Source organism: Schistocerca americana, unplaced genomic scaffold (genome assembly GCF_021461395.2).
Source record: "Schistocerca americana isolate TAMUIC-IGC-003095 unplaced genomic scaffold, iqSchAmer2.1 HiC_scaffold_41, whole genome shotgun sequence".
In the NCBI taxonomy this organism is placed as follows: domain Eukaryota; kingdom Metazoa; phylum Arthropoda; class Insecta; order Orthoptera; family Acrididae; genus Schistocerca; species Schistocerca americana.
Window position 1 is genome coordinate 273,710 of NW_025726137.1, and position 72,089 is coordinate 345,798.

The window sequence follows — 72,089 nt, forward strand, 5'->3', positions numbered from 1 at the left end:
TTCAGTCACCTCTTCATTCGCGGAAACAAGGAAAAAATTTGAAGGCGAGAGATCGGACGAATATGGTGGATGTGGGATGTCAATAATAGAATGACAGAACAGATACTCGATAACAGATGAAGCAGTGAGGTGTCTTGCGTTGTCATGCAGTAAGAAGTAATCTTGTGAATGCCGCAAATTACGGCAGCGATGTCGAATTGCTTGTCGCAAACCTTTCAAGACTTCGATGTAACCAGTTTTGTTCACTGTTTGACCTGGAGGAACATACTAGAGGCGAACTAATCCTTTAGTATCAAAGAATGTGTTCAACATTGTCTTTGTTCTCGAAGATTGTCGTTTGCTACCGGTATCACCAAACTTAATCACTAACAATAATTTTTGACAGAAATGTGGAATGACTCCATCCAAAACTTCAGCAGAATCTCTTCGTCTTCCCTCTTTCTGTTCGTCTCTTAGTGTTTGAGTTACGAGTTTGCAGTAATTTTCCTTTTGCCTAAATCTTCGCATAAAATCTCAAGACACATCAAGATTCAAATTGAGTTCTCCTGATGTCCCACGCACAGCTGCAAGTCGCTTGGAATAAAAGCCTTACACGCTCCTCGTTTGCATCGCTATGTGCTGTAGACGGGCGACCAGATCGTGTTCGTCTTGATTTGAATCTCTGTCTTCACGAAACCCTTTATGTTCTTGAAAGTGCCTCGCCTGCATTTATTGCCCAGTTTCACTAGAGGTTTTCCAGAGCTTGATGCAGAACTTTACACTCACTCTTTGCTCATGATCAGTATCCATTGTGTTAGCGTAAATAATGTGCCAAAAACCCAAACAGTGTGTTGCTAAGCACACCACTGTCACATCGTTAGTTTGTACGGTAACATGGCAGAGATCATTTCAGGAATGAACACATGCCAGGTAACATAAAAACAACATTTGTCCTTTTTAGTATTGCAAACTCAGAAACAAAAAACCTTGTCCTAGAATTTTTCTCACAAAGGGAGAGATTTAAAATATTTACTGCTGGTTAACTTTTCCCTTTACTGAAGGAGATTGAATGTTTCTAGAATCTAGCTTTCCTCTGATTAGTAAGATATGAGTAGTAGTTGTGCGTTAATAGATAATATGATTAACTAACTGTGGCGAGCTTGTAATACCACAAAACGTGTAATCAGATTGATGCAGCTGCCCTCTCAATAAAGTAGCTTAATAAAACAGAAAGTATTGTATTTCTGAATATTCATTATGGGCAACTAGTTCTGAATGAAATACAAATTGAATTGACCACGAGAGTATTTAACTTGTTACTTCCACTCAAGGCTTCGAAGAAAGCTTGTTTAGCAACACATGTTGACTCACAAAAACTGTGCTTTATTTAACATTGGTATGGATTTGAAATAAAACGTATAAGATTTATTACTTTGAATATTATCGTGCATCATATACACAAAATTCCCCATAGTGACGTCACCTAAAGTAACATGTATCACATGTTGTCCTTAGCACACCCCTACAAAAATCAGTTTATCAACGGATATTAGAAGTCATGTCAGGTACAGCTTATTTGGTGAATGAAATACCGACTTGCTGAAGCCAACCGCAAGATAAACCCATTTCATAAACAGAACGCAAGCTATTTCAAAGAATCGTATTCATTGAGAGTCACTCTGTCCTGAGACAGACAAATTTGCTCCAACCAACATGGCCTGCACACTGCCAGCATTTTGTAGTGCATAATGGTTAGATATGCGCAGGAGAGATTTGTTCTTAATAAAATGTCTGACACCTACCAACTATTGCTGATTCACACACACACACACACACACACACACACACACACACACACACATATATATATATATATATATATATATATTATATATATATATATATATATATATATGTGTGTGTGTGTGTGTGTGTGTGTGTAGAGGCACAAACCTGTTCCTGTGTGTATGTGAAAGCAGCAATAATTTCCATGTGTCGTATATATTCCTCAGCATGTGTAAATGCAGGCACTTTCAACAACACATTATTTCACGCTATTTCAGGAACAGGTTTGTGCCTCTACACACACACACACACACACACACACACATATATATATATATATATATATATATATATATATATATATATATGTGGGTGTGTGGGTGTGTGTGTGTGGGTGTGGGTGTGTGTGTGTGTGTGTGTGTGTAGAGGCACAAACCTGTTCCTGTGTGTATGTGAAAGCAGCAATAATTTCCATGTGTCGTATATATTCCTCAGCATGTGTAAATGCAGGCACTTTCAACAACACATTATTTCACGCTATATGACAGAACATCCTATCCGTACCATAGTCATGGGCAGATGAATAATAAGCCTTCATTATTGTTCTGCTATTATACGGCCAATGACTTTGAAGTTGTTTACCTGGTTGGCTGGGACACTCCTGCTCTTGTTAATCTTATTATGTACACTATCACAGCAGATCACATGACGAAAGTCAATCTGTGGGTTCAAAGGCGAGAGAAAAAAATCCCTTGCAGATAGCTGAGATGAAACAAACCGAATCTATAGTATTTGGCAAATATCCAAATATAAGGAACAACTTTAATCAGACGCTCTTAAAACTGGAGAGCAGGCTTCAAACTTTTTTATCAAGTAAATGGAAGAACACATTCCAAGCTGATCGCTTTTCACAACCTCTACCGCTAGGATATCGTACTTATTCGCAAGTACAATCAGAATTAAAATGTTTCACTATCCACTATATAGTAGTTAATTTGTTTGATAAATAGTCTTGACAAATTTCTACATGTTCATCCTGTAATTATCATCAATGTCTGTGAGAGCAATTGTATTCTATGCTCTTGAGTAACAACATTAGTAATAATTTTACACATGTAACACTGATCTAGTAAAATGTAAGAAGTTTCTAGGAATGATGCTTGAAGGATGTTACCCTTATCGAAGGCATGATTGCAGTATGATTTACATTATTTACAATTAATAATAGAAGTAGTGCAAAACACTTAGATTGAAAAAGCTCTTGCATAAGAGGCAAATGTAAATCCTCACAAAAATGAAAATGTACATGACTTAGTCAAAGCTATGGCCTCATTGTTGTCGTGATGTAAGTGAACATCAACAGCTAATATGTGAAAGTAATACAAACTACAATTTATCTGTAGGAATCGGACTTCTATCAATACTAGCACATACACATATTTTCAAAACACACGATCCCTGATACTCAAACAGTAGGCCTACCTTTTGGTGTAGAAACTCCTAATGCTAGTGTCATGAGGTCTCTCACTGCAGAGTGGCACTTCATAATGCAGCCTAATTTTAAAATCCTCAGTGAGTACAACTTTGTTTAACTGGCGAAGGGAGGACAGTTTGTGATATGTTAATTCAACTCAGGAACACATCATTGCTTAAGTTCTGTAAAGCTGCTGTGAACAATTTTTTCAAGGGGTTTTTCGCATTTAAAATTGATGTTTGCTTTAATACTCTCTCACCCATTTTACAGATATAAACAATGTTATTCGATGGAATAGACAAGGTACCTGTATTCTAATGTTCAAGACAGCTGCCAGTGGGACACTGGACATAGTACCAATTGGAAAATACTGCACTTAACTTTTTGACGAATTTCCTGGCCACAGATCCAGCAATGTATCCGACAACATTATTCATATATCAAGTGGGATAGCTATATGCGTTATGTAACCATGGTCACCATATATTAATGCCATCCCTGGAACAGATGGCAACTGATTGCATTCAACTTCCTCATTTAAAGATTAGTTCATGTTACGCTGAGGATGGCATCAATGGTAGAACAATTAGCAGTTGTAGGTTTTCCAGTTTGGATGTGGACCATAAGTCTCTTTAAAGTAGCTTCAAATTGCTGAGCTGTGGGTGTATAATACCCCCCCCCCCCCCCCCCCCCCCCACTAAATACTGGGTGATCAAAAAGTCGGTATAAATGTGAAAACTTAATAAACTACGGAATAATGTAGACAGAGAGATAAAAACTGACACACATGCTTGGAATGACGTAGGTTTTTATTAAAACCACCCCATATTTCTAGACGGATGAAAGATATGTTGCGCGCGGCGTTTGTTGATGATCATGTGCTCAGCCGCCACTCTCGTCATGCTTGGCCTCCCAGGTCCCCAGACCTCAGTCCGTGCGATTATTGGCTTTGGGGTTACCTGATGTCGCAAGTGTATCATGATCGACCGTCGTCTCTATGGTTGCTGAAAGACAACATCCGACGCCAATTCCTCACCATAACTCCGGACATGCTTTACAGTGCTGCTCACAACATTATACCTTGACTACAGCTGTTGTTGAGGAAGGATGGTGGACATATTGACCATTTCCTGTTAAGAACATCATCTTTGCTTTGTCTTACTTTGTTATGCTAATTATTGTTATTGCGATCAGATGAAGCGCCATATGTCGGACATTTTTTGAACTTTTGTATTTTTCGGTTCTAATAAAACCCCATGTCATTCCAAGAATGTGTGTAAATTTGTACCTCTCTATCTACATTATTCCGTGATTTATTCAGTTTTCAAATTTATACTGGCTTTTTGATCACACGGTACTTCCAAGTGGTCTTGACTAAGTTTCTGTGCCTATAAAACTGTAATTCCTTGTGCACATCTACTTGTAATATTGTCATACACAACTAGCGATGAACGCAAATGATCATGCATATAAACCGAATTCATGTTGTGGAATGCACCAGTAATGTTCCCGCAACAAATTCTTTTAATGTATGCAGCCAATATTTCGCACCCTTTACTTATGTGCGTACATCACTGTATGTAGTTGGGGCTAGAGGTCTTTTGTATCCCCTGCAATATAGGTTCCTACTGCTTAATATGTGGAATAAATTGTGTGCTGTTGCCTCAGAGCCCTGAAACTGGGACATTCCCAAATTTTTGTCACAGTATTCATTAGCATTGGCTGCACTTCCACTAAATGTCTGTTCAGCAATTTTAACCTTCATGGGTTCTTTGTGCCAATTAATTCAGCTTCTTTTTAGTTCTGTTCCCAAATGCAATCCCTCTTGCCTCTGTAAGTTCCATAATTCCACAAAATAACTGCATTATATTCAGTCAATTTTATGAAAAGTATCCCCTTTGTGGGAAGACAGTCTCTCACCAGTTGTGTGATCTGGCAAGCATCCAACGGAATAAGTTCTTTTATATCTGTTGATAGATTTATGAACCTTGGTTTCACATCGTCTGCACTAAGTTCATCCCCCAAATAATGAGCCATCGCCAAGTTAACAGCGGTACATCAAATCTTAGGAAGAGCACGTTAATATCTATGTGTTTCAGGAAATCAAGACAAGCCAGAACTAAATTGTTACTTTCACTATCACTCAAACCACATGAAAGAAAATACCCCACTGGAATTTTGCAGTAGTCTTTCAGTGCAACAACCACGAAGACCAAGCCATCTTTTACCTCGGATAAGTCATCACATCTAACTTCAGCATCACAATCTGCATTTCCAACAAACCACTGGCCATCAAATTCTGTGTGCTTCCTGATGGGCATTTATTTCATCATGAGAGACACGACAACTTTATTTGTCCTTAGTTTTAATATGGCGTGATTTCAAGATAAGTGCAGTTTTTTCTTCTGCACTGAACTATAATTTACCATTTACTCCTTGGTGCCATTTTCGTAAGGATATGTTAACGTATTTTAAAAAATTCCTCTAACGTTGTCATAGGCTAGACTTGAAAAAAGTTAAAAGTGAGTGCAAATTTACATAGCTCTTTAGCGTTGTCCTTTCCATGTTCTCCTTTAAAGCTACTCAATTGATGGACAACAACTGGTGGGAAAATATTCTACAAACAGAAAAGGAACAACTTCTGATAACAACTGAATAAAAAATTTGCCTAAAATTTGACAAGTGGACAACTTATTAGTAGTAAAATGTGCATTTAGAGTAATTTTAGGAAGAGTGTGGCGATGTATACTACTGCCCTTAAGCTCCAACACTTGTGTTTGAAAGATTAAATGTACAACATACAAAACAGTAAACATATCTTTGTAGCGATATACAGGTAATAAGACAAAGCATTTGCAAGTGTTAGTTTACCTCCACCATGTCAGCTGTTTTAATTCTGACGGTAGTGACTGGAGCAGTATCAATTTTGTTTGTTAAATGACGGCATTTCTGTCTCTCTAAATGTAATTTTTTCTTCATCACTTCAAGTCTACATATCGCAAATTCCACCAAATTTGTCGGTTTATTTGGAGATAATGTTACTGGTTCCTTTGTATAATCCCCTATATACGATTTTATGAAAGTTGTTGGCCATTTTAGTTGATATAGATCTGCGACAGGACTAAAAAGAAGCAATATGATGACAAAATTTCCTGCACTGATTTTGAACACAAATTTAACATTTTACTGCTAGCAACTACAGTTATACAACGTATTACACAATCAGCTAATTATGTTATCATGAAACAGTTAGCACTTTATGCTAACCGACTATTTCTGTGTACAGTATATCTTGCTTCTTTTAAACCACACTTACAGTAGAGAATTTCTGCGTGGGAAAACTCCAGCTGCAATAATTTATTCATTGGAGAAAAAGGAATCTAAGACCATCTTCAATAAAAAAACTTAGTCATGCAGAACTGCCCACCATAATATAAAAATTTTAACCTTACCATCCATTTACATGTACAGAAAAATTTCGTGAATCGTTGCCAGTGTATTGCCAGGAAAAAAACCATGTGTTCATTCACATGACAACAAATAAAGGCCGACGTAGAAGTATGCCACACAAACTGTGAACTACTGAGAAAGCTCCTTGGTACTCAGTTGTAAAACTTAACTTCCTGAGAGTATACTGGGCAGTATGGTTAAAAAGGTATTCCGGAAAGAGCTAAAGGATTGTTTAATGGAAACAAATTTTATGCATCAAATAGTTACAATGTATGATCTGTCGTTAAGGAATATACGAATAGCTTTAAGACCTAAATATTAATCGAGAGAAAAATCTATGCAGCCTACTATCATTGTCACCAAATTTATGTTCTATATTTTAATATGTAGACTATGTATTTTAATTATTAGATTAAACTGACTTGTCCTATATTAAAAGTACACACACTGTAGATAATGTAATGATATGGAAACAAAGGTAAATAAATAAATGAAACATTTTGATCTGAGTAACCTTCCAATTGTCTGTTAACAACAAATTTTTCTCTACGATACTATTCAGCTTTTTATACAAACTAAATGAATCTTGAGCTAAATGTAGTTTCAGATGGAATCAAATTATATGTGTAAGTCAGTCAGACTTGTGCACAACAAGTTTCGTTGCGATCGTTTAAATGAAAGTATAAACAAAATTCAACTTATATAACATTTTCCGAATTAGACGACGCTTCTTGTACATTTCTCCGAGTTGGTGGTTTCCTCTTTTTTCGTTGAGGTGCTAAGTGCCTAGGAAGATCAAAAATTATATATACGAACATAGTAACTGTTCTCGAAAGAACAGCTACCATTAATGACCGTGCATTTTCTCTGGAATAAATGATAATTAATTGAAAGCCCCAGCTGCCGACAGGTATTGTTGATATACCTCGATGGGGACAGCTGAAAGTGTGTGCCACGACCAGGATTCGAACCCGGCATCTCCTGGTTACATGGCAGACGCTCTATCTATCTGAGCCACCAAGGACAAAGACGAACAGCGCGACTGCAGGGACTTAGCCCTTGCACGCTCCCCGTGTGAAATTTAAGAGGATGCTTTCTTCTTCAAGTGCGCCGCTATTTCGGCTTGCTCCTAACCATCATATAAACAGTAGTCACAATCTCATAAATAATTTTTCAACAAAATCCCCAAACAGAGTAATTCATACCTCTCAAATATCTGTACCCGGTTTGTCTCCCCGTACATAATTTTCATGACGTAACCGGTAGAATGGTCCAGAAAGAAATCATAACTGACTACATACCGACGCTTCAAACTCGTTAATTTATCTGAAATTCAACTGAGGCGCTATAAATAGTTTAGGGGACGTCTTCTGTTTCCTTCTCGGACATAAACGAAAGCTTCATCGATTTACTAACAAAGCTATTCAACTCTACAACAAATATACTCCCCTAAAGATTGGAAATGTAAGCAGGAAGCCTGTACCCTGGATAACTGAGGAACTAGAGACGCTGCATATTGGGCATACAAACAGTGCCCCACAGGTGAAAATCAATCCGCTTACAAGCAGAAGCAGAAAAGAGTCGGCCAAGAGGCGAGAGATGTAAAACGCAGGCATGGCCAGAAATTAACGTACAACAGAAATAAACGAGTTGACCTACAGAAAAAGCTGCGTGGTCTTGGTGCAGGCAAAGTAAAAGCTGCAGTTGTTACAACTGTCCCACCCGAAAAAATGAACCGATATTTCACATTACCTCGGAACACAATTGAACTACAAACAAAACAGAGACTCAATGATTATCTCAAGGGAGTAAATGACTCTAGCCACGAAAAGTTGTATCTATAGCATGTTACTTGCAGTGTGGTAAAAAATGCAATCAAGAGTATCGGATCGGTGTCTACCGGACACGATGGCATCGCAGTCCAATGGTGAAGCTTATTATTGAGCCACTACTGCCCACTATAACAGACGTATTGGACCACTCTTTAACTACAAATATTTTCCCTGTGCTCTGGAAAAAGGAATAGTTAACCCACTACTTAAAAATCACTTTGCCAAGGCAAACACTGATTGCCGACCTGATGCGTTCTGCCTGCACTGCTCCAAGGTCATGTAATGTATAGTCCACGACCAGCTGACAAACTACCTAACCGCAAACAACCTGCTAGACGGATACCAAGCAGGTTTCCGTAAATATCACAACTTCTGCCTTAATAAAGCTGACCAGATGACCTGAAGCTTGCCATGAATGCACAAAAAGTGACTGTCATTTATTTATTACACTTCAGTAAGCCTTTAACGCTGTCGACTCCGATATTTCACTTGCGAAACTTATCAAACTAAATTTCTCGCCTTGTGAACTACAACGATTTGTTCTTACCTGGCGTCTAGCCAGCAATACATCTTGCCGGTAACCATAAATTCAGATTGGAGGCAGGCAGCATTAGCATACCCTAGAGTTCGGCAGTAGTTATTTCATTGTTTGTAAATTTTCATTGTATAGGACTTATGAGTCATCAGTTTTGTCTTACGGGAAAATGCCACGTTCACGCTGATAACATCCAGTTGTATCTAAGTGCAAAACTAATAAATCTGAAGACAGCAGTCGAGAATACCGACCTGTGTGCACTTCAAAGATAGGCGCAGGATGTAAGGTTAAAGCTCAACCCACACAAAACGCAAGAGCTACTAGTTGGTCCTTCTAGGCTCATTAACCTGTATTAATGGGAATCCCTGTCGTCTTTAATCCTAAATGGGATGAATAGCAACTTCTCTCCTTCAACAAAGAGTCTAGGAGCAATAGCACATGACAATGTAAATTGGACAGAGGGTGTAGCCGCAGTGTGCAAGAAGACATCGGTATCTCTCCGTAGAAAAATATAGGCAGCTGTTCCTCTTGACCTTGAAAAGAAACTTGTAGAAACACTTATACTTGCAGTTATTGATTACAGTGTTGTCCTGTACGGAATTTCTCAGGAATGTTCACGGCGCTTGGGTATGGTTATGAATGCCTGTGTGTGTTATATATGTGATGTTACACTCTGTGATCATACTTCACCATCATCTGCACAGCTATGCTGGTTGCATGCAGACAAGCGAAGAAATTCTCATATCCTCTGTCTTCTCTACAGTTTTATCAACGTACACTGTTTCCCATATCTTTCTTCGAACTTAACGCTCTTGTTTGAACATCATAGCAGAAACTCATATCCGTCCCGCTCCATCGTTCACGCACTTTCTCGAAATACTTCCTGTAGCAGCAATCCTGGTCTGGAGTAACCTCTCGTAGCATATTTGAGAACTGAAGAACTTCTCCAGCTGTAGAAGGCAGTTAATGATGTAACTACTAAAGTAACAACAATGATTACGGTTGTCGCTGTACACACTCGTTACCCTTGTACTTCCTTCTTTGCAATAAGATCTTCCTCATTGTCCAGTATTCTTAGCTTGTGCAGTCTCCTTAAACTTCTTTTCCCCAGAACTCGTATCAGAAAACATCTATTTTTTACATGTAAATTCTTTTTATACCTGACCTACCATTATTGTTAATTCTATCGTTATTATTGTCACTATGATTACTATTATTATCACTATTAGTGGCAGTACAGCAGTAGTAGTACAAGTACTGCCAGTATTAACTTTATTTGCTTGTAGCCAGTGTTAGTTACATTGTGACTATGGACGCTCAAATCATTTTATAGTATTTATCATATTAAAACTGTTAGTTCTTAGGGAACTATGATGTAAAAGGTACTGTATGTGTGAAATACTGATCCGATGTAAGAGACAACCCAAAATAAATAAAATAAGTTAATCAAAGATTAGATTAGATTAGGTTAAACATTAGATTCCCATACATGTTTAGCAATTGGGAACTATTGCCGGGTTTGCTAGCGAGGAAATAGATATTGAAGATGTCTAAATTTCTTCATGCGATTAATATTCCCTTGGTTTAAAATAATCTATTCTGGTCCATCACTATACGTCATATATTTTGTCTTCTCAAAGTAGACCTGTAACACTACTTTCTCAGCTTTCTCTGTCAGTCGATGAATCTTTGTGACAGATGAGTTACTATTGTTGTAAGTAAATGTCTATGTCATCTACAGTGCCCAGACAATCAACTTTCACCAGTTTAGTTTATGTTCTAGTTTGAAGCATTCTTTATTTCCTTCTTCTTGCCTCAGTCTCTTCCTCCATTCTTGAATGACCTTTTTCGCAAGACAGAAAGTATTAGACAAGATCCATCACTCTGTCTGACTCCGCGCGTCGGTTGTGGACGAGAGGTTTTAGGCGCTTCAGTCTGGAGCCGCGCGACCGCTACGGTCGCAGGTTCGAATACTGCCTCGGGCATGGATGTGTGTCATGTCCTTAGGTTAGTTAGGTTTAAGTATTTCTTAGATCTAGGGAACTGATGACCTCAGATGTTAAGTTCCATAATGCTCAGAGCCATTTGAACCATTTCTGTCTGACTCCAGTTCGGGTTTGAAATGGGCCCGAGATCTCGTCGACTGAATTAACTTTGACGCCGTTTCAATCAAAGGCTGTTTAATCAGATTTCTGGATGTGTTGTCCATATCAAATTTCTTCCAGAATATTTAATAATGACTCACTGTCAATTGAGAATTGCGGTTCTTCAAAATCAACGAATACCACCATACCATCACATAGTCGTTCCTCTCAATCGTTTTGTATCTGACGATGTTCTTCAAGTCTGTTTATCAATATGATCTTCAATTCTGTTCTGCAGTGGTTTGGAGAGAATCTTGTACGGAAGAGAAATGCCCACATAATTACTGACGGGTTTTTTGCCTCCTTTTGTGTGGAGTGATGCCGACAGCCACACAAGGATTTGCTACCAGATCTCTGTATCTCCTGGAGAGTTCAGCTGGTATGTTCAGAGCAAAAGTAATGTGTAAAGAAGCAAAGTAATAAGTTGATGTTAAAGTAGGTTCACATTTGATTTTATCCACTACAAATGGTTGAAAGCCAGTGACTCTGAAAACAATGGGTTTGTTTGTAAATAACTTTAATGCTACCAGTCACGATTTCCTTTCATTCATATTTTAAATGACGCCTTTCGGGAAATTATTGCCATTTTCATGTGTTTTTTCTCTTTGTGCTATCCAATTTTGATGTAATGTTTTCGATGTGTGAGGTCCTGTTATGTTTTTATGGCTTAAGGGGCATGAGTGATCTCAAATCCTTTCAACTCTTGTTGCAAGAACTCGCTATGAGAGGCGAGCCACAACAGACTGGCGGTGGCACACAGGACAACGTCAACATGAATGATCAGTCGGAGCCACAGCCGATGTTAAATGGATCGCGTCGGAACCGCAATAACCAGTGGTTCTCGCGCAATGACTCAAGTAGCCGTCGGAATGGGACGCAAAACGGCGGGTCGTCCAATGGTGCGCTGGCCGATAACAGTGTGGAAATTCGCGGTCTTGATCCCCGGCATAATGCGGCACGGAAAGAAGGAGATAACCGGGCCAACAATTGACTAGAATCGGCCAGCTTTGGCTGCAATTCGCTATGTGATTGGCCTCCATTCTTGTACATGGATACTGAGGGCATCAGAGAAGATTTGTTGCGGGAGCCGGAGAACGTTTCCTTTATTTCGTACCCAGTGCTTAGTGTAAATGTTAGTGGTAAATGTATTCATTGTATTCTAGACACAGAAAGATACGTGTCAGTCATGAATGAGAACGTATTTGAAAGTTGCGTGAAGGAGAAGGCGTGGCCCGTATCGCCCCTTCAAAGGACGAAAATTCTGGGCGCAATAGAAGGCAAGATAGTGCCAGCCACCAAACAAGTTTTGATAGATTTCATAACCTGTCAGTCGCTGCAGTATTAGGACTGGACTTACTCCATTTTTATCGTGCAAGCCTTAACATGGAAGGTCAACACGTGGAATTTAATGTAGCCATTAGACAGATGAACCTGACCATCGGGTAAAACGTACTCCTCAAATCGTACCGGTTGTCGCAGAAACATAAACATCTCTGCAAGAAGTTCTTTAGGTGTTCTGTGGCCCGTACAGAGTACGCCAGATCATCCATCAGAATGTGGTAGAAATAAAAACCCTGAGGACAAAAAGATCGCGAGGTATGCACCACGTAGCTAACCTGAAGAAGTTCAAGGAGCTGTAAACTTGCCTTTTCTCGTTAGCGTGGTTAGAATGATCTAGTGTAGTTGCTTGTTTATGGTGTCCTTGCATTCCCTTCTTAATGTTGTTTGTATTGGTTTAAATGTCACCGTTTTGGTTGACCCTTTTCCGTCGCAGGTGCTGGATTACGTTGGTTCTTACTGCGCGTTTCTCGCTCGATAGAAGAGGAGAAATCTTGTCTATGACGGGAAGGGCCAGGAATTCGAGTCAATTAGCTCTGCCAGACGTGTGGAATCGTTCTGAGTAGGACTTATTTGTGTTGCCGGCCCCGGGTGTGACAGTGCCTTGTCGTTGACTGACGAATGCACTAGTCCTTTTTGCAGAAGAGCAATGATGAATCGGAGACTGTCAGAGAGGATAACCCAGTGGAGCAGACGAGGTACAGTACTGAGCGAACGACAACAGGTACCGAAGCACCAACTATCCTAGTATTAATGGATTAATAATTCTAAACCAGTAAGTAAACACGCCGACCGGTAAACAGACTAAACCTTTACCGAAGCTAGTTTCACTGTATCCCCTTGTGGTGTCTAGTGCTTGACTAGTTTTCGCACTATGTTTCAGATACCTAAGTTACTTGAGGTTCTATTTGCCAAATCCGCCATGATGCTGGACAGAGAGAGATAGAGAAAGAGAGAGAGAGAGAGAGAGAGAGAGTAAAACCCAACCTACAGAGGCCAGGCCCAGTCACGGCCTTTAAAGTAAATCTAGAGTGACGGACTGAATTTAAATTTCTTTGGTAATGGTCAAGAGAATGACCCGGGAGTATGACATCATACTCATTATCCTCTTACATGTATATTGTTATTGCATGTGGAAATGGCTCTGAGCACAATGCGACTTAACTTCTGCGGTCATCAGTCGCCTAGAACTTAGAACTATTTAAACCTAACTAACCTAAGGACATCACACACATCCATGCCCGAGGCAGGATTCGAACCTGCGACCGTAGCGGTCGCGCGGTTTCAGACTGTAGTGCCTAGGGCCGCCGGAGTGGCGCCTAGAACCGCACGGCCAGTCCGGGCGGCTATTGCATGTGGACTAACGCTTGTAGTACAGGTGACAGAACTAACATAGTGCATGCTCTCACTAAGTATCCTGTGTGACATCTCCTTCCCTACCTATTACTTGTTTTTATGCTGCAGTCATGGACTGTGCAGCTGATCCCATGGGGAGGTTCGAGTCCTCCCTCGGGCATGAGTGTGTGTGTGTTTGTCCTTACGATAATTTAGGTTAAGTAGTGGGTAAGCTTAGGGACTGATGACCTTAGCAGTTAAGTGCCATAAGATTTCACACACGTTTTTGAACTTGTTTTTATGATGTAAGACAATTCTATGGTCCTATTGGGTCAGGATAGTTCTTTTTGTAATATTGTGCGCGCATTAAGTTTTTGTGTCAGACTTTGTCAATGTAAATGAGCTGGGCCCAATTAATTGTAAAGCTACAAGCGCAATGTTCGAAGTGAATTTGAGAAGGCTGTAGAGTTTGTCAATTATCGTGTGTTATATTCTTCCCTTAGTGTGTAGTTTTTCTCACATAGGTAAAAATGACCTTTTTTTAACCTATGGAATGATCTGGGCACACCTAAGTGTAAATCCAGCGCTTATTGCTCTTTATTTGAGAAACATATTGTAACCTTTTTTTCTGAATGTAACCCACTTTCATAGGTGAGTGTACCACTTCCAAACTGTTGTTATTTCTCATTGAAAACACTGTTGCATGTCGCCAGAACAAAAGCTTTTCGTGCTGGAGCGACCAGCAGGGTAAGGGAACAGTGCTCCTGCGGCGAGGGGCGGCGCTGCGGCCTGGCGGCGCGCGGCCACCACTTCCCCCTGCTTTCCGTCGCTCGTGCCTCGGCGGCGTAGCTGTGGCAACACCGAGCCCAAGCAGTCCGCAGTTGGGGGCTCATCACGTCTACAGAGCCCACAGCGGCTGGCTTCTCCCGACAGCCGCCCATCTGAGTGTCTGGGTCCGTACGGCAGACCCGGCCAGGCCCAACTTTGCCGCCAGCCGGGCACCTGTCAACGCACGCGCTGCGGCCGATTCGACCCTCGCCCACCCCGTGAGGCCAGCCGCCGCGGGTGGGCAGCAGTGGGGGAGGGGTCCTATTGATGGACGCCTACGTGACTCACCTGCGGCAGCGAGAATGGACCGTCGAGGGCGACTTCCGAAATACTTCCCGCTGCACCACGCTGTTATCTGCTGTGACCCTTATGTCACGAAATCAGCCGAGGACCTACGGACAATTCGGGGCAGTCACGGGTCTTCCATTCGCGTGGCACAACAAAGACGCTCTGCAGTGAAAATTTGTGCTTCTTGCGTTTGGTTGCTTCGCAGTTCTAAATTAACTTTTTGCTGTTGTCAAAGAATGTGATTAGGAACTATTTAGTGGTCACTACTGGCATTACGCAAATCATGCTGCACCTCCAATGTGCTGAGGTATTTAAAAGACGGTCTTCAGTGACAGCCTCGTGCTTTACGTTTGTGTTGGGAGGTGAACTATAACGTTTTGGTTGTTTGCCACAAGACTGACTGTAATTGGAGCATAGAGCAAGGACCTTACGATGACAATTGCCCTTGTGCTACCAGTCAAATTGTTAATTAACATTGTGGTGCTGAAAAGACTGAACTTAGTCCTCTTGTCTTATAGGTTGTGGGTCGAGCGACTTGGAATCAGGGTAGGGGTCCTCTAACATTGAGGATCGCAGACTATTGTTTTCCTTGCTCCCACCAGCAGAAATATGATCTGTGTGATGCAGTAGTGAAAGATGTGTTTCCCCAGCTGTCAGCCACCAATGTCGACAGCTGTTCTGCCTCCTTGTGTGTGCATGACAAGGCACACATGGACATCAAGTGTCGGTGTAGTAGAAGTCCGTGAGTCTAGTACCAGGCCGCCAGGACAGATTTACTGTGGCTGCGATGATTGGACCGAACCGCTCCTGCACTTCAAGTCATGCCAGCGAGACAGAACTTCCTACTCAGCCTCGGAGGCATTGCTCCACATCCATCGTGACTCCGTTGACACAGATGCGAGTGCTTACATTCGAACAGTGCAGTGCTTCAATTAAGTACGTCACTCCGTCCAAAGTTTTTTCGAGTGCTCCTTTTTGTTTCAGTGAATACATAGTGAATGGCGATGCAAATTAAGTTGCAATGATGTGTTGTCGAGAGTTTTACTGTTTCAGTGATTTTGCTATACTTGTTCCATCGGAATTAACTGATATCTGAACGTGTCTTGAATGTAGTGATTTGTTTCATCTTATGCAGTGTGTGTCCATATCCTGCTCTTCCATTTTTGCCATCTCTTTTCACTATTTCTCTTACTGTTTTCCGTCACTGATTGATTTCAAGTGTCCTTCAAATGCTGCCAATATATGTTGGACGCTTGGAGGTCCAGTTTAAGAGACTCACAAACGGGCTTGACATTGGCCAGTGACCTTCTCTTTTGTGTTAGTATCATGTTCAATTGACTGTTTACCATTCTTAAGTAATATTTACATGTCAGTGTGCATTGGAATGTTATCTCTTCATTTTGTGTCCTTTGTATCATTATAGTCTTACTATTTGCATAATGGTATGTTCAATATGCATCATTCTCCCTGTTTTGGTTTAATATTTATGTATTAGGGTATTTTGCAGTGTTTTATTTTGTGTCATTCACGTCATTAGTTTCTTGACACTTGGGTAATAGTACCTCAGTCTGTCCGTTGTCAGCATTGTTTCGTTTGTTACGTATGAATCTTGCGATTTTCTTGTTTTTGTGACATGGTATATCATTTTATGAGTTAATGTGTCGTGTGACTTGTTGTTTCTTTTTTGTGCCCTCGTATAATATCTCATGTACATACTCAGTTATTGTTGTATTTTGTGACACTGATAAAGTTTTTGTATTTGTGTATCACACCATCCATGTATGTGGTTTCAAAAAAAAAAAAAAGTAAACAAATTTATTTGGTTAACAACCCCACAGTTTCCTTAAGTACCAACATGGCTGCGTCCATGGAAGTCCCCCTGCCCCAGTCAATGTCAAGATTTTCGAAGCCCTCGTATTTTTCTCGATAAGAGTACTTGCGACAATCTTCTTTCATAGGTCCGTGTGATGAAAGACATGCACTTCATTCACCATTCAGTTCTCGTATTTCATATTTCTAATCCCAGCATTCTGATATTCGGTAATATATTAATTCAGGCCCTGTTAATAATTTCTATGGGTTGCCTAATTTGTTTGACGATGTTTACAGTTTGTCTCACACTGATCTGTGAGAGGAGCTTGGCACTAGAAATTTTCTTTATTTATGGGCGAGGGCAGCAGTCTTTCTAGCAACCATGATGGCTTCCCGTTTCCCATCCTTTTTCCGATCGCCAGGGTAGCACTTGATGTTGTTTGAACGTTCAGTAGTGGCCAAAGTTTCTCCTGTTTTCAATTCCCCAACCTGCCTTACCAGCCTTTTAACTGCTATTTCTGCTCGATTTTAACGTCGCGAGGTCGCCTCCCTGTGAGATTCCGGCCCTGTGATTGGCCAGTTCAGGTGTGTGCCCGGTTTTCGCGGGTGGGCGCCGACCGCCCTCGGCGTGTGGATAGTGGACACGGGGCAGTGGGCCGTTCTAGTGTGACCGTGCCTGCGACTGGAGGTGCTGCTTCCACAAGGTGGAGTTTCGGTAAGCATGAGCGCCGACGTGCACTGTAGCTTCGCGCCCTGCGGACTTTCATGCTCACTTTTCCGCATCGTCTGGCAGTAGCTCTTTCAGTTCTCCCTTGCAAAATTTGACTCAGAATGTAGGTCTCCCTACATTGAAAACTCGTGCCCTTTGTCCCACGCCACGTGGTGAGTGTCTGGCGCCCCCTCATGTTTCGTTTACGTAGTCGGACCGAAAGCCAAAGTTATCTAGTATCACCTGTATGAATAGTTTCGCGTCTTGCTGGTTTTATTCCTTTATTACAGGAGGCTACCTAGCGATTCACCCCCAGTAGCATCTTTCTTAGTCTTTGGCTGATTCATGATGGTGGTCGTTGCATGCCTGCAACCCCTTCCTTTAGTATATTGAACTCCATTTTATAATACGGAGATCGTTCCTAAAATTCCTTGGCAGGCTGCTGAACTAAATTTTTTGTCCCCCCACCCCGATTTGACTGTATAATTGTTCAATATTCAACTGTTAAATAAATGAGTCCTTTAATCTTTACATTCTCCCTTTCATTACGTGAAATCACCCTTAGTGTCACAGTAGAATAATGTAGAACTATAACGGTTGCTATAAGGTCGTGCAGGTCTCACACCTTTAATGATAGGATAGAGATTCAATACCGCACGCCTGGCGCGATCATTGCACTCGTGGTAAAGATAGTAGAAAGATAATTTTCAATTATCCCCCATTGATAAACTGGGAAGTGTTCACGACTCAATGTGAGTACGTGAGCACTAAATCCACTTGATGTGGTGGAAGTAGTGGCCTCCGTTTTACCTAGCTGGTTTAGGAAAAATATCAAAATTACAGCCACTACAGCTAGGGGCTTTTAACATCTTCTACAGAGTATGATATGCTTTTGTACATAAGGTATCTGTAAGACTGTACAAATGGACCATGAGAAAATTGTCAGTACAAGTACTCCATTGCTATCCACCCTATCCAAAAGATCATTTATGTAGATAGAAAACAACAGCGGACCCACCACACTTCCCTGGGGCACTCCAGATGATACCCTCACCTCCGATGAACACTCACCATCGAGGACAACGTACTGGGTTCTATTACTTACGAAGTCTTCGAGCGACTCACACACTTGGGAACCAATCCGATATGCTCGTACCTTAGTTAGGAGTCTGCAATGGGGCACCGAGTCAAACGCTTTCCTGAAGTCAAGGAATATGGCATCCGTCTGATACCCTTCATCCATGGTTCTCAAGTTACCATGTGACAAAAGGGCGAGTTGCGTTTCGAGGGGCGATGCTTTCTAAAGCCGTGCTGATGCATCGACAGCAACTACTCTGTCTCAAGGAAATTCATTATATTGGAACTGAGAATATGTTGAAAAATCCTGCAACAAAACAATGTTAAGGATATTGGTCTGTAACTTTGAGGATCCGTCCTTCTACCCTTCTTATATACAGGCGTCACCTGCGCTTTTTTCCAGTCGCTCGGGACATTACGTTTGGCAAGAGATTCGCGATAAATGCAAGCTAAGTAAGGAGCCAATGCAGTAGAGTACTCTCTGTAAAACCGAATTGGAATCCCATCAAGACCTGGCGATTTATTTATTTTCAACCCATTCGCCTGCTTCACAACCCCAGGGATGTCTATCACTACGTCCTCCACACGGGAATCTGTACGACCCGCTTACCGATTTTACGTAAGACCAGAATTTCCTTGGGTTTTCAGCAAGATCTTTTGCTAAGGTATGACGGTGGTAGTGGTTGTATGCTTCGCGCATCGCTCTTTTTACAGCAGCACGAATCTCTACTAACTTTTGTCTGTCCTCATTCTCCCGATCTTTCTTGTACCGCGAGTGCAACTGCCTTTGCTTCTTGACCACTCTCCGAATTGCGCTGTTAAACCACGGTGGCTCTTTTTCGTCCGTAACCCACTTTTTCGGCACATACTTGTCCAATGCATGATTTACAATGTGTTTAAAATTTGCCCATAATTCTCCCACGTCCATCGTACCAGAAGTAGATGAAGCCGATTCATTTACTAAGTGGCTGTTAGGGTCTCAGGAAATCCTTCCTTGTCCTCATCGAGGCTCATCTCATCACTGCTTCTGGAAGGTTGTCGTCGGTGGATATTTTGCCGTGTTGTGTGTCGTTTCCATGATACGTGGCCTCGTGTTCGTTGCCTCTCTGCTATGTAGGCTTGAAGATTATAAACTGATGTTTTAGCCTGAAGTGAATTCCGCTGATTCCACAGTTCCTCATTCCTTATTATGTTACTGACTATAGTATTCTCAAAGCGTTCCTTTCGTTGTCTGTAACATGTAGGCTGATGGTACTTTCTGAGACGATGTGGTCAGGGTGCCGATTGCTCCACGTTAAAAAGTGTACTCAGTAAGCAGTTAGGTATGGACCATGTCCCTACAGCTATTTCTGCCCTGCCCAGATTTCACGTCATTCTCTATCAGTGCATGACATCACTTCCTTATTCGATGTGGCTCATATGTCCAGTATCTCTTTTAGCTTATCATGTTCGCCATTTGTCAGCCAAAATAGTGGACCAGCCTTTCTTAAGCTTAGGTCTAGAGATAGCATGCCTATTATCACTGCAGCGCCTCGGACGGTGTTATGGCCTGTCAGGTGCAGGAGTACACTTCTCTGTGCTCCCAGTAGAGTCTGGGCTGTACCAACCTTTTTGGCTCTGTGACCCCAAACTATCGATATGTGGCCCACAATAGCGATTACGATTGCATTGCGGTACGTTCTTTGTGGTCGCAGTGACAGCGGAAAACTTCTTTGGCCAATTGTTGCTACTTCATTGAGGATTTTAATGCCTCTCTGGCAGAAGATTGCTATATGTCCGTGAAATATTTGCCCTTCGTCGACGTTGGTATCAAGATAAACGACTGCTTGTGATTCACACCGGGTATGGGCAGGAAATTTTCACCGTGGCTGTACATCATTATTGGTTATCCAGTTAAAAGCGTTTTGCCATTTCTTTATTACTCTCAACTTTTGGGTACAGGTATAATTTCTGATGTGCAACGCACCTGCACCTTTCGCCTTGGTACATTCCTTTTCCCTTACTATGAAACATTTTTATTCATTCAGTTACTCAGTTCTCATCCTTTTCATCTGGACCGTTTACGCTGTCTTCTTTCATTCTCTCTTTCTTTATTTTTCCTGTACTTTTCAAACACTGCACTGATACAGAAAGGGTCGCGTAAACCTACCATCTGTAGCACTTTTGTGTTACCTCACGTTTCGAATTTAAAGAATTTCAGTCGTATGTGTACAAGCCATTTTCAATGAGGGAATTTCACAGGGAGCTCTGCTATTTACAACTTCATACGCCCAACCTGTCCAGTTGACTTAATGTAGAAACAACTGTAAGCATTGCTCCTTCGTTAATTCGTAAACACGTTGAACGTATCGTCATTGTGAGCTGCCATTCACTCTTCTTAACACGACATTTACCCCTCACGATCAGGTAATTTTGACGCTCACGCCATTCAGTGCCGGTTGTTTTCTCCAAAATTAGAAATAAATTTCAATACACTGAACGAACTATAGACCGTCGCGTTGCTTTAATGTATAAATTTACAAATTTGACGGCGAATGTCTCTTCCAATCATATTTCGTGCTCATTTTCGCCAGAATATCACAATATGAAAATGTTTCGATCTGATCACAATAAAATAAACCGAGAACGGTTCTAGTTAAACTAACTGAGAAAAATGTAGGTTTTGCTGAATGTCTCTATTACCCATTTATTTTGTTGTTCTGGGCGAACTTTAAATTAGATTCCGGATTTCCGCTGATGAAGAAATAAATTTTTTGTTTTCTTCTTTTCTTACGAGGATTGTTGTATTGAATAACAGACAGATACAAACAAATCGCGTATGGTTAGAAAACTTTCTACAGTCACACACGATGGGATCTCTTCAGCATTGTTCCCAGGCGAGGCTCACAGCAATGAAACATCGTGGGACGTGGTGCGTGCGTTGCCTAGCATTTGTCTGCCTGGTGAACATAAGCTATTGGGGTGCGTTTCGCTGATTGTAGAAAAAAGAATCTGCTGAAAAGTGCAGTGAGCTGCACATCTGTGCTAGAAGGAGCTAAAGTCGTCGCCGAAAAAAGGTTGATTACTGAAGACAGGCAGATATCAGAGGAAACCATGAAGCCAGTGGAGGTAAGTGACCAATAACTGTTTACATTGAGCCGTCATCAACGTCTAAGGAGAAACCCCGACTGTGTGCATCAACCAAACACCCGCTACTGTTGAATGCTATTATCTCATACGTCCTAATCAGAATATTCTCCAGCGTGAATCGCCTATCACTGTACATAGAAATCTATACTCCGCAAGCCACTTTACTGCGTGTGGCCGGGAGTGCTTGCGAATTCCCACCCTTCCTGTTGTATTCGCGAGAGGTGATTTATAAGATCGCGTAATAATTTGCTACCGTAACGTCTCTAAACACTCGGGGTTTCACATTTTTATGATTTCGCGGAAGCTGGAAGCGAGAAAATAATATCCTGCTCTATCCTCTTCGGAAGTCACTCTCTCCCAATTTCAGCAGCAGCTTCTCCGCGGTGCACAACAAGTCTCGTAGCCTCTCCCACTGGAGTTGAGCATTTTCATAACGCTCTCGCACCTGCTAAATGACCCCCTGACGACACATATCCATCTCCATTGGATCTCCTGCAACTCTTCTATTACTCCAAGATGATAAGGGGTGTAGAGTAATCAGCAGTACTGAAGCATTGGTCGAGCAAGGTTTTTTGTAAGTAGCTGTTTTCGTGGATAAACTGCATTTCCTCAAGACTCCTCTAGTGAGTCTCAGCTTGGCATCTGGTTTTCCTACAGTTATTTGTACACCATCATTCGATTTCATGCCACTTGTGCGTGTTTTATCGTTGTTTCAGTTTCCATTGATATATCGCCAGTACCGTAATCGAACAATAATGGACTTCTTCAACTATCTATACACAATGTGTTACAATGAGAAAAATTTTCACGGTACTACCGGTTCCTGTGCCACTAATTGATTCACTACAGAAATTTCTCCATTTTGCTTATTGTCTTTTGGCATTTCAACCTTCCTACAGACGATGGATGCATCTCCGTTTATTCCCAAAGAACTTTCTACGTTAACTACTAAGCTGATCAAGATCTTTGTTTTCAGAAGACTCTTTTTTAACTTTCTTCCTGCAAAAGGTTCATAATGCATAAATATAAAAAATATTCCACTATTCTCCAACAGATTGTCTTGGCAATAAAGTGATATAATTATATCTATCTATCTGACGATCCTTCTCGAAAACGGGAGTGGCCTGCATCCAATACGTTGACATCCTCGGTTGCTCAGGCGACCTACGATAAAGAGTTACTTGAAGGGCCACAAGTTCTTAGAGTAATCTCTACAGAATATTCCAGCATTTTATCAGGTCCCGATGTGTTTCATCTGTTGAGCGATTTTAGTTGATTTTCTTTTTTGTGATAACTTGTCTCAAATTACCACCTCGGCGTTTGTCCAGTGACTGAAAGGAGGTACCCTATTGCGATCATCCGTGGTGGAAGATTTTCTGAAAATCGAATTCATTTGTTTGGTTTTCTCCTAATGATCTACCATTTCGGTGCCAATATGGTCAACCGAAAGACCGAATAAAACATTCCGATTATTTAAGGCGATCTTCAGGGGACTGCTAACTCTGCAAAGGATTAACACTTAAGGGAGTCGCGGTATGGCCCGTTTGGTCTCTATAAAACTGTTGATGTGAGCAGCGTATACTGCTTGCGCTAATTCACGTGAATCTAATATCACGAGTCCACATTGTAGATGCAGTACTCGGGAATAAGAAGGTGCTTAATTTTAGCTCTCTCTCACCGTCTCTGGTGTGTTCGTATTTCTCCCAAGCGTAGTGAGTCTACAACCGGTAAAATGGTTCATCACTAATTCTCCGACCTACCGCCATCAAAGATAAGTCTTTTGCAGTATGTGCTTCGCAACTAGGTTGCCTTTCATCGGGTGTCAACCAAATTAAACTTTTTGACAACCAGGACTGTCTGAATGCGATCCCTTAATTCCTTAATCACGTGTAATCCGAATGTAGCACTGTGGTAGCAAAATCAGCATCCCAACTAAGAATTTTTTTTTCATTAAGTAAAACCTGTATGTCCAATCACCAGAAATAAGTTGTGTTAAATCCACAAGAATATGGGTTTGAATAGAAAATAAAAGATATTGCAGCTATAAATCATTACCACTCTTTCCTCACAAAATCAGAATTTTGTTTTCCCACTGCTGAAGCATTGCGAAGAAACTACGTTCGTATAGCAACTTATGATCAGCATAGCAATAACACTGTTGTTTACTGAAAGTGATTCGAAATATTTCATACAGGTTGACATGCTCAGAAAAATGTGATAAATGTCATTTTTAGCTGTTGGGAAGTTGAGGTCCAGTACCTTGCACGTCGGTACAATGTCGCGTCGGCAACACATAAGAATTTTCGTTCCTGTCACAGCATTTTGTAGCTAAGAACTTTCAGTAAGAAGAGAATTCAGGTTTTGTAAATGTTATTTGCATGTTACTGAAATCTCGATATTTAGTCTTTTATTCGGACACAACGGTATATCAGTCACAGAAAACGTTTATATGGAATATAATTAGTTAAACGCCTCTAAGTGTGTTGTGCATATGAATTAAAAGATCTACTATCATAAAAAAAATGTGGCGATGCCACCGTATTTTATCACCTTGCTACAGCTGCATTTTGTGCTGAGGTGTACATTGACAACGTAACGACTCATAGTAAACGCAACTAGCAGTTATTTTCCGAATCTCAAATGTTTGTCCACTATGTATTGGTCGTTGATACATTTACTGAAATTTATGACTAATGAAGTGAAGGTAATTGTTTAGCGTTGTCGATAACAGAATAGCTTCACTACTTAGGGAGACATCACAGACTCAAAAAAAAAGTTTCTAAATGGATGTTACCTGTGAACCATCTATTGTGTGGGAAGTTATTAATTTTCCACTTAAAATATTGAGTGAATTTCTTGAGTTCAAGGTACAAATTTGGAAGATGGATTCTTAATTACTAGGAGTCAAACTATTGACTAACGATAATAAAATTTGCCAACAGATCAAGGATGTCTCGAGCTATGTTGGAACTTCAGCTTATGCGGTGGATCACAGTATCACAATATAGCTGATAGGAAAACATTGGTTTGGCAACAGCTTGACGTGCGGATAAGACAAAGATGTGCCACCATAAGGATCATCCATTCTCAGGCGTACCAACTGGCATCTGCCTGAAGTGACTAACAGAAACGAGGTAAATTTCAGTTGAGATCGCTGAAGAGCTCGAAACATAGGAAACTCTAGTGCATCAACCTCTCCGCCAACGTGTACTGCTCTTCCTACTCGTCCACATTCAAAATATACGTCGTAGCTGATTAAGATTGATGTGGGCTATTAAATTATTAAGGTCTGCTGGGTCGTGAAGTATAAATCACAGAGAAAATCCTATGAAACCTTGCACAGATGTCTCCGGCAGTGTCCCAGATATGCCCGTCAATAGCGTCTTGTCACTCTTTTCAGTTCTGAGAGAACGGAGATCAAGTAAAATTGCACAGAAGATAGTGTTCCCCGCCAAGAACAAATGCCTGCCGAGGGATTTCGCCTTATTAGATGCAACTCACGTAACGTAACTGTTAGGCATTTCCATGACACTTCTGGCCACACACTGCAGCGGCAATGAAGATGCTCCTGCATCGTTTTCGCTGAAAATTGTTTAATTACCTGCCCTACAGCCAGAAATGGCTCCCTCTGGGTTTCATCTCTGCTCACATGAACCGCTCTCCATGAGGAAGAGTTGGTTTCACATGGAACAGAGACGAACATTGCAACACCTGCAACAAATCGGCGCCTTGTGTCAACTGTCAACAGATCATCCACCATGCAGTCCCGACTAGACAAGACTGCAGACCAGCCTATAGAATTCTCGGAAAGCGCAGGCAACTGCCTTCTAAGGGGACGGTACTGCAAGTGTAGTACAAGGGTGCGACATTTGTCTAACGCTGATCGGCGACTATGTAAAGAAGTAGATGGATGGTGTAGCCAAGTTTTGCGATCCGACCGATGTGGTGCAATGGTTAGCATACTTGACTCGTGGTGGCGAGGACGACGGTTCAAGACCGCGTTCGGCTATCCGGATTTTTGGATTTCCGTGATTTCCCTAAATCGCTTCAGGCAAATGCTGGGACGGTTCCTTTGAAAGGGCACGGTTTTCTCCCTTCTCCATCCTTCCATAATCCGCAGGGATCGAAGCCCTCGCTCTTTGGTCCCATCCCCCAAACCAACCAACTCTTCCAAATAAATCATTTTTGACTATCACCGTGATTTGCATTTCGCGACCGATCGGATTTTTATAAAACAACAGCACTCGTACATTAATCTGCCAAATAGGCTGAAACCAACTGGGTCGTTGAGCAAACAACGTGTGGATTTATCCGAAACAGGCATAAATAGAACAGGCAACACCAATGTAGTTTTCCCTTGTAGGAGTTTTATTACTCCTTTTATTTGGATTGGGTTTATTGAGCCACACTGCGAAAAGCCTGGTACAAATACAAAATAATGTATGCCGAGTATGCAGAATATAAGCAGTGCAAACAATGATTTCAAATTATTGTAGAATTTCCTTGAAGGGCCATGGTTTGTAGCTAATAAATATACACATATCAGGTACAGACAGAATATACTAAATACAACTCAGGAGAGAATTAGAAGCATCCACATGCACAATATCACCTTTATGTAATCACAGATAAACACAAATTTCATTTAATCATGTTTTTACCTCATGTAAATCAAAAAATGTTTTGAATCCTCCTGAATATTGAACTTAGATATCGTGAATGATAATTTTATGTCGGTGGTCAGTGTTTTCTCTGGGACCAAAAAGACTGAAATACTAAATTACAAAAGTTCTTGATATTCACCAAATATTAGGACACATAGTATATATTTTACATCAGTACTCACACACGTTTTTCATCCTGGTAATGACTTATTTCCGCGGATTAATTTGCTGACCTTTACTTATAAACTGCCGACTGATATATAAATGTGCAAGTACCACAGAATATTAATTTATTATTATATGCGAAGAAAAGATAAGAAAATTTTACGTACGAGGGGTCTTCAAATAGTAAGTTAGAGACTGTCGTGATAGGCCATGTAACTTGCAAATTACTCGGTTGACTTTTCAGCTTCGCAGGCGGAAGTTGAAATACGCTGGCGCTAGAGTGCTCTGATTTTTAGCGTGTAACATGTCTGTGTGCATCTTAACTATGTCGTTCCGTGAGAAACAGAATCTCAAAACGCAGAAAATACGAATTCGGAGAGTTCGTCTACACATGGAACACAGACGAGGGCTGCGACATCTGCAACAATCCGTCGGTTGTGTTCAGTGTCATGGATCATAGCCCGTACATTCATGACTAGGGCTCGCCTGTTTTCCATGTGTTTCAAAAACTTAAAGATTACCATCGAGGTCTTCGCTTCAATCGTAATGAAAGGGTGCAAGCAGAGGTGATGTAGGTGTTGGGTTGGCAGAGGAGCCAACACCGTGTTACGAGAGGAGGCCGAAATGCACGCGTTTTAACTCACGCAGCCTGGCGTGAGGAGGGAAGGACTATACTGGCGTGAGGTCTGGAACATGACAAGGAATTAGAATTCAGAAAGCGGACGTAATTAGTTTCATACTTAACTTTAATCCATTGTGAAGAACGTCGCACTTGACGGTACATGATTCACAGTATTTTCTGTTCAGAAGACATAGTAAATGAATATCGTGCCTTGCTAGGTCGTAGAAAATGACGCTGCTGAAGGCTATGCTAAACTATCGTCTCTGCAAATGAGAGAGTAAGTAGTCAGTGAACCATCGCTAGCAAAGTCGGCTGTACAACTGGGGCGAGTGCTAGGGAGTCTCTAGACTAGACCAGCCGTGTGGCGGCGCTCGGTCTGCAATCACTGATAGTGGCGACACGCGGGTCTGACGTATACTAACGGACCGCGGCCGATTTAAAGGCTACCACCTGGCAAGTGTGGTGTCTGGCGGTGACACCACAGTAGGCATGAAGAATAAAGGTGTAGAATGTTAATAACGTACGCTTTAATTAAAAAGCCTTAAGAGATTCACCACTTTGTACACATCCTGCAACGACATACACATTCACATTCACAGTAGAGAATGCAAGGCGCCGAAGAGAGTGAGGAAGAAGAGGTGGAATGTGATGGCAAAAGCGATGCATTTCGAATGAGGAAATGCTCGAGAACACCAAACCCTTAGCCAACACTGACAGTAAAGTTGCTCCATACCATGTGCCGTGTCCACCTGAGATACTGAATACAGCACGGAGAATTTGAATCAGATGGTTGTTGCCTGGATGTAAGGGTTTCACGTTATGCAGTGCACTAAATATATTTGTCTCGCAGAAAAAACGAACTGGTTATTGCAATACCATAAAATAGCAGAATCGCGCCATATACGCAGCGACTGCAGAGAGTAACACACGTTGTCCCACGCTAAGATCACTGCGCAACTGGACTGGCGCGTTATGGGAAGAGAGACAATCCTTGAGACTTCTGCAGACACAGCTACACTGCGGTACGGATAGTAACTGCCTCACAGTTTGAGAGTGAAATGGAACGGCGACTGGAAAGCTGCTACAAAGTTGAACTGCGCAAGAAAGTCCGATTCTTGTGGGCAAAACATCTAAATTGCACACAAACTAACCGTGAATTCTGGCTGTGAGTGTACAAAATGCAATGACGCGTTCCGCTGTGTTGAAACGGTGTTATCAATTTAACCGATGCTGAACAGCCTTGTATGACGCTGATAGGAATGGAAGGCCGTCGATATCGACTTGGGTCGCAGACGACAATGTCCAGACCATCGAGGAACTGATTCAAAGAAGTCTCGGTTTATCCGCGTTGAAGACAAACACTTAGCAGTTCTGGAATGGCTCCGTGACCAACGAGCGGTTTTCTGTCGTCGAGTAATTGAAGGATTGATAGAAGGCTCCGAGGCCTATTTACACAGATTTGTAACTATGTTGCTAAATTGTCTCATGTATCTGTGTCAGTTTGAAGTGCAAGAGAGCATTCTACACCTTTATTCTTCATACCTATATCACCTCTGCTTGCACCCTTTCATTACTATTGAAGCGAAGTCCTCGAAGGTAATCTTTAAGTTTTTGAAACAGATGGAAAACAGGCGAGCCCTAGTCATGAATGTACGGGCGATGATCCATGACACTTAACACAATCGACGGATTGTAGCAGATGTCACAGCCCTCGTCTGTGTTCCATGTGTAGACGAACTCTCCGAATTCGTATTTTCTGTTTTTTGAGATTCCGTTTCTCACGCAACGACATAGTTACGATGCACACAGACATGTTACACGTTAAACCCGGAGCGCTCTAGCGCCAGCGTATTTCATCTTCCGTATGCGAAGCTGAAAAGTCAACCGAACAATTTTGGATGACACGTAATACCTCAACCAATCTTGTGAATAGAATAAAAAATTTGGAGGCATTACTTTTCAGCACGCTCTCGTACATCGAAAAAGTTTATCTTTACATTGTTTTCAGCAAATAAACGATCTCTTATTCTATAGCGGAATATATACACATGTACAACCTGAGATTACCTTTCTATAATCAAACCACACCTACAGTGCGATAAACAGCTTTCTTCAGTCAGATGCTGAAACTTACTGGGAGATTTCGGAAACGGAACCAAGTGTAGAACAGAAAACATATGGTGCAAAGTACAGCCTACAATCAGGCACAACAAGTTCAGTTTCAGGATCTTCATGATACAATAAAACAGTAGCAATTGACGGAAGGGAGACCTTCAAGATCTTGCAGGAAATAGTTCCATTGTGTTTCGATGTATCTGTAGAAAAACAGTTACCAGCCTCCTCCTCTCCTGAAACTTTCGAAACCTGCTGGAGCTTCTAATAGGTGCTTTTATTGGAGTGTAGTATTGACTTCTATCGTACACTAAAAGGCCCCAATCCTCTGCCCATTCTTCCTTGGAAAGTTTCGTCTTCCGTAACCTGAATTCTTAGGATGATAAATGACATTAATTACAGGGTGAGACGCACCGGCCTTGTTCGTCATATATTCGTCCTAGTCATTGTAAACTAATACCAAGTGTCCTCGGTTCCATGGAAAGGAGATAGATGTACCTCTTCGCTTATTTGCAGTACCCGAATATTCATTTTACTGATCCACAGACATTGCTGAACACATTCGTATACACATTTGGATTGTTACGTTACAGAACGTTCTGGAGCACCGCGGGACGACCAGATTTGAGAGTCTCTCGAATCGCTATAGCTTCTGCTGTACAAAATGAGAAATGTGGTGGAAGACGAAATTGCTTGGAATATTTCAGTTTCTGGACAAGAAACACACATCGTACTGCTGAAATCTCTTGCAAGCACAAGCCATTAGTATAAACATGAACAATGTTCGTCGAATACGACAGTTGCGCTGTAGTAGAGAATTTTGAGGTTTACAGACATATGTAGCAATGAAGTACGAAATGGGCCTATGTAGATATGAGATTGAATTCAACCGTAGGTGTTACACACCGGATCTAATGTTTTAACTAGTCAGCAATTAAGACGCTACATTTCCGATTTGGATCTTATGTGCGGAAGAATTTATCTTACACGCAGTAGGAGGGTGATTGATCTACTGTCGGACTGCTGTCCCTCTAGACCAATAAATCTTCTCGCCAAGTACTTAGTCGTCAAGCACAAAATCTAACGAATTCTCTCTGGTCTGAATTCCAGTTACGATTTCTGAGTTTCCTTGTTGTACTCCACACATCAGATATCTTAATATCTCTACTCATCGTTTCACAATAATTTATCCAGATAAGACTTTTTTAGTTCGTTTTTGGAACCCGTTAGTTTCGCATCCGGCTTCTAGCAGTGCGGATTGTCTGCTGAAGATAAGGAGAGCTTATATTGCTTAAATGCTACTCCACGTTGTTCAGTAATTGTGACGATTCCGTATCCCATGTCACAGAGCTGTTAATCTATAACGAAGTAGCATGTCGTTTTTGGGATAGAGAGATCTGTCACATTTAACACATTGAACAATGTGTAGCAGGATACGTGCTGCGGATCCGTTTCTGGCACAACAGCTACTGTATTCTCCACGATTGATTGAAAGAGTGCCAAGGAGTGTTAGGGAAGAATCCCACGTTCTTGCTGTCGGTTTGTCATCAGAACATTAGGGAAATGATCTGATCCTAATGGGTCATTCCATATTAGGTAGAAACCGTATCATCTGGTAACGAACATAACGTGATATCGTCAACAGAGCTGCCTCTATGGGGGAAGACACATCAGGAGAGGACAGCCATCGTTGACAATTGACAGTATGTAAACAACAAAATCGGTAGCACCCGTCGTAAAGGGTGTGAAAGCATGTATTACTGAAAATCGATTTTAGTCACTGAGTAACCACCTTCAGTGCAAATATTAAAGTCTTGAAGACCCACGTAATAATAGCAAATATTACAACTTCAAGTTGGGATCAAATGACTCTGAGCACTGTGGGGCTCAACATCTGACGCCATCAGTCCCCTAGAACTTAGAACTACTTAAACCTAAATAACCTAAGGACATCACACACATCCATGCCCGAGGCAGGATTCGAACCCGCGAATGTAGCGGTCGCGCGGTTCCAGACTAAAGCGCCTAGAACCGCTCGGCCACAAAGGCCGGGCAAGTTGGGATCAATATAGAAGAACATGGCAGTTGACGAACAGATTTTTTCTTTAAGTGCTCTGCTCTTCTATATTGTATACCCAACAGGAGCATCGTCTTAGTGTCACTGTCCCACAGTGCAGGCTCAAAATATGAACATTTCACAATATGTCTTGCTGTGGCAAACGGACACAATCGTTTGCTGCCTTTTGCGATTGATATGGTGTATGGTGTGTATTAAGAGACTTGTGGAGGCACCATTAATTTATGGGCGGTTGTCAGAAAACCACCCAAAACTTTTTTCATGTATTCTTTCTACCAAAACCGAGCCGCGGATTCCAAGACGGATTTTAATAGCATATGACTGGATTTCCTACGATATACTCCTACAATACCGAGTCCAGATAACCTTGAAAGTTGTTTTCATATCTTCATCCGTTTCCGTGAGACGAAGGTCGAAAGTTACCCTACGTGAACAAGTAATATATGCATGTGTAACGGGGTGTGAGGCGAAATAGTATTTTATACGGCGGAGATTCAAGCGTTTCTACTGGTAATGTATTTGTCGAAGTTGATCGCATTGTTGCAAGGCAAAGTCACTGGCAACCAAAATGTACTGCTTCGCCGGCCGGTGTGGCCGTGCGGTTAAAGGCTCTTCAGTCTGGAACCGCGTGACCGATACGGTCGCAGGTTCGAGTCCTGCCTCGGGCATGGATGTGTGTGATGTCCTTAGGTTAGTTAGGTTTAATTAGTTCTACGTTCTAGGCGACTGATGACCTCAGAAGTTGAGTTGCATAGTGCTCAGAGCCATTTGAACCATTTGTACTGCTTCAAGTTTATGAGGTGCACCTTTGGTATCCATAATCGATGACTGAGCGGAGGAAGCCCTAGGGTACGTTCAAGAGAATGGTGGGCTCCACACCCCACCACGTTACATCTACATATATAGTAATGTTAATGCTGTTTCCTGATTACAATAGATATGTGATTATCCCATCTGAAGTGCGTCCCAAACACCCTAGGCTTCACTTACCTATGGGAAGGAGACACTATGTAATAAAATGGATGAATACACCGTCGCAAACATCTGCGGTTGAAGAGAACTATCGAACATTTCTGAGTTGAAATTGTTAGGTCGTTGACATTGTCATATTGTGTTAATGCGTAAACGACTCTGTCTAAAGCCATGCAATGATATTCAAGATCATGCTGTACAGGATTCAAGACGCTCAATTGGCTTCAAGATCGTGGTGTATAGGAGAAAGGTATAAATCATCTGCAACCCGGAGAATTTCAGTGCCGGTTGAAATGATGTTGTCCGTGGTCAGTATCTCGTGTGTACTTTTAAAACATATAAGGGCTGGGCATGGAACACTGAGGCAGTCCTCTCTAGGTTGTACGAGCAATTTGTTCTGCAGTCAGAGCACTGTATCATAGGAAGGTTTGAATACCAAACAAAAACGTCTCTGGAATACACATATCCCTTAATTTTTGTAGTAGAAGTGAATTTTAAACATTGTCGTAAGCACTTTTACGTCGATAAACGAAATGCAAAATTGTTGCCTAGGGTTGAACGTTCGAAAAATTTCAAATTCTATAATACGAAGAACGCATAGTTTCCGTTACCCTTCGGAAACCCCACCTGGTTTTCTGAAAACAAATACTTCTATCGCAGCTACCACTCTGAGTGGGTCTTAATAAACTATCTAAGGGTCCTTCTGGCTCAAGACGACGTTCTACTTCCGGCCATTGCTTTAGGTCACGGAGCTGGAATAATTATTTGAACTGTTCAGTGAGGAGAGGAGTGTCATCCAAATACCGTTGAAAGTTCGTAGAAACTTTGTCAGTGCACTATTTGGCGAATTACACAACGAAGGATAGTGAACATGATTCACTCCAAGGACAGAGTTCGTCGAGGACTGCAGCATTTTCTTCAGCTCTTTTAGCTGAAAAGGTGATCACAGGATATGGCCAGATTCTGTGGCTACTGGTGGAATAACGGGACTGCAATCGTAAGACAAACATTTGGTCCGGGCTTCATTTGCGATTTCTGAGTTTTCATACTGTATTCAACACATCGGACAGCTTAATAACACTATTCAACGTTTCACAATAACTATTTGTTTCAGATGTTCCTGGCTTTTTTTTATTTTTACAACCTGTTAGTTGTAGCATCTGTCTTCCAGCATTGCAGGTTGTCTTTTTAAGATATGGAGATCCTATGTTACTTACGTGCTAGCCAACGCTATGCAATCATTTGTGAAGATTCCGTATTCCATGATATCACAGGGGTGTTAGTGTGTAACGAAGAAGCGTAATACGTTGTGAGCCGGAGACGTAGTTTATGAAGTGGCGTGGCACCGATGAACAAGTTGTAAAGTGTCTTCACTTACATCAGAAGTGTTCTGGGAAGCGCACGTTGTAGTACTGAAGCACAGGGAAAGTTTTGTGCGCGTTAAATCCTCTGTGAGGTGTAAAATTAGTCGCGCAATATTTGAGTTTCATATAAGTAATGTTTCAAAATTTTAATGACCCATAAAATTCTCTCCATAAAAGTGACTTGCCCTACTGTGGTTGGCAAAAGTGGTGAAGTAGCGGAAAAATGCTCCTACCGGAGCACGAAAACGGCGAACACGCTGTTGTTCAAAAGACTCTGACAGAAAAGTGGAGTACCAGCAGCCTCATCTTACTTTCCTCAGCACCTTTAAAAAATTTCCCAAAAATTATGGCATGCAGACAAATTCGCGCGCTTTTTTATGCAGAGAGAGAATGTTAAAGCAGCAGTGGAAAAGACAAAGATATACTGGAACATAGTAAAAGTTGATTGTGGCATAGAAAGATCGAAGGATACATTAGAATTGTGAGAGAAAGAGAGTGTACAGTGGCATAGGTTCGTAGTTGACAGTGCTAGGAAATGAGTGAAGGGGACTGTGCTAGTGATACAGGAGTAAAGGGAAGGTGCAGCTGAAAGTGAATGACAGCCAGTGATAAAGAGAGACAGCGTCTACGACAGTGCCATCGAGGACGAGAGAGATAGCGACAGTGAGAAGGCGGCGGCAGTTTGAAGGGGTGAGTGAAATAGTAGCAGTAGGAGAGAGCAAGAGGGAGACAATGACAGTGGGGGGATACAGTAGTAGTAGTAGGGGTGTGGGTTACAGTGAGGGGAGTTTGTCGGAATGAGAGATGAGTTGCCGGGTAAAAATAGAGTGCGAATATATTCACGTGCAAAAACATTTGGGAAAATTTTAAAGGCGCTGAGGGAACTATAATGAGGCAGCTGGTAGACCATACTTCAGTCAGAGTCATTTCAAACAGGAGAATATTCGAACTTTGTGCTCCGATAGGATTCGTTTTCTCCAGAACGAATTTACCTATCTTGCGATGTAAGCGTTGAAATCACCAGAGGTTGTTCAACAGTGCATTCCACTGCACTTCGCTTACATTGCTTTACGGGGAGAAACGTACCGACAACAGGGCGAATGATACAAAACGTAATTATATCTGTGCTACTGGTATCTACAGTCTTATAGTACGGGAAGTGATCTGTGCTTCCGAAAAAGTATCTTCTTCTCATAGCAGGACAGGGACACCGCCTTTCCTGGGATAGAGGAGGCAGGAGGATAGTCTGTGAGTTTCCGGCAGTCTTCATGTGATATTTTGTAGTTTTAGGGTATTTTTCAAACAAATTGAGGAAAGGGTCAAGTCCATGTGAGAGGTAGTCCACAAAAAATTCGTAACTTACTGACTGCTGTGCAGCAACAGTTTGAGGCGGTGTCATTTTGCTGTCTGAATACATAAACTCTGAATCACATGTGTTCTAATGTTCTTTTGTCTTCGCAGGTGCTTTACAGCATTTCGTGCTGTCTGTGTCTTCCCTGCAGGAAGAAGACACGTGATTTGGGGCAGAAATCAAAGAAAGCACGTTCGACGGAAGTCTATGATTACAGAAATGTGGACATGGAGAAGGTAAGCACTGAGTAACTCCAAGGTGTATGAAAAATTACACAATGAAGCCAACGACCAGTTACATTACAGTTAATATAGTCACTGATACAGCACCATACAGAATCTCACTGTATCAGCTTCTGGACTCGGCTGAACTCTCTCAACTACTCGTCATAAACAAGCCATCACCTAACGGCATCTCCTCCTACAGTGCACACTGACCCCACCGTTTTATAAGTGCATTTTCAGCGACAGTGAAATAAGTGTGGATCGAGCCACCTAACCCAATTGCAGCCACACGTCTTCGTATCCATCACCCCCATAACACTAGCCGCTCATTTTCCTATGATCTTCGGATCAGCGTAATAGCTATACCTGCTTACAAAAGGACTCGTAATAACTGGTGACAACGGTAACGACACTAATGGTTGAAATTAAGCTAGTAAACTGAACCGAAGAAAACATTTCGGCTGTACACGTACGCATCCCGGACCGACCAAAACTTCCATATGTCACACATTGCCCATATTTTCTATGTTCGCATTTTGTTGTGCATGCGGAGGGAGAGACTAATTATTACTACCATCACACAGTCTGTGTTAATACGATGTCTGTATATTACATTACAATTTCCTTCAGTCAAGCATGCAGTCATTAACGGTTTGAGAAAAGAAGAGCGCGTACTTATGTTCTTCCTACTAGGAGGCAACTTCTGTACATAATGTGGCAATCAGTCGCAACGCTACGGACATCAGCATGCTGTCTTTAATAAATAGTAAAGTGAAGTACGCATGAAGGCAACCGAAAATTACATTCAGTCGATATTGTTACAGAATTGTGGGTCAAACCGTAAAAACATGTCTGGTAGGATTAAACATCGTTCCTTTTGAGAATATTCAGGAGTAGCAATTGATGAATGGTTCAAACATTTAGGAAAACTTTATATCTTTTAATGGATAAGTTAATTTCCATTAGTAGATATAACCCAGACATGTCACAGCATCGCAGACCACGTGGTATTAAATTGGTGCACAGAAGATTGTAATACGTCTACAATTATTTACGTCATGAATACTCTTCCCAGCAAGCATCGGTGAGGAATGTCTGACATCATGACCTTAACCAGAGCTATATGACATAGCATTATTTTCATGACGCCATCAATAAGGATATGCGTTTAGTGTACGCAGATGTGTGTTGCTTAAGTGATATTTAATGTAGCAGGCTTTCTGAAACCTAGAGAGGCTTGGAATGTTTATGTTCCGAGTCTTCAGATGACATGTCATTCGTCAGTTGCATAGAGATCACAGTGGGACGATGGCAGCAGAATGAATTTGCCTTTTGCGGGCACGCGCTCCATCGACTATACTAACCAAGAACGACACACGACCTGTCCTCACAAGTGTACTTCCAGCAGTGCCTCATTTCCCGACTTCCAAACTTCACAGAAAGGCAAAGGTCTTGTACTCGAGTTCCAGTCCGGCATATTCCGGCCTTCATATTTCACTACGTGTTTACTGAATATATCTATCCACATTTGCTTCACATATTGTAAACCTTCATTGTACATACAATTTTTCTCCTTTCAAGCGCCAGCTTAACTATTACAGGATGCCTTAGCAGTAGCCATATTACCGTGCCACAGTTTTGTCTAGTGTTTTCCGTTAAAATCTTACCTCACGTTTTCATTCTTGTGGCTCTTAGTTCTCTGCCTTATTTGATGTCTTAATTTATAACCGCCATCTCTAGCACCGTACTTCACGTCTCTTAAACGATACAGTTATGGACTGCATATGTTGTATAAAATCTGTTTCAGTATTGTAAGTCAAGTGTGTAGAATGTTCGCATCTGTTAGAAAAATATGCAACCCACTCTTCCAGGTTTATGGCCGCTTGAAAAAGAGGAGGGTGTCACAAGTGCCTTCTGTCTTTGAGATATTTCCCTGCCAATGGACCCCAGAATCAGCTAGTCGCATCAAGTATGGAGATAATAGTGTGGACTGTACGCTGAAGGACGGCTATGCAGAGGTAAGTCAATTTCAATACAACCATGTGAAGTAAGCTGAAAGAAAGGGTAAGAAAGAACGAGAGAGAAGAATGACCAAATAAAGTAGCAAACTGTACGCTTTGCAGAATCTGTTACTCTGCCGGATCACTCTTTCATTTGTACATGAAGGACTAAATAAGAATTACATTTGATTACAATCCAGTAATAGTATCGTGCACTGGTTACAAGAACCTAAGGTAAATCAAAGGTGAAAAGCAGCAGTAGTACTCGTGCACTAAGCTTCCTCTGTAAAACTGCCGTGGGTTCGGAATATATCACTCGTTTCATACGCAATAGTGTTCTTCGGCGCTCCACCTTCATGAAATGAAAAACGAAGGTTAACAGTGACTTAGTGCACCAAAACTGGCAAAAGCTTTCGACGTGCTACCTCAGTCTCCAATAGACAGGTTACGGCCATAGGGAGTGTTAGTTTGGATATCCTTGCATAAAGCTAAGCACTTCCATAAACTGCTAAAAGCTTATGCCTTCAGTTTAAAAGGAAGACGAAAGATGACTTTAATTTGAGTGCAGTAATTTCAGGAAGTAGTACATACCCACTGCAGAAAAATGTACACAAGGGCACAACGATATAACGTGTGTTTCAGTTCCAGTCCATGTGACGCTTACCTAGAGCCGATGCAGGAGGAAGTTTAGAAACTTTAAGAATGGTTGATAAGAAAATAAATAACCGGAACATAGAACACAGAGGTGTTAGAGAGGGTATTAGAGGGCGGGGATTCTTAAACAAAAGATAACAGTGCTGCCGTAGAGACCCAATGTAATGTTCCAGAATCGGAATTCGAGGTTGATTAGGCGGTGAGAAGGAACACAAAACATAAATTGAAATGACGATGGGAAGAATAAGCTAAGAGAAATTAGTGTGATAACAAAGACAATTATAAACATAAATCTACATTTTCGTTAGTAAGCACTCTCACTTGCAATTCCCTACGTATTTAATTGTGTACTGGCACTTCAAATTTATTTGCTGTAGTGACGTAAGTTAACTGTTTGTTGATGCCTTAGCACTAGTAGCAACAAACTACACATAATTTACTAAGTGTGCTCCATAAATATCTTTCTTTGTCTTTTCACTCTAGTACCTTTTAGCTCTCTACCTTATTCGATATCTTAACTTTCAGCACACATCAATAGCGCCGTACCAAAATTCTTTTAAAACTACAATTACCGGCTACTTATTGAATATATAGTCTGTTTAATTACTACAATTAAAATATCTAAACCTTCATATCTGCTGTATACATGTCTTGCCTAAATTAGTGATGGTAAAAATAAAACTCCCCCAGGTTCGTCTGTTCGGGCGCTTCAAGGTGATAAATGTGGACGAAGAAATTCCTCCGTCTGTTTCCCACGGTTTCAAGCTTCCTGTAGAACCTCGCAACCGCCGGAAGAGACGAGAGAAGAAACAGGAGAATCCCATTGATGTAAGTCAATATTATTACTACCATGATAAATAAGCAGGAGGGAACGGCCAGACAGCGTGAGAGGGAAGAATGCACAGATAGTATCTCAGGTGGTATGCACTGCGGAATCCGCCACTCTGCCAGGTAATACACTGAAAAGCCAAAGAAATTGGTACACCTGCCTGATATCATGTAACGAATGAAGTAGTGTTGGAGGGAACTGACAGCATGAATCCTGCAGGACTGTATATAAATCCGTAGGAGTTCGAGGGGATGGATATCTCTTCTGAACAAGGCATTGTAAGTCTCAATATTGTTCATGTCTGTCTCCAGCTGCACACGCCTCACACCATTACTGAGCCTCCACCAGTCCCCTGCTGACATGCAGGGTCCATGGATTCATGAGGTTGTCACCATACCCGTACACGTCCATCCACCCGATACAATTTAAATATAGAGACTCGTCCTTCCAGGAAATAACTCGTCAATAGTCCAATGTCGGTGTTGACGCGTCCAGGCGTGGCTTAAAGCTTTCTGTACTGTACTCATCAAGGATATACAAGGGGCCTTCGGCTGCGAAAGCCCATATCGATAATGTTTCGTTGAACCGTTCGCACTCTGACACTTGTTGATGGCTCAGCATTGACATCTTCATTAATTTGCAAAGAGGTTGCTCTTCTGTCACGTTGGACGATTCTCTGCAGTCGTTGCTGTTCTCATTCTTGCAGGATGTTTTCCCGGCCACATCCATGTCTGGGATTTGACATTTTACAGGACTCCTGATATTCACGGTACACTCATGAAATGATCGTACGAGAAAACCCCACTTCATCGCTACTTCGGAGATGCCGTGTCCCATCACTCGTTTGCCGACTATAACACCACATTCAAACTAAGTTAAATCTTGATAACCTGGCGTTGTAGCAGCACTAGCCGATCTAACAACTGCGCCAGACAGTTATTGTCTTATACAGGCGTTGCGGACTCCAGCGGTGTATTCTGCCTGTTTACATATCTCTGTGTTTCAAAACTCATGCCTATAGCACTTTCTTTGGTGCTTCAGTGTATTATTGGGAATCTCTCAAACTCCATACGTGCTTTCAGAGCATGAGAGACCGCAGCTGACACTCAGATTTACGAGAGAGACATTCACTCTACTACAGACCAATAATATTATCCTCAACTTGTTACAAGGCCCTAAGGTAAAACTAAGGTTGCATGCAAGAATATAAATGTTGAAAGGAATGCTAGGCTACGAAACTGAAGAAGAAGGAAGATGAAGAACAATACACATAGGGAGACGTGGCTCCAGTATAATTGGTGCAAATTAATCAAAGAATACGATATTAATATGTTCGGAGGAATAATGAATCATCTTATAATATAGAAGGACAGTGTGAAAGGAGTATGAATTTAAAATATGTAAAAAACAATATATCGAGACACTGATAAACAAATAGTAAATAACTCTACACGAAGTATTGTTAATCAGGCGTAGTATTTCAATCTGGCGAAAGATACAGTGTAGCAATATCAAAATATATTTATATTTTCGTTAGTAATCTTCCTTTTTTAAATCTACCGGCACAGTTACTGTAAGATTGCAAGTAGTAACCACCGAAAACCATCGAAGACGTTACATATAATACGGCTATAAAAGGATGCGTCCTGTTTTTAGATAATCATAGTCTTTCTTGGTTTCACTCTTTTTCATGGTCTAATGACTTTACATCATGACACGCCCTACCCCACTCTATACGCGATGGTCTGATTCTTTTTTTCTAACGTGCCCTTATCTTCACAATTTTAACATACATTAAAAACACTGTATTTCACGTTTATTACAGCCTACAGTTAAGCCTTAGTTACTTAATATGTAATCCATTTATGAATGCTGAGACAGACGTCTAAATATTCTGTCCTTTAGACACATGCTATTCCAGCTCAGTCACTAATGAATGATAAACTGGAACCTCCCACAGGTCAATTTTTCTTGGGACTTCGGTGAGGAAGAGATGGCTGAAGAGATTCCACGTTTTGAGGAAGACACTTCCAAACTGAGTGCTCAACCTGAAATTTTACCGCAGAAACCTGAGACAGAGTTGTTCGATGCTCCGCAGGAGGGCCGTACTGAGGTAAGTCAGTAGCATTACTACCATGAATAGTTAGTAGGAAGAAATGGCCCGACAGGGTTACAGCGGAGAAAAGCCAATTACACGTCTGACTGCATGCCTTGCAGAATCACCCTCTCTGCGAAATTTGTTTATTTATTTGGAATGTCTCACGCTCCAGACATTCCTACATGACAGCAAAATGCAGTCGAAAATCAAGTTTACATGAAGGACCGTACAAGGGATTCATTTTATTACAATTCAGTAATACTAAAGTCCATTGGTTACAAGCTGTTAAGGTAAACTTCAGATCGAACTCAATACTACTGTTGAGATACAGTAAGCTTCAGTTGTAAAATTGCCATGAGTTCGGAGTGCCACTAGCGTGACACATGTCGGTCTAAAAGGTGTTCGGATGCACCGATTATAGACGACAGCCTCGTAGAGTCGGAGCTGGTCGAGCTCTACTGCTGGCCAGACTCTCATCTGTCCATCGGTGTCGTAAGCTCGAGGCAAACGTGTAGGATTAGAAGCAGACTTTCAGTTTGCGACGATGGCGTTATACACGCAGTGCGATTTCGAATTGTGGGCCGAGCGAGATTGAAACCGGTTGACTCATTATTAACGCAACTACGACGAGGATAGTGTTGAGCGATTTATGGAAACGTGGAATACATAAATCCGCGTAGTAAAAGTGAAATTATCACAGAACATACTTCTTTTGGAAATAAATCCTTGGTTACCTTATGTCTTTAAGAAAGATATAATACTTTACTGAAGCATACGATGGCATCAAAGCTGGACTGTTCTGAAGCTTGCCACTAAGCTGAAGTTGACCTGTGGCTGCCAGTAGATTGCGTCCTCAGCCATTTTGTGGGAGAAACAGACGAGGTCGGTTACAGGCCTCACTGTTCTGTAAATGTAGACCGCAGTTGCACAACTTGTCTCATCAACACACACTAAACAGAGGTATCATTGCGAAGACGTATCTGTAGTAAATGGAAAAGCTGCGATGCAGTTCTGTAATTGTGTGACATTAGGCAGACCTATTAGTTGAAATTATGTCTCGAATCCGACTTCCAGATGTCAGGGGATTTGAAACCAAGAGCTGGAAATAAATGACTATGAACGCCCTAAATTAACATGTTGTGTGGCAGTAGGGGATAGATGAAGAAGACAGAAGGAATCACAACATCTCAATGATTGTAGCCGACTAGATGGTGAACGTGCCACCTAAGACAGATGATAGAAACGGAATGACTATTACACAAAATCAGTATGCGTGGTAACGGGTACGATGGTTCAATCCCTTGTAAAAGTTCAACAGGATAAATGTGACGACATAAAGATTCCGAATGAACTTATGGAATATTCTATAACATCGACAAAGGCGCTCTACTGGGACTCTTTTATCTACCTTCTAACATAGTTAACACCTAATTGCTCCAGCTAAACTTTCGTGGCGTCTGTTTTGCCTTATTGTGATACTGCCAACGGTTGTTCTAATGCTGACGCTCACGTGATCTTTTAATTACGTTCTTGATGAAAACTATCTGGATAAGTAGACTGTAAGAGTATAAAAATTGTAAGAGCATACGAGCAGTTGGCAGAGACCACGTGGAATCAATGGCACAAGCCGTAAGGAAAGGGCGAATGAAGGATGGCCGAGGCATTTTCGGTACAGGTTCTGACAGACGTACCACGAGAACTGAAACAGTGCCATCCCATCTGTTCGTCCACACCGGTATCTATCGGATTTGATGCCGAAGTTATAGATAATTACTATAGTATTACGACGTCTTTGTTGGATAGCAATTCATAAAAAGAAATATGACAAGAATTTTGATTTGTACAGTCAGTAGTAGGCTGCCTTCGAGGCTAAATTATTTAAATGAAAAAGTATTTTGGATCACCTTCCGCCGCAGGCTGAGCAACTTCTTATGGGGCAAACTCTATATCTACATATATACTCCGCTCGCCACCATGCGGTGTGTGGCGGAGGGCACTACTCCCGTTATAGTCATATTTATCCCCACCATCACACACACACACACACACACACAAACACACACACACACTTTTCCACTCGCGATTCGCACGAGGGAAAATCGACTGTCTGAACGCCTCAGTACGAGCTGTAAATTCCCTTATCTTTGAATGGTGATCATTGCGGGATTTGAAAGGTGGTCGTAATAATATATGCAGTACATCCTCGGCGAAGATAGGATTTTTGGAATTTAGTGAGCAGCCCCTTCCCTTTAGCTCGTCGTCTATCTGCAAATAGTTCCACTTCAAACGTCATAACCATGTAATCCGAAGACAACGAATGTGCGAAATACGTCTTACATAGTAGTATTTACCAAAAGACTGCACTTCTTAGTCGCAAAAGAGGATTACCTCTGACCAATTTTTACTTCAGGTACTAAATCAGAGTAAATGAATAATTTAGTAGGAAATGGAAATTTGTGCAAACTGTGTTACGAGTTCCGCTGGTCCTGTTGTAAAACATAGTCGAGATGCATCCAATCGAAAAGAACACATGCTCTTTCATCCATCATCCTTTCCCATATCTAGACAAAGTTTTCTAATGACCTCGTCAATGATGGTACGTTACGTCTCAATAAGCATACTCCCGTCATTGCGGCTGCCACTGCACGTACTTTCTACGTGTGATGTTGCCTCGCCACAGCTGTGCTGTTAGGGATACGTCGGATAATATCTTTTTTAAATTTACTACTGTGTGGTTGATGGTGTTGCACTTGTTATCTGAAATCCTAAGGAAGTCGATTACTTTATTGAATGACACGATCTGGGACAGATTCTATACGGCTAAAAACGTTCCTCACACTTATTAGCTGGGATGATTTGACCGAAGAGAGTGACGCACATAAATGCACGCAAAATAGTTCCACGTGATAACACAGTAATAATTCTAGATATAAAAGTGTTACCACTGCATGAATACAAATGTGTGATACGTAACGAAACAGAAAACATTAATGGGAAATATATGACTCAACAAGACGATTACTAGTATTGCATTAGCAAGTAATTCTATTTATTGGAGGTTAAAAATATGAAATCATACGCATAACAGACATCAGTTAAGTAGAAGAACAACATCTGTTGGGGGGAAGCGGATGTAACTTTATTGGAGTGAATTAAAACATAAATCTTTAACAACATCAGAGCAATCATACAAGTTCTGGTATATGACACATGAACGTGAAAGACGTGTGAACGTTTTATGCTTGACTAAACACTTTTATTGTAAATGAAATTAATTATCTGGACAACTGAGATATATGCTTCCTTTTAACTCCAATCGATATGACGATTATCGGATGTATTACTTAACTTTATACATGATTCAGAGTAGTAATAAAAGACATATATATCAACATTTTCTTTAGCTAACTGTCTTCTTTAGAGTTGAGTGCATGTTTTGCTACGTAGTTGCTGTACGTCTTTATGTGTCCTATTGTAAGAAGTAAACAAAAATTATCACAAACATTACATGCCATGTGGACCACAGAGAATGTCTGAAGTGTGTAGATCATCATTCTCTTAGCAAGTTTCATTCTTCTGCGTGATCATTTTGTATTATGGATTGCACGAAGCACTGCATGGGCAATAACCTGCTTCTTATGTTCGAACCTGAACGTATCTTAGCAATTCTTACTTTCAAGCGCCCGATTAACTATTCCTCCTTGCCTTACCAGTATTCACGTTAGCCTTTCAGATCAGTCTGGCCCATAAAAGTGTTCCCACTCCATTACATTCCTGTACCTGTTAGTTCTCTACCTCCATCTTACTTTTTAACAGGCATCTGTAGCACTGTTCTTCATCTTTATTAGAACCTACACATAGAGATCTCGTATAACCCATTTCAGAAAGTTAAGTCAGTGTCTAAGGTTCTCTGTAGGTTAGACGCTTGCCTTTACAGCTGAGTCAGTGATGATGAAGTCAAACCATCAACAGGTCAGCGTCATTGGGCGTTTCGACGCGACCAATCTGCTAGAAGATATTCCACCGCTCGAGAACGACGCCTGTAAACTGACTGTGAACGCCGAGACTATTTGCAAGAAAGCAGAGGTGGAATTCGTTTATCTTCCGAAGGAGGATCCCGCTGAGATAAGTTAGTGTTATTAGTACAATGAAGAGCTAGCAGGAATAAATGGCCACTCAGTTTGGAGCGAAGAAAAGACAAATACATCTGAGACTGTCTGTATTGCTGAAACAGCCACCCTGTCGGCCGATAATTTTCGCGAACCTCTCACAATCCGGTTACCTGTCACGACTATAAAATGTAGTCGACTGTCTCGTTTACATGAAGGACTAAACGAGAGATTCACTATATTACAATCCTATATTACACGCTAAGACAAAAGAACGACGCACCACAAACGAATTATCAGAATGGGAAGGATATCGGGAGACGTGATGTACAGGTTAAGACAAACAAATGACTATGCTTTCAAAAAAATTGGATGATCTTAACAAACTGAGCAAGTGGACCTTCTCCAAGCAGTTGGTGGCCTTGGCATTGACTGACATCATTGTTGGATGTCCTCTTGAGATATGGAGCCACATTCTGTCCAGTTGGCGCGTTAGCAGCTCAAAATCCTCAGTTGGTTGAAGGTTCCCTTCCACAATGCTGCAGACGTTTTCAATTGAGAAGAGATCCGGCGACTTTGCTGGTCAAGTTAAGGTTTGGCAAGAACGAAGACAACCAGCAGAAACTCTCGTCCTGTGCGGAAAAGCATTATCTTGCTGAAATTTAATCCGAGGATGGTTTGTCATAAAGGGCAATAAAACGGGGTGCAGAATACCTTCGACGCACCACTGTGCTGTAAGATTGCCACGGATGACAACCAACCGAGTCCTGCTATGAAAGGAAAAGTCGCACTAAGCATTATTTCTGGTTGTCGGTCCATACGTTGGGCGAAATTCAAATTGGTATCTCACCGGTGTCTGGGGTGTATATATGCGTTTTCAGCTAAGTATCTCTTTGACACGAGTAGAATTGTCTTCAGCGAAGAAGCTCTCTTCGATTTGAGCACCGGTGACCAAAGAAGACGTGTCTCAGGAAGCCCCTGGTGCCGCCCTCCGTACAGTCTGACAGCCAGGAGTGACGGTCTGGGGCGCCATTCTTTTTCACAACTGGAACCACTTGGATTCCATTCGCGGCACCTTTACAGTACAGCAGTACGTCGACGATATTCCATGCAACGCTTTGTTGCTATGCAGGGCTTATATTTCAGCAAGACGAGAGTTTATACTGCCTCCCTTCTTGCTTGTCAGATCCTACCATGGCCGTCAAGTTCGTCGGATCTCTCCCCAATTCAGAACGTTCGTAGTGTTATGCGTGTTGTCCTCCGTCCAGTTCGAGATTTTGATGCAGCAAACACTCCTATTGGCAGAATATGCCACGATGCCGGGAGCACATCCAGTAACAGCAGTAATCTGTGCCACGTCGAAAAACTGCTGGTATAAAGCCCGGAGGAGGAACAGCGCACTGTTGACTCCCTCAATTTGTGAAGCCCTTTCTCTTACATAAATAATTCAGTTTAACTGAAACTGTAGTAATTTGTTAGTCTATATATATACATCACTTGGTTATTTAGAGTGTACTCACGTCCTTCAATTACTAGACACTAAACTGAATCCAAGGTCTAACGCGATGGTATCACTAGAGATTATAAGCTTCCACTGCAAAATTGTCTCGGGTTCGGTATGGTTACGTGGCACCCTGCAACGACTTGAGTCGTGCCAGCTGTAGACCATAGTTCTTGCGAGTCACAAGTGACAGTATGTCACTGCTGGCTGGAGTCACATCCTTCCGTCTACACGGCAGGTTCGAGGTAGTGGTGTAAGATAAGCAGTTAACTTTTATTCCGCGACAAAGACGTTATTTACGTAGCGTGATTTCTGATTGGGAAATGACCAATACTCAAATCGATTGACTCACTTTCAACACATCTATGAAGATCAATGTTTTACGTAATTTATGGAAATGTGAAAAAACTAAATCTGGATAGTCGGTGAACATTTAAAAGGGCACGTACTGATTTCCAGTACTGTGTCTTAGCCAACTCACAACTTCTACACATTGTAGTTTTCTTTGGAATATGGTCTCTATCTGGTTTGTTTCTTCCGGAGATGTAAGACTTCGCCGAAGTCGACTCCTTCAGAGATGAACTGTTCTATTAGTTTCTAGTGATCTCAGGTACCTCTTGCTTCAACGAGATTGCATCCTTAGCTACTTGCTGGAAAGAACAGAGGAAATTACCAACCTGCTGGACAGTAATGTAAACATTGACCGCAGTAGCATCGGTTCATCTGCTCGATTACGCACCAAACAGAAATATTAAAGCGAAGACGTATCATTATCAAAGGAAAAGATTGCGATGTACTCACATGTCTAAGCGACGTAAGAAAACCTATTACCTGAACTGGGCGCCATAGTAGGGTGTGTTAGTGTAATAGGATATGAAACCGGGAGGCAGAATGAGATGTCGCCTGAATACCACAGATGACCATGTTATGAAGTAGAATAAAGCAGTCAAAAACAATTACATCACTACAGTGACTGATACCCATGAGAATTTGACGTCCCATGTAACGCAGATTTTAGAAACCGACGGAATTATGACATTAACGCAGTAAGCTTGGTAACGAGGACTTTCGTTTCATCCAAAGTTACATCTAAGGACATGTCGGGAGCAGATGTAAGATTCATTGAAATATTTATGACGAACAATGATACTGAGCCTTTCTGCTGTGACAGAGTGATAATTCACTGAATGTTACACCAAAGAATGCGGATAACCTAACACACAAAATAACGGTGAACGTTTTATCATCTGATATGACAATAAGAATTAACAACGACGAGTTTAAAGGAGAATGGTATGATGAAGTGTGTTGAATGTTAGGAGATTAATAAAGCTACTGCATGTGAAGGTACAAGGACAACTACTATGTTACATAAGTTCAGTCGCCACTGCTACCAGAATATACCATGACGGAATATTTTTCGTGTAAGGATCCGTCTGTTTAGCCTCATCCACTATTTTGCTGTGAATAGCATCAGTACAGCTATAACCCTTGGTACGCACGGAACAGGCAACTATTAGAATATCAACCCGAGGCACAACCGTTGCTCTTGTTGTCTCCTGTATGAGGAATGGTATTATGCAGCTCGCCACAGTAGTCCATCGAGTGAGAGCCTCTTGGTTTCTTCATAACTATGGCAAGCGTCATTCATGTGAGTCCACTTTACATGTTCAAGTCTCCATCTATCAGCACAATTTTACAAACATCCGACGTTCCACGTCCACACACACTCCCTCAGTCCTTTTTCACCAACCTGATAACCCCTTGAGGCTTTATGATACATCCTATCAACAGATTCCATCTTTTATTCACTTTCTGTCATAAAAATATTTTTCTCCCCATCTCGATTGAGTTGCCCCATGTAAGCCACGCCATAGGTCCATTTCGTCTTCAGAACTCTCCTGGAACACTTCCCTTCAAAACCATTTGCTCTTTTCTGCCCTGAACCGCTTACAGTTCACTTTTCATTCATGTACAAGGTTAGAATACAGACAAATACCTTCAGAAAAGACCATGTAACATTGAAATTTGCCTTCTATGTTAAAAAATTTTGCTATAGGCGTCCTCAGTTTTACATCTTTTGCACTTCAGCATTCATCTGATATTTTTCCACAAAAGTAGCAAAACTCTTTTGATACTTTCAATGTCATTTCCTAATCCATTTCCCTCCGTAGCTCACAATTTCGATTTTATTCTATTGCATTTTACTACCTTACTTTCACTTTTTTAGCATTCAGCTAACAACATATTTTCCATAGGTTACCCATTTCGTCCAGCTGAATATTCAAGTAAAATACCGTCTCTGATATAATTGCATTGTCATCGAGTAAACTAAAGTTTTATTTTTTTTCTTCCAGAACTAAAATATTCATTCCAAGTTTCGGTTTCCTTTCCGTATTGCTTGCTGAATGTCCACACTGAATAACACGTGGAATAGGCTAAAAGCCTGTCTAATTCGTGACTCGCATTTCATCCTTGTTACCTTCAGAAATGCAGCAGGTATGAACGTCGGTTTGCTTTGCTTCAGTGTATCTCCCAAGTCGTAGAATTGAGTCAGTAATGGTTCGTGCATCTCTACATCCCTCTTGAACCTAAATTCATATTTTGCCAGTCTAATGATAATTTCGTGTCAGTTCTTTTCCAATCAATCCATTGACATTCACACTCCTTTGAAATTTTCCCACTTTCGAAGTGGGATCATTACATGTTTTTGAAGACTGAGAGAATGTATCCAACCTTGCACGTGGTACATGTCTGGTGAACTCTTTTTTTCTTGCTTCTCACAATGATCCCAATAACAGTAAAGAAGTTTTGTCTACTCGAGGTGTCCTTCTTCGACATATGTCTTTCAGTGGTCTGTGAAATTCGTTTCACAGTATAATGTGTTCCTTCTTACCCTCGTCTAATTCCTCTTTCCTTTCGATAATAATTACTTCAAGCTGGTGCTCTTTGTTGAACCTGCCCGTGCACTGTATCCCAGTTGCAGTTGTTCCTTTCTTGCTTCATACTGTCTTGCAATCTGAGCCCTATGTATTGATTTATGTGATTGAGTTTTTTCCAAAGTTTTCTTAAATTTTCCTGTGTCTATTATTCTCATAGTCAAGTTTAGAGTTTCTTCTCCGTTATTTTTAAACTTGTGTATTCACATCTGCTGGCTTAATTTTCTGTATTTAGGTATTTTCTTGTCTCGTGAATAAAATTCATTACTGATGAGTTGTCTTTTCCTCCATTTGATCCTATGCATCTTTCATTATCACATCTCTCGAAACCAACCGTTCGTCATCTTTTGCAATACATCTCCCTTTCTGAATCAGTGGTTGCCTAAAGCTCCCTTTGAAACACTCGATAGTCTTCTGAAGTGTTCTGGTATCTCCAGGTTTCTAAAAGATACATAGCTTCCTTTCACTTTAAAAAAAAACCAAATTAATCTGATTTCTGTGCACATTTTTCCATGCACTTTTCTTTATAATTACTTGCCCATAGCTCATGGCGCTCTGTTATATTTTGTATTTTCCTGCTCTCGAATTCCTGCCTTGCATCACAATTAATTGTTTTCTCCTTTCATGCAATGAATGTGTTTTTCTATTTAAACTTTATTTATTTCCACCTTCTAATTATGTACAACCTAGCAGCCTATCGTACTAACATCATGTGGGTGTAGGACTGATGTTTATCTGGCTACTTATGTTCACCTGGCTACTAAGTTGTTCGGCCGCATTCCTATTTTCTTGTTCATAAATAAATCATCTCCTGAGAAATTTCCTTTTGCTTTCAGCTGTAGGAAGTACCCAAACAACGCACCCCACCTCACTGACCAAATTAGCTCCCTTTAGCAGGAATACGTGTATCAGAGGGAAGTGCCTAATCAGGACGCCAACGAGCACCTTACTTCGTCTCGCTGGCTGGAATGAGGCGCGCCTCAGCCACGTAGCAGGCTTCACCAGTGAGGCAGCTGCATACAGTGGCACTTTACACTATACGCCGGCAGGCAGTGAGTTGTCTATTCGCTCGCTATTCCATCATTTCATTGCAACAGATTCCCTCATACCCTGACGCCCAGCACAATATCACATATTTCCGTATTTACTTTAAGTTATGTTGGGTGTCCAGAAACCGCAAAATGCACTGAATAAGCAAATGTGCACTAGGGGAAGGAGAGGAAATGGGTAGTTTTGGAGGACTCGTAACAGCTGAAATCAAACGATGCTTATAACTGACACACAGTTCTTCATCGAATAAAAGTAAACCACCGAGTTGGGTAATTCCCAATTATAAGACTGCTCGCAAGCAGTTGAACTTTCCGTTTTAGATTAACATCAACAAATTCAGAACAGATAATTCGATAGCAGTAACAACGCCCACATCAGACTGAATTACAAGCAAGGAATTACATTGAAAGAACAACTTAATTAATAACCTGCCAGAAATCGTATCAGTGTGTATCTAGTTAAAGTCCCGTTGCTAATAGAGAGATCTTCAGCGGTATCCTATTGTACATTGTGCGATAGACGAAGACCCTTTTTTGTAAACAATTTACTTCTCTTTCATATTTTTTGACGGTTAGCAGCCGTACTGTATTCTCTGAAGGCTGGACTTCTTAGTATTATTTTAGCGCTTCTCTGACGTTAACAGGACGTTGTGCTCCTGTCCTGGATTTGATTATACTGTGCTGCTACAACTCGAAATCTGCTATCATTGCTCGTGGAACTAGTACATGAGGCCATCTTTGGCGATTGAATGTGCTCGTATATTATAAATGTTGTGAGGCTGGTCTAAGATTTTCAATTTACTCAAGCAGTTTAATGCTGTTTTGTTCAACCAAAGCCGGCCGAAGTGGCCGTGCGGTTAAAGGCGCTGCAGTCTGGAACCGCAAGACCGCTACGGTCGCAGGTTCGAATCCTGCCTCGGGCATGGATGTTTGTGATGTCCATAGGTTAGTTAGGTTTAACTAGTTCTAAGTTCTAGGGGACTAATGACCTCAGCAGTTGAGTCCCACAGTGCTCAGAGCCATTTGAACCATTTTTGTTCAACCAACTAGCCTATCATGAATGACTTCATTAAGTTCATTGTGTATGTATCTGGCTCTAGACTCTCGGAGTTCTTTGAAAATGAGTCTCAAGCATCTCTTTCATATGACTTGAAAAGATTTTATATTTGTCAGGTGTACTGTGCCCCAAAACCAACTTCTGTATGTCATGGCCTTAATCTTGAGTGCCTTATAACGTCTTATTTTTGTATTGACGTTCGCGTTTTTCTCTGTCTAGTAAGGGATGTAGAGCATGAATTACTCTGAGTGTCTTCTCCTTCTTAACTTGTATGTGTAAGTTGAATGCGAATTTACTGTCTGATAATACATCTAGGTATCTGACCTGGTTGGTCCCCTGTATCTGTTATTGATTTGCAGTCTGCCCCTCAGTTCTGGTCTTCTTGTGATGAACAGGACTAAGCGTTCCTTACCAGCACTCATACGCACAATGTTATATTTTGTCCGGTGCTCTGTGACAGTTACATGCCTCTAAAGGCGGCCTATGGCTGCATTCACTCTGCCTCAACATCGTTTGGTACATACCTCAGCTTACCAGTTTATAATTTGTAACACGCTTGAGAGGACATGTAAAAGTGTATTATTTATTAGCTATCAGCTGTTATGAATATCGTTAAAGCTTCTTTTTCTTTTTTCTCTTATTTGCACCATACGCGTAATAACAAGGATGGTATTCCGTATTAACTCTTTGTCGCCACAGTGTCTGGATATACTTTCCTACTATTATTTTATTATATCAGTCCTAGGTGAAGACTGTTTTTGTCACAACTATAGCTATGCTGTTTGCCTAGGTGGACGCTGCTGATAATGGAAAACCTCGTAAAGAAATGGAGGAGGGGGCAGCCGAGGATCTCAGCAGCCATGCGTCGGTTGCTGCCTCCAGCAACTGAAGAAAAATTTATTTGTTCCAATAGTTCTTGTTTGCATCGAGTTTTTTGTTCTCTTGGAGTTATTTGTTCAGTTTTGTTCCTTGTTCTTGTGTTCGAGTTTATTATTGTTCAGTTTTGAATTTTCATTACTAACCTTTTTCTCATTTATATACAAAAAATAAATTTTTTGTTTTCCGTCAACTGTTGTCTAGTTCTTTAAGTGTGTTACTGTAAAATGAGAGTTTACGAACATAGTTTCTAAGAAGTTCGTTTTCCTGTATTTAATAGCAATCAATAATATACGCTTTGCATTATGGACACTAATCAAAGATACCAATTTAAAGTAAAACAACACAGCCGGCTGTCAACCGAATGCCAAACAAGTAAGCCCCACGTCCACAGCACCAAATACAATGTCAACTCACAGATGGGCCATTTTATGTTATCTTATAGACATGGGTATAGTACACTTCTCATTTGGTTGACAGCCAGATGCCTTTCTGAGAAATAATATAAAACAACGATTCGATTTGTACTTGAGGCGAATGTGAAGATGGGACTAGTACTCCAAAAATCGATCATGTAAAGGTATATATATATATATCCCTGCTGCCACAGGATACAGTATTTGTAATTGATCGCCATATGGAGCTGTATTACCACCAACCACTACGATGTGCGTTCAAGACAGTCTAAGACACTTGAAAACCTCAGTACAGTGCCATAAATAGGGTAAACATGTACCTCCGACAGTGGCGCATATTTTAGCTTAGTTTACAATACCACATTCACTTCACAATAACACACTTTATATGATGCTGAGAAGCTCAATTTACTTCACAAAAGTATCTCTGTCGCTGAAATAAAAATAGAAAATAAAATTTAGAGAAAGACTGCAATGAACGTTCTTTGAACTATTGGTTTGTTGGTAGGCTAATAAAACGCCTCACTTTTGCTACTCGAAATACACGGCATGCATACAGTGAATGTAAAAACTATTTCGGTACCAACAAATTCCTGATGCGAAACTAATCCAGCATACAAACTCCTAAGCTAGCAAGAACATAGACTACATAGCTATGTGCTGTAAGAATTATTTTCCACGTCGAATGGAAAACAGAAATAAATACGCTAGATAAGATAAAATTGTAGGAAGTCGTCCGTTTCGTCGGTCCGCAAGTGTTTGAAGGCACAAGAAAAAGTACGGTAATTATATGCTTTTGTAAGTCATTCATCGATTCAAGTTCAATGCCATTCTTGAGTAACTCAACGAATAAGAAGCGCTTCTAACACTTCGCAATGTATAGCCGACCGCAGTAACAAAATAAAAGAACAAATATCACAAGAAATCAGTCTCTATCCCACAGTAAATATTAATGCCCTACTTCAGAAAAAAAGCCAATACATGCAATTATGTCATGAGACTGACTATTTGTCTTACAGTGAAATGTGTTTCAGCAACCAACTAAAGATAAAATGCCTGCAATTAGCCATAATATTGGAACCGAAACAAAGCCTTATGTTATGAATCATAATAAAACTGAGATAAACATTTTATGTTCAGACGACCACGCAAAGGGAATGACACAATTTTACAAACATTAGAAGCAAATCCTGGTTGTTGTATGCGCGAAATTTTAATGAAACGTAATATATCAAAAAATCAGTAGATTCAAATACTTGGTGAAACTTTCATTTGAAACACTGGCAGTGAATGTGAGTATAGTAAGTTACCAAACAGTTATCATGGCAGACATCCCTTACAGAAATCATCGAATAGATTCTTCTTGTGTAAAAGACATTCAAGAAGCAAGGCAGTGCGTAAAGAAATATTTTCCAGTCAATTGGGGATGTATTTTTTTCTGCTTGCTTTATGTCTCCTCTGTTAACTACAAATGCCAACTCATTGCTTCTTACCTTATGCCGCGGTGATACTGAAATGGACATTTTCTCTGGCAAATAACGAAGTGCATTTTCAGTGATTCATTAAATGTCTGATGATAATGTGATATAAGTTGTACCACAAGATTTTTTGGTTATTTTGTATTTGAGTGTAAATGAAAGATGAAGTATTTTTGATATTCTAATGTTACAAGCACTTTGTCTATATGCAGTTTACACGTATAGAGACCCCTTTTGTCCAGCAGGAAAACTTTTATTCGTGTAAAATTTTGTTAAGGAAGAATTGAGAAATGATAGGAGTCCGTCGATGATGGGGATCAGTAACTTAATGACGAACAGACAGGACAAGACATTTAACCCACAAGATTTTATGTAAGCTTGGAATTATCGTAACGAGGAGAAGAATGCAGTTTGACCATACAGAGACAAGGAGAGTTTTAAGAATAGACACGAATCTTAATATTATCAATGAAGAAGAGGAGATGCAAGAAAAGAATATTTCAAGCAAAAAGCTAGCAAGAAAAAATATCAAAAAAGGCGATTCAAGACTATAAAATCTGACAATGAATCGATGCAGGAGAAAAGAAAAATCAAGCCATCAGAAGTATGAGAAGAGCTAGCAGTCACCACAGAACGCTAGCGTACAGTGAATTTGCTGAGGCTGACTACACTGAATAGTTATCGGCTTCATTTTGATTGAGGAAAGACTATGAACGTCAACAGTAACGTGGATGGTGTTGTGAAAAGTGACTGTTTAGCGGCCTACCATGGTTATAGAATTTGGTCTGAGAATTGACTGTCTATTACAAAATTACCTGTAATGAGGACCAAGGCACACATTATCTGAAGAGTGTTTCTCAACACACATTATGTGCAGACGTTAATTATAATTAGAGACATTTGAAATATTTTGAATGTTAGAGAATGTTATCCAGAAGATCAATCGTTGGGCTGATAAATTTTTATATTCACTGAAACAAAGATTTGTCTTGCAATTAAATGTTGTTCTCATGCTATTAGAGAGTGTATGATTTTTGTATAGTCGATATTTTTCTTGTACTTGAATGTGCAACAGTTGGTGCTGGCTATGTCCTGCATAATGTTTGCCCTCCCTGCGAAAATGACTCTACTCTCAGTGACGATTCTCAGAGTCTGACACTAAAAAAGTGCAATGGGCTTTATATTTGATGTTTGAAATGGTCCGTTTGTCAGAAGCGCTTCAGGACAGGGTTTTTTAAAATAATAGAAAACTGCGCTTACCAAGTCATGATCCTAGCTCGGAACTAAGTAGTCGCCTTGGCTACCTACACACAGTTGCCAACGTTGCTGGAGGTCTTAGAAGCAAGCAGGGAGAGTTTCAACTGTGGCGCTTGTAAGTTCATTTCTCACAGCCCATTTGGTGGATGTGGGATGTCAGCAATAGAATGACTGACCAGATACTCGATAACAGATGAAGCATTAAGGGGTCTTGCATTGTCGTGCAGTAAGAAGCAGTCTTGTGAATGCGGCATATTAGGGGGGCGGTGTCAAATTGATGTCGCAAACCTTTCAAGACCTCGATGTAAGCAGTTTGGTTCACTGTTTGACCTGGAGGACATAGTCGTGGCGAACTAATCGTTTAGTATCAATGAATCCGTTCAACATTGTCTTTGTTCTCGAAGATTGTCGTTTGCTGCCGGTAGCACCAGCCTTAATCACTAACAATAATTTTTGACTGAAATGTGGAATGACTCTATCCAGTACTTCATCAGAATCTCTTCGTCTTCCCTCTTTCTGTTCCTCTGTTAGTGTGTGAGGGACGAGTGTTGCAGTAATTTTCCGTTTAGCTAAATCTTCGCATAAAATCTCAAGACACATCAAGATTCAAATTGAGTTCTCCTGATATCACACGCACAGTTGCAAGTTGCTTGCAATAAAAACCTCACACGCTCCTCGTTTGCATCGGTATGTGCTGTAGACGGGCGAACAGGTCGTGTTCGTCTTGATCGGAATCTCTGTCTTCACGAAACTCTTTGTGTTCTTGAAAGTACCTCGCCTATATTTACTGTCGAATTTTCACTAGATGTTTTCCCGAGCTTAATGCAGAACTTTACATTCACTCTTTGCTCACGGTCAGCAACCATTGTGTCAGCGTAAATAATGTGACAAAACCCAAACAGTGTGTTGTTAAGCACACCACTGTCACATCGTTAGTTTGCACGAAACATGGCCTAGGTCATTTCAAAAATGCACACATACCAGGTAACATAAAAACAATATTTTTTTCCTTTTTAGTTTTGCAAACTCAGAAACAAAATAATTCTCCTAGAACTTTTCTGATAAAGGGGGCAATTTAAAATATTTACCGCTAGTTAACTTTCCTTTTTCTGAAATCAGATTGAATCTCCCTAGGATCTAGCTTTCGTCTGATTACCAAGATACGGGTTGTAGTTGTGCATTAATAACTAATATGATTATCTCTCTCTGGTGAGCTTGTAATACCTCAAAACGTGTAATCAGACTGATGCAGATGCCCTCTCGAAATAAGTATCTTAATAACACCAAAAGTATCATATTTCTGAATATTCATTATTGGCAACTAGTTCTGAATGAAATGTAAATTGAATTGGCCACAGGAGTATTTAACTTACTACTTCTCATCAAGGCTTCGAGAAAGGCTTGTTTAGTAATTAACAGATGTTGCCTGACAACAAATGTGACCCATTTAACTGAATCTATCATTGGTATTGATTTGTATTGAGCTCTCTAAGATTTATTACTTGGGCTATTATTGTGCCTCATATATACATAATCCCCATAACGACATCAACTAAAGTAACACGAATCACATGTTGAACTTAACTTACCCCTACAAAAATCGGATTTTCAGCGGATATTAAAAGATCATGTCAGGTACAGATAATTCGATGAATGAAATACCGACTTGCTATAGCCGACCGCAAGGTAAAACCATTTCATAAATAGAACGGTCCTATTTCTAAGAATCATGTTCATAAGAGTCACTGCCAGGATTTCGTAGTGCATAACGGTTAGATTCGCCCAGATTCGTGGCACGAGGGTGCTCTGCTCTTAATAAAGAGTCTGAAACTTACAAGCTGTTGTTGATCACACTGATATATAATTTCACGCTATAAGACGGAACATCTTATCCGTACCATAGTAATGGACTGATGAATAAGAAGCTTTCATTATTGTTCTGCTTTTATATGACCAACGACCGTGGAGCTGATTACCTCGTTGGTTGGGGCACTCTTGCGCTTATTAACCTTATCATGTACACCATCACACCAGACCACATAACGAAAGTCAATCAGTGGTTTCAAAGGTGAGAGAAAACGTGCCTTGCAGATAACTGAGATGAAACAAACCCAATCTACAGAATTTGGCAAAAACCCAAATATAATAAACAACTTTCATCAGTCTCTATTAAAACTGGAGAGCAGGCTTCACACATTTTTATGAGGTAAACAGAAGAACACACTCCACGTTGATCGCTTTTCACAACCTCTACTGCTAGTGTAGTGTCACCGCCAGACACCACACTTGCTAGGTGGTAGCCTTTAAATCGGCCGCGGTCCATTAGTATACGCCGGACCCGCGTGTCGCCACTATCAGAGATTGCAGACCGAGCGCCGCCACACGGCAGGTCTAGTCTAGAGAGACGTCCTAGCACTTGCCCCAGTTGTAAAGCCGACTTTGCTAGCGATGGTTCACTGACAAATTACGCTCTCAATTGGCGAGACGATAGTTAGCATAGCCTTCAGCTACGTCATTTGCTACGACCTAGCAAGGCGCCATTACCAGTCAATATTGATTCTGTAAAACATGTACCGTCAAGAGCGATGTTCACCAATTATGAATTAAAGTTAAGTATTCCAGAAGCTACGTACCTTTTTTGCTAGTCTCAATACCTTGTCCTGTTCCAGACCTCACGCCAGCCTGCGTGAGCTTAAACGCATGCCTTTCGGCTTCCTGTCATAGTGGATTGGCTGTCTTGCCAGTACACAACAGCTAGGAAATCGTACCTATTCGCAAGTACAATCAGAATTAAAATATTTCATTATTCACTAAACAGTAGAAAATTTCTTTGATAAATAGTCTTGACAAATTTCAACATATGCCACCTGAAATTATCATCAATGTCTGTGAGAGTAAATTTATATTCCATGCTCTTGAGTAATAACGACAGTAATAGATTTATACATGTAACACTGATCTAGTAAAATGTGAGAAGTTTCTAGGAATGATACTTGAAGGATGTCACCAATATCGAAGATATGGTTGTAATATGTCTTATATTATTTACAATTGATAATAGAAGTTGTGCAAAATACTTAGATTGAGAAAGTTCTTGCATAAGAGGCAAATATAAATCCTCACATAAATTAAAATCTACGTCACTGAGTCAAAGCTATGTCCTCACTGTGATCGTGATGTAAGTGAACATCAACAGCCAATATGTGAAAGTAATACAAAATACAAAAATATGATGTTAAATAGTGTAAAATGTTAACTCAATATATGGCCTCGCTGTGGATGTGATGTAATTGAAACGTTCATAACTATCATATCAATAGAATTATTCTAAAAAGCTGAAACTTAAGGTTACTCTCAATAACTAACATACAGGTATGTATTTGATGTGTACTGCCTTGACTATTTTATAAATCTCAGCACAGTTCTCATTCATGCTCTTCTCTTGCGTAGAATTGTACATACCAAAAAAAGAAGATTATTGTGTTTGCAACTTCTCTATGGTCGCATGAAGGACACATTAAATGTGTAAAGTCACTAAGTCGACGGAGATCATCTAGATACAAAAGATCAAACAAATCGTAATATTCGAGACTCGATTATTTATCACACCAACGATATTATGCAAAGGATTATGAAGTGGCTTCCAGTATAGCCTAGTGATACGCAAAAGATTGCCTCAGGTGGCATGTGCAGTTACTTAGCTAATGGCGTAAGAAAATATTGTTCATTTAGAGAATGATAAGATTAATTACAAAGTCTCTGTACGTGAGAGCATTAATAAATTAAGATTGTCCACAATGACAAAGAATTGGTCATTGTCCTGTTCAATTACAGTAAATGAAGTTACAAGTGTCATGCAACACATAACAGTTCGTCAGAATTCTGTGACATATGGAAGGACAAAAGTGAGCTTGTATTTATAAACTTAAAGTAGCAGACACACACACTATTCGCTGGTGTAACAGGGAATGGCTGATCTTTTACTGGTACCAGAATTACGCTCCACCAAACGCCGTTTGGTGGTTTTAGGATCATGATGTAGATGTATGATGCGTGCTCAAAGACAGGAAGCTAATCGTTATCTTGGGCGCATCAAGTATACGACAAGTATATACTACAATGACAATATTTTGCTTCAATACTTGGCGCTAAGTCTCAGGGTTGTTCACTTCTGTTAAACTACAACATTGGTGCTTAATTTAATTTATGAAAGGCGCGAATCAGAAATAACGATTTGAGATTTCCGTTGACCTTTATAATTATTGTTGTATCTCAGAAAGACAAATGTTTTACGTTGAATGGGCGCAGTATCTTTGTTACCTTCTGCAGACTGTCTCTTTTCTGCTTGCGTTTTCTTAGATTTTTTTATCTTGCCAGGGCAAAGTTCACACTGGGAACGGATATGGTTTTTATTCTCATTCCTATTAGGTCGATATTCAACATATTACGTACCTTTATCCACTTTTTCCTAAATGTAGATGAGTGCTTGATTGTCTGAATGTCTGTGTAAATACGAACGCACCCACATCGATAAATTTATATTGTCCTCTTCGGTTCCGTCTGTGGTCCTTGGAATGGCCGTTGGGTCTTTTCTCAGAGGCTACGTTGTGGTGGCAGTTTAGCGGGTGCGAGCAGATGGGGGGAGGTCAATCTGCTTGTCCGTTCTTTGAGGCTGGCTTCGCGATTGACGCTTAGGAAACACTGAAAAGGGAAACCAGGTGCTGTGTCTGCTATCTCCTGATTGGAGGAGACGCTCGGCACCACTGCAAAGTCGCTTTGTCGACTGGTCAGTTCGCCATCTCTCAGTTTTTATCTGTCTCTATCCTCGGAGTTGCTGCAGGCTGAAACTTGTTCAGTCAGTAGACGCCGTTCGTAGTCTGTCGAGTGCTACCGCACTTTAAATTCCGTGTTAGGAAGTATCTACGATTGTTAATTCATTTGTTGGAAGCATTTTTGGGCACTTCACGAGTGATAAATATGTGGTCGCCTAATTAGATTCAATTAGGGAAGGCCTTGTTCCTCATCCAGTCATGATTTAATTCTTGAATGGCGATCCTCTTTAAGTTTTTTGATGTGTTTCCATTGTCGGCTGCAAGCTTGTTTTCACAGCTCATCTATTCTAGAGCTGGTGAAGTTTGTCTTCTGCTCTCTTTAAAGTCTGGATTTTTGTATCATTTGAGTCTCCATTTTGAACTTTTCAATTCACCTAATCCTTACAGAATACTGTTGACTAAAACTGTTAAAGCAGACACTCCTCAAAGATCCATAGTGAAAGGACTTTGTACATTATAAGTGTTTACAGGAGTTGAGTTTTCATTCCATTTCGTGAGCAAATGATACTTGGAATTGACTACTAAGCCAAACTTCTCCCTAACGTGCATTCCAGCACACCATCCAATATTCCTGTGCTCATTAACCCCAACTGCCCTGAAATCATAATGAATGAGAAGACACATATTTAAATTTTATCCCCACATCGGCCGTTCTGATGTTTGATTTAGAATACCTATTGCACCGTTTAGTAAAAAAAAAAATTTGGACCAAATTCAATTAAGAAATCGTATGACTTCAGTCAGTTTGGAGCAGTGGGTGTTAGAGAATGATAGACATTTGTGGGGTTCTGCCCACTCGTCTCATATATATCGTGCCTGAAGGATTATGCGTTCTCAGAATGCTATACAGCAATTCAAGCAAATTTACAATAATAGTTTGCACTACAAATAAGAAGAATGACGAAACTTTACTTGTATATACAACAAGTGGTCGCAAGCGATGGGCGACATGCGTATAAGTGTCCCTTGCTATACACAGTGTTAATGCAAGCAGTTGATATGGATCACACGTCACTGGTACCGTAGCACTCTCTGCTGGGCCGTGCTGATGTTGTCCGAATACTGAGCGGCCAAGGCTGGCAGGAGCGGCGCTTATATTCTCCTCTTGTAGAGGCAGCTGCTGTCGTGGTGCAGTCCTAATCAGCGCACCATTCGCCGACGTCGATTCACCGCCTTCTCTTCTCTTGCGTTCTTCAGCTCCGTTCCAGCGCTTGTGGTTACGCCAGAACAACATTGTGCAAAAGGAAACATAAACCTTCGACGATGTCTACGTTATATACCGAAAACTCCTCCTACAGTATACTCAGTTTTAAAAATTTAGACGATATCAGTATTTTTTTAAGCATGTTTTAACCTAGACGAATCTAATTAAGGTTAGTTGAAACAATTCCTGGTCTCAGCACAGCGTAGAAAAGCCAATTATTTCACAAAAGTTTGAAAGTAATAGACGATGCAGAACGTATGTGGTGAATGAAATACCGACTTGCTTATCCTGATGGCCAATTAAACGCAGTTTATAAACGGAAACTGCGAAACTGAACTGTAACTGAACTGGAATGGAAACAAGTAGACTTTAACAAGTAAATGAAACAACATATCACGAATCCGTTAACTTCTAATAAACTGTGATTTCTGGCGAAGACCTGGCGCAGCACTCCCAGAACGCTCTTCCGAACCGTCCGCTGCCAGCCGCCTCAACGGACACAGGAAGGCGCGCCGAGCTCACGTCTCGCGGCGTCGCAGTTCGCCCCGGCCAGCCCGTTGTCGCGGTTTGACTCGTGTTGCTCTCGTGTCGACCGCGAACCCACTACCCGTTTCTATACGGCGCGGCCCACTGGACTCACATGGGCACCTCATATGCACCGATGCTGAAGGCGGACCAGTCATCTTGTGTCTCAGTGCGCGACCGACCAACCGACCGATCCAACCGCCAGTGACCGTTGCCCGAGCAACTCGAGCAGACTGGCGGCCTAACGCGCAGACTCAGATGCAGGAACTCAGCCCCGACCGGGCGACCACTAGCTGAGTTCTGTTACTGGCGGACTGGCAAGACTCTCATTTTCTGGCTTAAAGTTTGATCCCAACGACAGACATACTAGCACTCCGACGACAGATAGACACTCACTGCCGCACAAATGCGAACGAGAGGCAGACCAGAAACTGGTGACGCGAGACTGACCCAGCCTCTCTCGGACTGACCAACTGGCGAGCTCATAGCACCCTTTCAATGCACGTGAACAGGCAACCTTTCCCCTTTCCCACCAGCGGGAGACACCAAAGTTGCGGTTGCCACAGCGTTGCCACCGCCAGAAACGGAGGGCGACTGCTTCACAGAACGCCCTGCGGCGCGCTCTTCGAACCAGCAATTTTTACCATGGCTCAACATCTATTTCTGCTTCACAAATGCCCGTTCTTTTAGCCAGTTATTTTGCTCTCTACCCTCACTAATTATTCCTATTGCTCTCATTTGCAGCGTTAAGGTGTGTTTCCTGTACGTATTTAAGGAAAGTTTTAACTGTACTTTGGAACGTGTCTTTCATTTGACTGTCTAAACTGCTTCTATTATCAGCCTGATTTCACTATCAACAGCTCGATATCCTTCAATTTAGGATTTTATGCGCACGAAAGTGGCGAATGAACATGACTGAAGACTGTGAAGTTAACAGAAAGTCAAGCAGCCTTCTTAGATCACTGGTTCCTTGCAGCTTTTGCACCTCCTCTCACTTTTTGTCTTTGTCTCTGGTTTTCCTAAGGGAAGCAGGCGACCCTCGTGCCGCGCCAGGCTAGAGTTCGGGTCTGCTGCCTGCAGAGCTCTGGACTGCAGTGACTGCTGCCGCGGGCTGCTCACGGCTCTTGTGAAGCCCGGTGGGGTCCGCTATGCGGCTTTGGCGGCTGCTCCTCACGCCCCTCTGCTGTGGGCTCCTCTGACAACTAGCCACCTGCTCCACGAGCGGCGTTACACTCCGACGTCACGGAGAGAACTGCCGCGAAGCTCAGCGCAAGCAAGGTCTATGTGGGGAGGCTGGAATAGACGACACAGTCGCTAGGGAAAAGAGCGCTTTGTTTCTGAAATTATTATCGTTCTTAAAAAATTATGCCTGTCCTTGTGTCGGAAATTATATGTTTAAGTTTAAAAATAAAATGCTGGTTAAGTGTAACACCAATATTGCTCTTTTCGTTTGAGTAAAACGATGTGCTTTCATGCATGTTTGTACCTGCTCATTGTAAACACTTGACAAGGAAATCTGATGCAGCATTATCAGAAGCAAGCAGTGACTCTGACGTCTGCTATAGAAGTCGCTGGACGAATAGTTACATCTGTTGTGCGTTATTACTGGTGCTATCTTTATACAGAGAAAGTTGTGTTGGCATGTAAATATGAAAACAACACCATTTTCAAACGATTAGTTTTGAGGATACTAAAAATATAGAGTTTAATTTAGCGTATATGACATTTATATCTGTACTGTATTCTAAGTGAACAAACGAGTCAGAGAAACTGTGCAATGTATCACGGGAGAATCACTAGTAACTCGTTACCTGCAAAGTTGACCCGTTTCATGTGCCTATAAATAAAGAAACTGATTAAAAACAATGCTATCAGAACAAATCTGGCCAGAAAAGCTCACTAGGCATTCAATTCTACCGACAACACCCCTCACTCCTTCATTAATAATAATATTGTCCTTCAGTGACTGGAACGCAAGGAACAATTACAGACTACTTAAAGCATAACACATAGCTTTATGTTACCCAGATGTCTTTGCGGAAAGCAGAATTTTGTTAAATGGAAGGTCATCTTCCTTCCAATGTAATACAATTTACTAATTGTATCTTTAGCTAGAGTCATACATACCAGTAATGTAGTGAGAATGAATATGGTCTCATTCTGTATAACCGGCATTCCTCATAAAAAATTTTGGTTTCACTGCTTCAAACCAAATCAATCTTCCAACTGACCGAGGAATCACGATTATAGAAAAGGTTACAATGAAGAAAATTCTAATAATTTAAAAATATTTATTTTGATATACGAGGGTAATATGTGTGATGCACTTGCTAAAACTGGAAGATTTTTTTTTGTAAAGTCACATTTCAACAGAAGGTTTATTTACACACAATCCCAAATAACAGTGCGCTATCAGATTTACATTTCTGGAAATCAGTAATGTAACTGTTGCTGTGTGACAGTTTTAGTTTTAAATGTTGATCAGATAAAATTCCATTAGCTATGGCAAACTAATATGTCGTCTAACAGTGCACATCATTCGCAGATCACAATAACATAAGGCTTTAGACTGCTAGTTACCTGAGCAGTATTTTCAACACTCAATAGCTTACCAAGTTCACACAATACATGAGAAATACAGTTATCTCTTGAAAATGATTTTTACATCACTATGAACACAGTTGACTTTTACAACAAGTAAGACACAATTTCAGTGGAAGGATAAAGTAAAGGCAGCTAACGTCTAGGATAGAAGTATCTTGTGCCTGAACAATGACAAAAATGGAGCTTGAAAAACAGGCTCAGTGGATTTTCTTTGACAGGCAATACCTAATCCAGCAGTAGACATCAGATTTGTAGACACAAGTGTTAGAGGTATTGCAAAAATCGTTAGGTCACTGAAAAGCAGTAACTTTTCTGCTATGTTTCATCCATTGCAAGAGTAGTACAAACATGATAACTTGATAGCAGTTTCCTTCAACTTTATGTACCAACCAGCTATGTTTCAAATCTGGTAATAGCTGAGCCTCAGCGTATACTGTATACTGTATCAATTACAGAAAAATTATATTTATGGCCAAAAGAGTCCACCACAAGCAGAAGAAACAGACAAAACAAATCAACTTTCGGAAGGAAAATGCTACAAAGAAAATGTGTACAATTGTAAAATAAAAATGAACATAAGAGATTTGTTGATGGTTTACTTAGCACAAAAAAGGAAATGATCAGGTAAAACGTAACGTTCTACTTACAGTAGCAAAACATTATTTCTGAATATCAGCTCTCGTTCGCATAACGAACTTTAATGGGTATAGACTTTTGATTTACTCGTGAAAGTCATGTTTAAGTCTGGCAAAAGTGTGCGATCTTACAGAGAAAAATGTCTTTAAAAGCAATTCCACTACATTATGCTTAGGAAACAAAGAACCACTGACGCATTCAGTACAACTGAGACACATTGCAACCAAATGGTGAGGAACATTCTCATACTTCAACAGTTCGTAAATACATTTTTGGAAGACATCTTCACCATGGCTTATAACATTAAGTGTAGCCTGTGTTGGATGCATCAATGCCCCTTGATTCACAGTCATTTTCCACACATAGGGAAGGTTCTCTGAAGGTTGTGGAGAATGTATTGATTTAATACGTGACACATGTAACTAACTTTGAAGTTCTGATAAGTTTACGCACCACCGACCCAGAAAAGTCATACAGTCCTGCTAGCTGAACAGTGTTAATACTTAAGGGTCTGAGGCTTGAGGCTCTAATTCAGTCTCAGCTTCTGGCTGTTTGATTTGGAAAAATGTCGACGTAGTACTCACCATGGCCGTGGTACACGTGAATACCATGTAGTGCTAATCTTCTGATTACAAGTTTTAGTTTTACTGGTGTAGGATGAATACCACCAGTTTCACGGACTTGGAATATGAAATATCCTACGTAGTCTGTGGACAGCCTATTAGTTAGTAGATAGTCAATTGTCCGCTTGGAAGATAGTTCCTCAAACAGTTACAGAGCAGTTGCAGTAGACAGCTGAAGTCCAGCTTGTATTGGTTTCCACTGCTTCTTGCTGCTGAAACGCGATGTTCCAAACCACTGCAGCATCTGTCTCAGATGCATCATCCTATCGGCATTGTTCTTACAGATTGATTCTCCTTTTTTTCTATTTACCATTATTTCATACCACTCATTAAGATTAATAATAAACCAGCTTGTTGTTAGAGTCTCTTTTGAAAGAAACCCTGCTAACGCAGCAAACTGTAAAGCAGAAGCTACATTATGATTCAACTAGTTTCTAGCCACTGGAACTCTTATCTTTCAAATGTACTCGGATTAACCTCGGTAGCTGACAGACTTGGAACAAATATAGATCCACCCTCCCCTTGAAGTTTAAGTAAAGATTCTACATGCTTCAGTGGAACTTTGTTGTGACTCAGGGTATTTTCTTTTACTGTGGCCACAGACAATGTTATGTTTTGTGCAGCAAACAATTTCTAATGTTCTCTAAAGTGTGGGGCTAATCTGCAGCAAAATAGAAGCTCTAGTCAGACAAGCAGGTGTGCTTAATTCTACGTTTCACCTGGCTACAGAGGAGGAGGAGGAGGAAATCAGCATTTAACGTCCCGTCTACAACGAGGTCATTAGAGACGGAGCACAAGCCCGGATTAGGTAAGGATGAGGAAGGAAATCGGCCGTGCCCTCTCACAGGAACCATCCACGCATTTTCCTGAATCGATTTTGGGAAATCGCGGGAAACCTAAATCAGGATGCCCGGACGCGGGTTCGAACTGTCGTCCTCCCGAATGCGAGTCCAGTGTGCTAACCACTGCGCCACCTCGCTCGATTCAACTGGCTACGAATTGAGTGAATTCCTAGAATTCCCCACGTGCCAACATTGCTAGCACCCAGGACACTTGAAATACACTTCACTATTGCACCATGAGCATACAAACATTCAATTGCCTTCTTGAGGCTGTCCCAAAGTTTGTTTTGGTTTGTAGAGTTCCCAGTTAAAAAATATGCCACAATCTGCTTCCAGTGAATTGTTAAACCTGGCACCACAAAAACTAAGGCATGGCTGGAAAGCTGCAGCTCTGATGAACTGCTTAACTCTTCTCTAACAAATCCTATATATACTTTTAAACCTTTGTCACCTTCAACAAATGGCTTTATGGACATTTCATCCAATGAAAGTACACAGAGTTTTCCTTACACATCTTCAGACTCGAGCTTCACATCTGACTACTGAGTAATATCATGCAGAATGCCGAGTGCAAATTTGCAGGCTTCAGTCCTCCTCACGGTCGTTGCTGATGGCAATGGGTAGTTGGTGCACCTCAGATTTTCGTAACTCTCTGTACCAACATCACATTTCACTTTTAGAGAAAATGTTATATTTTGTTTGACCATTTGTAAGGGTTTGACTCAGAAACTCTTTCCAATTACTTTATCTGGTCTGGATGTAAGAGTGTGCTAACCTTGCTCTCCACTGCAACTATCTTCTCTTTCATTTTCTTCATCTTCGAAGAGAGAAGAATATTTAATGTGGGCCTACCATCAAAACTTATCTAAATGATAATTATTATAGCTCTTTTCTAACTAGTGAATTTTTGTTAATGATGCAAGAGACATCACTATATGTGTTTCATCCTCAAACGCTTCAGTGGCTGGAAATATAATTACGAAACTCTATTATTTCACAGCTAGAAACATTAAAATAAAGACAAATGTTGTAACAGCCTTTTCAGTAACCATGTTACCAGCACTGCTCCTTTAAACGAACACTGGCATGCATTCAGCTATGAAACCAAGTCCTCTAATCTCAACATTGTGTTTGCAGCTACAGTACCGGCATAGCACAATTAGTGTGTCGGGTGCGACAATAGCTATATTCTTATTTAAGATTTATTCTTAATATAAAATATTTCACTAAGCACATTACACAGCAACAAACTGTACAAACCCATGTTGTCGGCAGAATGCATGCCATTACAGTGCTGAGAATCGACAGAAACTGCAGTAGGGCCAAAGGAGAATTTTAGACATAAATGCTTCATATAAATTCATGTGCTACTACAGTTTAATTCCAGGCACAATTTGCCCGCCACTAATTTGATCCCCTCATAAGCTACAATCATTTCAGGTGACACGAGTGATGGTAACTGATCATAGATTGAAAGGTTACATTCATAAATCTAAAATAAACGATTGCGTTCTGTCGGAAACATGGTTACAAATGAAAACTGAAAAACGTTGATGAATATCTCACCTTCAGTTATGATGAATATCTCACCTTTAGTTACTGACCCTGCTTTTGGATGTTTCCGTTTAGTTTGGGTGCATTTGGGACGTCGAATTTTGTTGGAATGCCATTACATTATAGCAGTCTTCTTCCATCAGCTCTACGTAACTCGAACTGTGACTCCTCAAAGTGCAGCTTTAAAAAATCGTAAATATATAAATTATATAGAAAACATACGGTATTTCAGCTCTGATTCTTGTAACCGGTAATTTACTTACTTCACACAACTTGGGATGTGTTGTTGGCTTCCATTTGTCTATCCTAGAGTTCTGTAACCATATAACTCTCTCACCTTTGTCTGCAGGAAATGTGTATAATCTCACCCCTTTAGAAGAATTGCTGCTGCAATTCGGTGCTGCACAGCAACCCGTTTTTAAATGCTCTGATTTAAAATAGCGACAAACACTATACCCAGTACAAAAACAATCTGCTACTGTCGTGTAATAGGCTAGAACCAAAATAGCTGCTATCGCAAAGGATCATGGATCGTGACCAGACCTGTCTTCTATAGACGTTGGGCACGAGCATATGCTCGAAACTCACCTTCAGTCACTATCATGGAGCGCAGTTACTCCAATCACAGTTATCACTTTCGCTGTCACTATCTTCGCCAACTAAGGGTATTATTATTTTAACAGTTTCATCGTCAAAAAAGACATCTTACTGCTAGTATGCTCGTTCAATTTTTTTAGCGTGTTCGCACAACAGAATAAAGTCTTCTTTGGCTACTGAATTAAATTGCTCCTCTCATAAATGTTTCACAGCTGTTAAGTTGCAGAGGATGTTGCTAGAAGCTACCCAACCTTTCAGAAATGGCCAAATATTTTCTGTTAGATTTAAGTCGGGGTGGTAAGCAGGAAGGAGCAAAACAACGTGAGCCGAATTGTGCAGAAACTTACCGACGGAATATTCGACAGTCCTTTGCTTGGTTCATTAAACAATCTCGTGTTGAAAAAGTTTCAGCATGTCATCCGAGAACGTGGTACGTTCCTTTGTTGGCCACTTCAGTAGAATTAGACGTTGGAAATATATTTCTTTTAAGGTTGTAATAAAGAGTTACGATTTTTAGTGTTGAAAAAGTTTGAGCATGTCATCCGAGAACGTGGTACGTTCCTTTGTTGGCCACTTTAGTAGAATTAGACGTTGGAGATATATTTCTTTTAAGGTTGTAATAAAGAGTTACGATTTTTATTGGGAATCACCTTTTCCGTCACCCATTTTTCACAATTTTGTTCGTTCATGTGGTTGTGGTAATCTCATATTGCTTGATTTGACTTCCACATGACAAGCGCATTAGGATTAAACCCACTTTCACCGGCTGTACGGACAACTATTAGGGGTTGTCCCTCGATTCCGGTTTGAGAAGACCATGAGTTGTGTTATTAGTTTATGGTTGGCTCTCAGCACTATTGGACTTAACATCTGAGGTCATCAGACCCCTATTAGTTCATGATTTCCCGATTATGTTTGATGATAAAATGAAACTTTCATTAACGTACACAATGTCTTCCTTTTCCTCCCCAAATCCTACACTGAAGCGCCAAAGCGCCAAACGCGCATTCAAATACACAAGTATGTAAGCGGGCAGAATACGGCGCTCCGGTCACCAGATGTCTGGCGCAGTTGTTAGTTCGGTTAGTGCTGCTACAATAGTAGGTTATAAAGATTTGAGTGAGTTTGAACGTGGTGTTACAGTCGGCACACAAGCGATGGGACACAGCATCTCCGAGGTAACGATGAAGTGGGGATTTTCCCGTAGAATCATTTCACGAGTGTACCGTGAATATCAGGAATCCGGTAAAACATCAAACTTTCGACATCGCTATAGCCGGAAAAATACCCTGCAAGAACGGGACCAACGACGGCTGAAGAGAAGTATTCAACGTGGTAGAAGTGGAACCCTTCCGCAAATTGTTGCAGATATCAATGCTGGGCCATCAGCAAGTGACACAATGTGAAGCATCCAGCGAAACATCATCGATATGGGCTTTCGTGTACCTTTGATGACCGTACCAGACAAACCTTTACGCCTCGCCTGGCCCCTTTAACACCGACATTAGACTGTTGATGAGTGGAAATATGCTGCCTGGTCGGACGAGTTTAGTTTCAAATTGTATCGAGCATATGGACGTGCACTGGTATGGAGACAACCTCATGAATCCATGTACCGTGCATGTCAGCAGGGGACTGCTTAAGCTGGTGGAGGATCTGTAATTGGACGTGAGTAGGTGAGGTGATGTGGGACCCCTGATACGTCTAGATACGATTCTGACAGGTGACACGTAAGCATCCTGTCTGATTACTTGTATCCATTCGTGTCCATTGTGCATTCCGACGGACCTTGGCAACTCCAGCAGGACAATGCGACACCCCACACGTCCACAATTGCTACACAGTGCCTCCGTGAGCACTCATCTGAGTTTAAACACGTCGTCTGTCCACCAAACTTCCCATACATGAACATTATCGAGCATGTCTGGGATGTCTTGCAACGTGCTGTTCAGGAGAGATATCCGTCCCCTCGAACTCTTACGAATTTATGGACAGCCCTGGAGGATTCATGGTGCTTGATCCCTCCAGCACTACTTTAGACAATATACGAGTCCGTGCCACGTCGAGTTGCGGCACTTCTGCGAGCTCACGGGGGCCCTGCACGATATTAGGCAGGTAAAGCAATTTCTTTTGCTCTTCAGTCTATTTATCGTTTCAAATACGCAATTCTTTTTTCTGTGATGTTTTCTCTCTCTAGCAGTATGAGTATACCTTATTTTTGCTTTAATAACCACCTTACACTAGTATTACTACCTTGAAAGTCTACAGCTTTTCTCAACTTCTGTTTGATTCCGTCCACTGTAGCCACCCGAGTGTCGGTCAGATAAAACTTGTAAACAATTCTCCTAACAACGTCCTCGTCAAAACTTTCACTGCTTATAACTGTTTTGCGTTTACGTTACTTATTTGCAAATGTCACACGAGGTTGCAATGATCGCAGTTCCTCACATAAGGGATTTTTCGAGTATGCTGTAGTGGGTCATTGAAGATTAATGCATTTAAAATACCTTCATCAAACCTTGAAGATCTTCTTGAACGTGGAGAATCCCTAATGTCAGAACCATACTCCTTAAAACTAGAAAACGATTTCCTTGCCAATCTCTGTCCGATTGTATTCCTTTATAGACGGTCCAAATGTTTCTGGCTGCGTCCTCTGCTGTCACCCCTCTGCTGAACTCAAACAGAAGAATAGACTGAGGTGACAGAAGCCACGAGATTGCAGTGTGCACACATACAGAGGGCGGTAGTGTGGCGTACAAGAGGTGTAAATGGGCAGTGAGTGCACTGGCGGAGATGCGGAAAGGTGTGCGACGTGGTTACTGCCGCACGACAGGAGTAAACGGCCTCTGATCGCAAATCGTAGTTGCAGCTAGGCGGGTGAGAAATTCCATGTCACAAATTGTTAGGGGATTCACCATTCTGAGATCAACAGTGTTAAGTGTGTGCCGAGAAAACCAAATTACAGGCATTACCTCTCACCATGGGCAATGCAGTGGCCGACCGAATTTATCTAATGACCGACAGCAGCGCTGTTTACGTAGAGATGTCAACGCTAAAGCTGAGCAACACTGCATGAAATAACAGCAGAAATCAATGTGGGACGTAAGACGAACGTATGCGCTTGGACAGTGCGGCGGAATTTG